The sequence below is a fragment of the Aedes aegypti genome, chromosome 2 (genome assembly GCF_002204515.2).
Source record: "Aedes aegypti strain LVP_AGWG chromosome 2, AaegL5.0 Primary Assembly, whole genome shotgun sequence".
Taxonomy (NCBI): Eukaryota; Metazoa; Arthropoda; class Insecta; order Diptera; family Culicidae; genus Aedes; species Aedes aegypti.
Window position 1 is genome coordinate 139002014 of NC_035108.1, and position 58210 is coordinate 139060223.

General features: G+C 36.9%; 2 protein-coding genes across 2 annotated transcripts; both read right to left on the reverse strand.

The window, feature by feature from the left end:
• Nucleotides 1–9181: 9181 nt before the first annotated feature.
• Nucleotides 9182–35872, reverse strand: LOC5574117 (protein G12). The gene is made up of 3 exons (XM_021842542.1): nucleotides 35038–35872; nucleotides 11036–11208; nucleotides 9182–9325 (listed from the first exon to the last, which is right to left on the reverse strand). The coding sequence occupies exons 1-3, from the start codon at nucleotides 35492–35494 to the stop codon at nucleotides 9215–9217; spliced, it is 741 nt and encodes a 246-aa protein (XP_021698234.1). The 5' UTR covers nucleotides 35495–35872; the 3' UTR covers nucleotides 9182–9214.
• Nucleotides 35873–43545: 7673 nt separating this feature from the next.
• Nucleotides 43546–46207, reverse strand: LOC5574116 (solute carrier organic anion transporter family member 5A1). The gene is made up of 5 exons (XM_001661138.2): nucleotides 45228–46207; nucleotides 44903–45170; nucleotides 44484–44681; nucleotides 44288–44429; nucleotides 43546–44228 (listed from the first exon to the last, which is right to left on the reverse strand). Exons 1-5 carry the CDS (start codon nucleotides 46096–46098, stop codon nucleotides 43581–43583), a joined length of 2127 nt encoding a protein of 708 aa, XP_001661188.2. The 5' UTR covers nucleotides 46099–46207; the 3' UTR covers nucleotides 43546–43580.
• Between the last annotated feature and the right edge of the window lie 12003 nt (nucleotides 46208–58210).

The window sequence follows — 58210 nt, forward strand, 5'->3', positions numbered from 1 at the left end:
TTGGCCACTTATATTTGGCAGCCTAGTTATCATAGAACTTGAATACGATCACAAATCTCTTAGCGAAAAGCATTTTCATAAACTGGGACCATTTTTGTAATCTAAGTCAGAAATTTCCATATAACGTTAAACGCCTATAGGTATGCAATGCCCTACAAATGTTCGTATTTCATTCAATTTTGTTCGATGCATACCGTAAAACGGGGTAACTTTGATAGTTTTTTCGAAGAAAACTTGAATATTTTTGCATTCTGTTTCAAAGATTTACAATTTATATTTTTAAAACAAGTACTGGCATCCTAGCTATCGATTACAGTCGATAAATTGGCAAAATATTCATTTTGAATGGATGTATAATTTTTCATAAAATCGAAAGTTGGTTTTCTGTTTTGGGGTAACTTTGATAATGGAGTATGATTCGAACAAAATTGAATGAATAACGAACATTTGTAGGGCATTGCATACCTCTAGGCGTTTGACATTATATGGAAATTTCTGACTTAGATTACAAAAATGGTCCCAGTTTGTGAATATGCTTTTCGCTAAGATATTTGAGACCGTATTCAAGTTCTATGATAACTAGGCTATCAAAAATAAGTGGCCAACTATTCAAAACTACATCAAATAGTGATCGTAGAACAGATTGTTTGTAAGCGTTTTGAAAATGCTAAAATTGTGTAAATTTTTTAAATTCGTATAAAAAGCCTAAAATGTTTTTGATTAAGATGAAAACTGCTCTTACATGAAGTGTCATACTAATATTCTTTAGTTTTGCATTCGTTTTGCTTAACTGATTAACAGAAATTATGATATTTCATTTAGTATGCGGTGGGTTACGCACTATCAAAGTTACCCGCATTATCAAAGTTACCCCGTTTTACGGTACTCCATTATCAAAGTTACCCCAAAACAGAAAACCGACTTTCGATTATATGAAAAATAATATATCCATTCAAAATAAATCTTTTGGAAATCTATCGACTGCAATCGATAGCTAGGATGCCAGTACTTGTTTTAAAAATATATATTATTATTCTTTGAAACAGCATGCATAAATATTCAAGTTTTCTTCGAAAAAACTATCAAAGTTACCCCGTTTTACGGTACCGTAATCCGGGGTAACATTGATCATTTTTTTGAATATATCTTAAATAATTGGTTTGAAAATGCAAATGTTGCAAATTTTACATTTTTAAAACAAGTACTGCCCCCTATAGCTCGTGACTATATACTTTATTTTGTTTTTTGAACGATTCAAGAATATTTAAAAAAAAATGTTTTAGGCGATTTTTTGATTTAGCTGGTATGTGGTAACATTGATCATTTATGTAAACAACGTTCGGTAATACTGAAAATGTCGTTACTTACTTAAATCATGGCCCCTAAAGCCGAATATGAAGGCCAAACGCTTACAAGTCATTTACTTTTTGAATTATTTTAAAATTAAAAACATCTCGAACCACGGAATACGCCTAAAGGTAGGCAATTTCCTAAGGGAAATTTACATTCTTAACAGTAATTCGGTAATATTGCCTAATTCAACATACTTGTGAAAGTTTTGACAACTGAATCCGTTTCGGCGATGCCGTTTTTTAGGAAGAACCGCATTTTCCTTGATCATATCGTTTACAGAACTAATGTGAGACATGAATGTTTGATAGTGTCATCCTCAACCATTAAAATCATTGTTTCAAAAAGTTGCCAAATTTACGTATAAGGTAAACGGAATTTTCGCAAAAATCATCACTTTCATTAGCTCATGAATATAAGAAAGGGAAGCAGCATTCATGGTTTAGAAATGTTCCATCAATAAATGATAAAGCGAACTTTTTACGAGATGAGTCATTCCGATCAATGTTACCCCGCTGATCAATGATACCCCGGATTACGGTACCAATTTTGTTTAAGTATGGTTCCATGAGTCGATATTAAGACATAGAACATCGACTCATGGAGGTTTCACTGTATAATTGATTTCCCTTTACTTCGCTACACATCAGTGAATAACTAGTAGTATCGAGAGTCCGAATGTAGTACTAGAAGTGGTACCCATTCTGAGCCCGATCACTATACGGACTTTGATGTGACTGTTATGCGAATATTTTCAAGATGGGACAACACAAATGGGGTTTGTTTTTGTACATGTTAGAAACAAAGGCTATTTTTTTAGCAGTTTTTATCGATCTTCTGACGATGTTGAGTTGATTTATGCAAAAAACGCATATTGGTCAAAAGTCGACATGGGACTGTTATGCGATTATGGGCAGTGTACTGTGAGCAAATGCCATTATTGTATGGTCAAAAGGAATTGTGTTCATATGTTTGGGCTGAATTTTGATGACGAACAATTAATTTTAAAGGAATTTCATCATGGTGAATGAATGGAGGGAGATGCCCGTAGATCTATATATTCTAGTAAAACATTTTATTATAGCGTTGATATGTTGTGTTTTAACCATTCAATACACACAGTGAGCCGTAAGCTGTGAGACGAATCTGGAAACTGATTGCGACGGAGTTGAAAACGATACGACGGACTGATAATACGGTAAGATACATTTTCTTTGCATTATTTCCAAAAAGAAATCAAGATTTATCAAAATGTTATTGTACAATGCTAAAGCCTTTTTGAGAAAGAATTATTTGGCATCGGTTTGTATCAGCATCATTCACTGCAATACTGGGAAAATTGCAGTTCTCACTGACCAATGCTTAATACGATGGATACTAGCACATCACCCTAACATATCATAAAAATAGTTTTAATATCAAAAAATTAAAATGACACACTGGGGCGAAATTGATCACTATATAACAAAGCAGGTTGAGGAATGAAAAATTTCCGTATCTACTAAATTTAGGTTTCCTGAATCTGAAAATGATGTCAAAATTCTTACAACTCAAGTTTTTGATCATATTATTGCAAAATTAAACTTTGAAAATCTTCCTAATACGCCTAAATGTAGGCAATTGAAATAAGCACATTTTTTTAGAATAAACGGTTTTATGAGTAAAAAACTATCCTTGCTATGCTGTATGATAACAAACATGTGTTCAGGAGTTAATACTTAAGCCTACACAACATTTTAAATACCGTAAAACGGGGTAACTTTGATAGTTTTTTCGAAGAAAACTTCAATATTTATGCATGCTGTTTCAAAGAATAATAATTTATATTTTTAAAACAAGTACTGGCATCCTAGCTATCGATTGCAGTCGATAGATTGCCAAAAGATTTATTATGAATGGATATATAATTTTTCATATAATCGAAAGTTGGTTTTCTGTTTTGGGATAACTTTGATAATGGAGTATGAATCGAACAAAATTGAATGAATAACGAACATTTGTAGGGCATTGCATACCTCTAGGCGTTTAACGTTATATGGAAATTTCTGACTTAGATTACAAAAATGGTCCCAGTTTGTGAAAATGCTATTCGCTAAGAGATTTGAGACCGTATTCAAGTTCTATGATAATTAGGCTGTCAAAGATAAGTGGCCAACTATTCAAAACTACATCAAATAGTGATCGTAGAACAGATTGTTTGCAAGCGTTTCGAAAATGCTAAAATGTGTCAATTTTTAATATTCGTACAAAAAGCCTCAAATGCACTTGATTTCAATGAAAATAGCTTTGACATGAAGTGTATTAGTATTAGTCTTTACTTTTGCATTCGTTTTGCTTAACTGATTAACAGAAAATTCATTATTTCGTTGAATATATGGTGGGTCACCTTCAAAAAGTGTGAATATTGCTATGCAAAACTAAGCCTAATGAAAATGAAATAGTGCAACATCATCATTAGACATCCATAAACTAGAAAACATGGAATGTCTATGGTGCCAACGAAGTTTTCAGCATCCTTCGGAGGAAATGTTTTTTGATACCGACCTGATCAAACTCGCCCCACTGATCAATTTCACCCCGGATTACGGTACATCTACCCTAACTACAATTACATTAATTTGATTTCGATTGCGCTCACGATTCATTCACAAACTTTCTAACGCCAAAAATGACACACACCCACACCCGCGTAAGGGTTTTTTATGATTATTGTAAAATGTTTGTTACCGTAATTTCGGGTGAAATTGATCAGCTTTCACTGTTTTCCTTGTCTGTTTTCTATGATGTTGCCAATTCCAAACTACTTAATGCAGGAGAACAAGTACGACGGTGCGCCTCATTGGTTTATATACTCAAATTTTCATTCAGTTGTGATTTTAGTGCTGAAAATCGTCTCTAAAATAAAAAATCAAGGAATTTCATTTCGGGGTGAAATTGATCATCTGTCAAAACAATTATTGTTAGTTTTGAAAACAACTTTACTTATTTAATTCTTAACAATGCAAAATTTATGGAAATAATAAACAATTAATTTTCAACAATACCGCAGAAAACGCCTAAATGTAGGCAATTTTCGAAGGAATCTTCTGATATGCATAAAAAAATCAATTATTACAACAAAATGAACAAACTGGTAAGAATTTTGATTACAAAATATTTCAAGCATCCTTACATATTTTCAGGTTAACACCATCTCCAAATCCTTGTTTAAAACTATAAGTTTATTGATGTCTGCCAATATCATACAGAGCACGATTATGGAATTTTCTATTATTCTCATAAAAATAAACATTCTTTCACACAAAAAGCTTCAAAACATGCAATTCGACAATAGTTAAGACACACAACGTTCATTTACATAGGTTGTATTTATTTCTGTGCTCTATTAGAGGGAAATAAAATCGTGTGACACAGTGATCAATTTCACCCAAATTTACGTTGTGTAACCTCCGAAAGACACCCACCTCCATTTTGGGTTATGAAACTTGTGAATGCGTCGTTATAACGACTCTCTATATAGAGAGTTTCAATTAGACGTGTAATCATGTATGTTAAACAGATTAAATAACTTTTATGTTTATTGCAGCCGCCCGAATTCCAGGGCCTACGTGCAATCATCAACGATTGCGTTGACAAATTGCAGTTCTAAATGTTCTACTGCAAATATCACTGTCCAAGAAAAGTAAAGGAATTCCTTGACTGAATGGGTCAAGAAATTTCCTATAGAGAGCCCTCTTTGACATGGCATTTCTTCATAACTGCGTACAGCCTTAATAAACTTAACAATAAAAATATATTGTTGTAAAAGTCGAAATAAAAAAAAGTTTTATCAGTAAGTGTCACGTGTATTTAATGGCTAGCAATCATCGAAAGAAATATTTTTTATTACAGCTAATTCGTCCTTTTAAACACTCAAAAAAAAAAACGCGTGCTGAATAATTTATTATTTACTATTCATTTCGGGATGTTTCGTTCGTGAGCAAAAAAAAAAAGGAATGATAGGAGACCATGAAACAAAAAAAAAGTTCGTTTGAAGGAACCATCACGATAGGAGAAGATTCGAAAATAAAGTCCATATTTTTTGGGGATTCGTACACCCCACTCCATCACTCCCCTGTTACACTTTTTACAGTACCTGATGCATGTATTGTCACATTTTCGTAGGCTCCTCCCCCGAACGATGGACGGCATTTCTGAATGCTCCCTAACAACGCAAAACATTATTTTGATTTTTTGTATTGTTTCATGAGTCAATATCGAGTAATGGAACATCGGCTTCTACTATAATCTTCAATATGGAATTAGAGGGAGGTTAAGGATGCCATTCACCAGCTCAAGAACAATAAAGCTGCTGGTAAGGATGGTATCGGAGCTGAACTCATAAAGATGGGTCCGGAGAGGCTGGCCATTTGTCTGCACCGGCTGATAGGCACAATCTGGGAAACAGAACAGCTACCGGAAGAGTGGAAGGAAGGGGTAATATGCCCCATCTACAAGAATGGCGACAAGTTAGATTGTGAGAACTTTCGAGCGATCACCATTCTAAATGCGGCTTACAAAGTATTATCCCAGATCATCTTCCGTCGTCTGTCACCTGTAGTAAACGAGTTCGTGGGAAGTTATCAAGCAAAATTGAATGAATTTCGGAACATTTATAGGGCGTTGCATACCTCTAGGCGTTTAACGCTATATGGAAATTTCTGACTTAGATTACAAAAATGATCCCAGTTTGTAAAAATAGTTTTCGCTAAGAGATTTGATACCAAATTCATGTTCTACTATAACTAGGCTGTCAAGGATAAGTGACGAACTCATTATGATTTCATCAAATAGTGATCGTAGAACAAATTATTTGTAAGCGTCGCAAAAATGCTAAAATCTTGTATTTTTTTAATATTTGCATATAAATCTTCAACTGCAACTGATTACTACAAAAATGGCTTTGACATAAAGTGTCATACTAATACTCTTCACTTTTGCATTCGTTTTGCTTAACTGATTAACAGAAACTTCGTTATTTCGTTTAATACATTGTGTATCGAAGTTACCCGCATTATCAATGCTTCCCCGTTTTACGGTAACCCCAAAACAGAAAACCGGCTTTCGATTGTATGAAAAATACATCCATACCAGTTGTGTTTTTGGAAAAACTATTCCTTCATATGAGTAATATGCTGTTCTCCACTCCTATACAACATGGATTGAAAGCGGTCCAGAAGAAACTCACCCAAATCGCACCAAATCGGGTAAGTAACATTTGTACTTTATATTTACCTAACCTTTAAATGTTTTGAGTAGTGGGCGAAATTATGTAGTAAACAACTTTAGGTGAAAAATGAGGAAGACAGAAACAGAGGTTCACATTTATAAGATAGATTTATAAGATTTTATTTTTATACTAAAAGAAGCTTGATAATAAGAGATCAGAAGTATTAATTGGATAAAATACATCAGTCTTCCGTATATACCAAATCTCCTATATACCAAAAATATTGTGCCCATTGTCTAGAACAGGAATATTCCGCAATCAAAAGAGCACCGGTTGATAAGCACAGTCACCCAGTTTCATACCAAACAAGTATGGCATAAATCCGATACTGCAACATAATGCCGTATATCAAATACCGTGTAATTATTGCAAACATTTATGAATTGGTAATTGCGGATTGTAACAAATCCTTGTAGCAAAACAGGAACAGGAACCCATCACCACCCAACCCACCGATTAGCCATCAACAGGAAATGGAGGACTAATTTCAAAACAATCCAATTTAAAACAATACAATTACCGGAAGAAGGCTCCAACCAAGGGCAACGTTTCGACCCTGTATAATTATAATGTAGTATAATTATTTCGCTGTTGAGGGAAACTTCTTCATTGGAGACAATGTTGCGTCCCATTTGTCTCTCTTGTAAGTTTGTCATGGTGCAATCAAACTTCACTCAGTTTTATGAACCGCTATTTCTGACCAATAAAAAATCATGAAGGAGTACGCTTGAAAACGAAGGAACGCAATAAGGGATGTGTTCCCAGCGTACGTTAAAGAAGGCTTTTGAAGTGATTAAATCATCAGAAACATCAGTCAAAAATATATGAAAACATGATTTGAAGCAGATATCAAGATATGCTGTACTGGAGGTATCGATACTGCGAAAAATCCAAGCACTAATAGCTCTTTCTCCGAGCAGCTACTTAAAATACTCAATGAAGAACGCTTTTGGCAGACGTCTAATGACTACCGCTTCTGCTTCATAAGCAGAAGGTCATAGGTTCAACCCCAGGCACGTCCTTTTCATCGTACTTTGTAGTTGTATACTTCACTTGCTTCTATCTTCCATTCTTAATCTATCCCACTCAAACTATTCGTTTATAGCAAACGCTAGAACCAGAGACGGGAAAAAATTCGTTCCCCTACGCTTCCATTATTCCATCATTAATAGCACGCCTTTCCTTACGCCTGATACATAGGCAGTCTGCTAACCACAGAAGCAAACCTCTCTGCCATGCCTTTCCCCCAATCCACACACTCCAGAATGAACTGGCGTAGATGCAGTCGGATTCCACGGTCAACTGTGGGTCAGTATAAGTGCAACATCATTTCCTTCCCCTCCCCCACATTGGTCTGCATTCTGACGTGACAGGCGCGATTGTTGCCTAAAAATAGTAGATCACCAGCACTTATACACTGAGGGTGTCTGTTAGTCCCAAAGAGTCATCTGCTTGGTTCCTTGTGTAAGTGCAGCTGATTTGGCGATACTGGAGTAGCATGCACGGGCGGCCAATCAAGCTCCAAGCTCAAGGAAGAACGCTTAGGGCAAAAAGACGAGGGGCAGATCTAAAACAGTAGTATCGCCTTGTTGATGTGTAACCTGGAAGCAACGTTTCTGACTATGACTCCATTACGATAAAAAAGAAAGAATATGAGCTAAAAGGAGATAACAAAAAATAAAAATTAGGCAATAACCTAATAAAATCTAAAACAAAGAAGCAGATAATTATGAAGGAACTGCGATGATGATCTTTTGAATTGTTATGTTTTGTTCAATGAAGAAAATTGGTTTGATGATGAAAATATAAAATACATTTATGTTATTGATAATATCATATCTTATTGAATGCTCAAGTTCGTAATTTTAGACAAATTGAAACCATTATTTATGTTTGTTTAAATTTTATATACGCATAAGAGCGTAGATAAATTACGTAACGCGTCCAAGGAAATGATGACCCAGTAATGGAAGATCAACATGGAAATTAGAAGTCACACAAACAACTTGTCAGTGGAGAGAATGATCAAAAATATTGAACGTTCATGGAACGTAATCAATGGATGTTCCCTTATACTTATTAAACTAGGGTTAACTATTATTCTATCCGTGTCAGTAAGACATATTTTTCTCGAAATAAAAGGCAAATGGATACTGATCAATGTTGACCCATATCAAGAAAATCAAAATTGTAATTCTAAAATGTTGATTGTGTTAAGAATTTTCGAACAAAACGTTATTTACAGGTACATTATATTCGCAAAACGTTGGAAAAATAATCAATGCTAGCCCGGATAACTGTAACGACTTTATTGGTGCACCGGTCCCGGATAGCATTTCATCATTATTGAAATGACGAGATGTGATGAGTTTCAACACTAAGTTTTGCTCTTTTTCATTTGTGACAACATGTCGTACTAGTCGTACTTGTTTCTTAAGAGTGATAAACAAATCTTCATAAAAGGCTGACATTCATCCTAAAAATGGGGGAAAATACAGTTTTGCAATACTATTTGGTAATAAGACTTTATATATTTCTTTCCGAAAATAAAGATTCTAAGGCTTATACTTCAATCTTACCGACTGTATTTTTTCATCACTTGAAACTACTAAAGCTAAAGTATCCCTGTATCAGCTGAATCCATCCGGGAATATCGAAACCATGCCGCTGCAACCGCCACAGAAGGGTTCTCAGCTGTTGGGAGCTCTGAAACGATGCATGCAATCAGTTTGGTGAGAAAAACGAAAAACTTTTCAGAATCAATTTCACTTTGCTAATCCTGTTCCCACTGCCACTAATGGAAGTCCACTTCCTAGAGCCTACAGCCGGATGTCGTGTCGTACGTATTGGTACAGTGTGAAAAGATTTTACGCGAGTTGGAAATGGTTTTATAACTATTAGTATATTCATATTCCTGAAAGTAACTATTGTCTATTTGTCAATGTAACCTTCAGATTAAATGTTCTTAACACATAAAGATATAACTTTTGTCAACATTTCGAAGCGGAATTTTAAATTTTAGTTTTATCTCAGTACGAAAAATTCTGAAAATTGAATTTTTACATGATAATAATTGTTCGAGCTGTTTAGTGGAATACCTATAAGAGGTCACAAATTACGTCACGCTCCAAAGGGGGGGGTGGGGGTGGTCGAGCCAAGCGTGACAAGCGTTACAAAATTTTCGGAGGACTCATACAAAAAGTGTGACAAAGGGGGGGGGGGTGGTTCGAAAAATTTGAAATTTAGCGTGACATAATTTGTGTATCATCCCTAAGTAAATGAAAACTGAATTAAGTACTACACCATTTATTTTCACTAGAATTTGTATCCTTTGACAGGTACGTATTTCGACACTAACTGTAAGGATGTCTTCAGTGTCGTGTTCAAGACTCGACATGACAATGAAAATGGCCTTACAGATGAGGTCTAAATACGCGTATCTTTAAAAGGACACAAATTCTAGTGAAATTAAATGGTAAAGTACTAAATTCGGTCTTCATTTAATATTTTTAACTGTTCATTTCAAGAATGAGATAGTCATACTTAAAATAAACGGTTCATGCATTGTTCCGCTGACACGATCCGGTAGGGAATAATTACTACGCGAGATACTTTCGAGTTCACGGTTTATTTCATGATATTTACATCGTAAGTGTGTCCTATTTATACACCGCTCTTCCCTATTTACTTGCATGGAATATTCCAGAAGTGTATTGTTGCATACATTAATGTGTTGAAAGATAACTGTTATACGATTGATAGTTTAAATCTTCTGGAACTGTCAGACAATGATACAATGCAAAAGATAAACAATAACAATGTTGTAGCTTGTATTGACGATCTGGAATGATCGATGGGTAAGTTGATTACTTTATGTTTTAATTATGTTAAATTTTCTGTTTGTTTCGTTTCAGGAATGATGAATGATTGGAATGCTAATCTGGTAAGTATTCAGTGTTGCCAGTGTAGTGATAATTGCGTGTTTGTAGCCGGCAGCATGAGGAATGCTGCGTCCTCAGGTGCGATGCTTGGATGAAGTACCCCGGTGGCTTGCTGCTGGCCCGAACATGTATTATGACACAAACAATGTAATTTGAATAGCTGCTAAATTTACTAACATTAAAAAAAAATACTTGAAGTACAGTTACATGCAGTACAAATTTCAGATCAATAAGTTTGCTAGAAGCTGCAATACTAGTCTCTAAACATTACCACTGCGATGAAAATCGGCCTTTGTGTACTTGATTCTTGCCAGTACTGTACTTTTCATGGACTATTGTGGATAATCTCTCATGTCTGAGTACTTTATTGATTGAATATAATTCTAGTGGCAATGGGAAATTGGATCAATTTGGCCCAAACATGTTGATGACCCCAGGATATCGTATCTTCGCAAACCTCACTGTTTCGTCTTACCTGCAGCATGTTGAGCACATTTTCAAAGTCCCCGCTGCCGATCTGCTCGAAAAAGTAGGAGAAATCGTTGCTGGTTTCGAGCTTATCGAAGAAAAGCAGGATTATCTCGTCCTGTGGCAGCAGTGCTAATATGTCATCGACTAATCCGTTCAGTCCCCGGGTGGTTAGATTTACTGCAATCAATATCGTCGTCGTCGTCGTCATCCGGAATGAATGGTGGTAGCATATGTGGGCATCGGGTTGTCGTAGGCAGCCGGAAGGGTAAAGAAAAGAGCAAATGGATATAAATTCATCAACATGTTGACTTTGGATCATATGTAGCAGTCACAATGAATCATATGGCATAGGACGGCTTCTTCAGTGCGAAATTGGTTCTGGCAAGGGTGCCTCCGGACGGCAAAATTGATTAATAATTCAATCAAGTTTGCAAGCAGTGGTTCGGTTTGAGACGAGGCACAGTGGCGCATAGACGGACAAAACTCATATTTCCAAAAAAAGTTGTTAATACTTTAATAGACTTCTGCACCATTGAATGACAGTTTCCCAGAATTTAAGATTGATCAGTTTTGTTTTCGATTTTTGACAGCATCGTAAGTATGGAAAAGTAACCAAAATTTTACTGCTTTCAATTCAGCGATTAGGAACATGTTACTTTGTTGCTCAAAAATATATTATTCCATTAATTGCACTTACCATGTATGTCAAAATTATGGTATTTTTTTTGTTTTAAATCTTTCATTTCATAGGGTAAATACAATTGGTTATCTAGTTATTGTAGCTTCTCATACTCAGTTTTTTCTCAGCTTTCTGAATGTGACCTCAGAATTCAGATTGAATGTTCGAAAAATGGGCTTCTTATAAAATTGTGGCTTATTTATAAATGACTTTTTTTAACTTCAAATACAAGCTACATCCTTCCTCCATACGATGCCATTAAGTTTACAATGGGTTTGAAGAGAAATATGATACAAAGCTCGTGAAGTAATTACTAAAATTTATCAAAATGTTGGTCCAGCAATTCGAGTCAACCAAAACGCTTCTCCTCTAGTTTTAGCATTTTCTAGCAAATTATGACAAAAATGGTGAGTTCTCTCAATATGTGCCGATGGTTGCCTGGTTTCAGTGAAAATTACTTAATAATCTGTTCGTTTTATGTGGAGTTTTTCAGGAAAATGAGTCACTCATTATCAAGTAGCAAAAAATCCACACTTTTAGACGTACAATAGTTCTTTCCTTTCGTTTTAATGGTTCATTCTTATTAGCTAGCTCATCACTCAAATTTTCATCTTGTTTCATAATCTGTTTGAAATTCAACTGCAATTACGTAAAAGAAGTTAAGTTTGTATCTCTGGTAATCTGCACGGAGACGAAATTCAACTCAATTTTGGGTTGTTTCAACGCAATTCCGTAGTTGAGCCCAATAACTCAATTTTGGCTAAATTTCCAAGGTCCCCACTAGGTAGTTTGGCTTTAATTCCATTAGAAAAATATACTCAATTTTAGGTTGATTGAACGCAAAATTGAGTTCTTTCGACCCAGACATAAGAAAAGTTGCATTTACCCATATTTGGCTTATTGGGCCAAAGTACCCCCCATTGGGTAGATGCAGCTCTCTCTATTTTTGACAACATTGGTGTGGGAGAAAGAGAAAACCGAGAGATTTCGGGTTGAAACTATAATCGATATACTTAATTTTGGGTAAAGTAAACTCAAAAATTAAGTAAAATTATTTCTCCGTGTGTATAACCAAGCAACCATTTATCTGATTGGATGAAAATATCTAGATGAACACATATCGCTAAAAAAAATATTTTTTATTTGAACGCTCATTTCTGAAGGGATGACGTCAGGCATCGAAGAAAGTTAAAAGATTACCATTTTCAATCACTTTGGAGCACAATAGAAATTTTGTCCTATCTTTGCATGAAGGCACACCACTGTGCGAGACCTCAGGATCGAAACCACTGCACCACCAGATGCGTATACGGACTGACGCGCTCCGATGCGTTAGCTCAATTATAAACCAAAGCTTTTCGGTGTCGAACATGTATAACTCATCCACCTGACGGAGAACTACTGGCCAATCAATGCAATCAGGGCAAAATTCCACAAATGCAAACAAATGTCCACCTGCATTGGCTTCTGTCTGCGGAATGCATTCCAGAAAAGAACGTTTTCATTGATCCAATCCGGAACCGCAAAGCCTTCAATCCGGGTATGACATGTCGTTCGTTGGTGAATGCTTTACTTTTGTGAAGGTATTTCAAATCCTTTGTGCTTCACGATGCTCGCTGTTGACATGTTAAATAATACGAACACTGTTAACACGAACTATTGAAAGTGTTACAAAAATGATACGTTCTAGTCAAAATTAAGAAAAAGATAAAATTACTGTATATGTAAATGTAGTTAACATTTGGTTGGCGAAATAAATAAATAACATTTTAAGCAAATAACGTACCTGAATTAAGTAATATATCACAAGTATTGAGGATTTTGCCCTCTAATAGACTCACACCTGAATAATTTTGTCACAAAATATTCTCCCACCATGTTTGCCATATATTGGATGGCGTTGTAGCTAACAAAATCAACAAGTAACGCACATGTAACGCATTATGTTCGATTGTTCATTGAATGCAAGGTGCGTGCTTCTATGAAAGTGCCATATAAACTGACGTCGTCTTCTTCTTTCTGGCGTTACGTCCCAACTGGGACATAGCCTGCTTCTCAGATTAGTGTTCTTATGACTACTTCCACAGTTATTAACTGAGAGCTTTCTTTGCCGATTGACCATTTTTGCATGTGTATATCGTGTGGCAGGTACGAAGATACTTGTATGCCCTGGGAATCGAGAAAATTACGAAAAGATCCTCGACCAGTGGGATTCGAACCCACGACACTCAGCATGGTCATGCTGAATAGCTGCGCGTTTACCGCTACGGCTATCTGGGCCCCGCTTAACTGACGTGTGAGTATTTATTTTTCCATGTTGAGAATGTGCACAAAAATCTATTCCTCAACTAAACGAACAATAATTACAGTGATCTCAATTCCCGTTATGAATGAATGAAACATGATACCTATAAGCGATGTAACGACACAAAAACGTGTCCTTCAGGTGTATTAAAAAAATATACATGTGAATGGATACGAAAACGATGAGGCTGTGAATGACATTTCTCGAATCAGCCACTGACGTATTGAAAATTCGACTCCAATTTACGTCATTCGGCTAGCTTCTTTTATGTGTATCCAAAAGACGTAAAATCATATGATTTTTTGGGAGTGTGTTTAGGGGACTGGGGGTAGTTTGCCCACGTTAAGGAGAACAGCGATTTTAGATGTGAAAAACATTATTTCATGCTCTTTTTAATTATGGTCGGATGGTCAAACATGTTTTCTACCAAATAGTAGAAACAGCTATCCATTTCAACTTTTCTGGGGTTTATAAATAAATTTTTAAAAAATGCTTGCTTAACTGCATATGTAATGTTTTGCGGGGTAAAACGCCCCGTTTGAGTTCGGCGTTAGCCATGCTGTAAACGAACGCACACAATCATGCATGTTTGTTCAGATGTTATTGTTCAGTAATAGTATACATGCTGATGCAAAAAATGTACATTTGTAAGGTTCCAATTTTTGCGTAACTTCAACGTGGCATTACGTTTGGTAGAATTTCAATTCAAACGGCTGTTTTGGTGTTATGAAATAGGGGAGGGCGTTTTGTCCCCAGAGTTGATTAAAGTTTAGGTCCTTCAATAAGCTTTTTGAGGGCAAATTTAACATAAGTTTTGCACGTAATACAAACTATGACAGTGCACAAGTTTGCTCGACCTAAAAAAATGACATTGAAAATCGCACAAAATTGCAACGAAAACAGCGAAAAACGTTTTAATACGATTTTATCGATTTGGTTGAGAAAAACACATAAAAACATATTAGGAAAAGCATTTTTATCCATTTTCTATGATCTAGGGAGAAAAAAAGCATTCTAAAACACATCGTTTGTCCAAATCGATGGTGGCGCGTTTCGCCCCCTATGGGCATATTACCCCCAGTTCCCCTACTGATATAATTGCGCAACTTGGGTTGTCATGTCTGTTCGATGCTCACACGGGAAGGTCACGATGGTGTTACACGGGGTTTCAAACCGGACTATTTTTGTTAGATTCTTCATGTCGAAATATGAAAAAACCCCAAAGCCTTTGGACTCCTGGCTACGAGGGGCTCTGAAAGGGGCAATTTTGTACGTATATTATATTATTAGGCTAATTGGAAATTTGACAACAAAATTTTGTGATGGTAGAGAACAGAATTGACATTAATTTATGATTGAAATGTATTTTTTTCTATGCCATAGGCGCAATCGGGATGGGTTTCTTGTTGGTACCGTGATGCATCATTACCCGGACACTTAAGCAATGCCGAAAGTTCAAACGCTGTTTTAAATATGTTTCTGTCACATCTAGTATAAGTTTTATTGTTTTCCATACAGGTATGCGTACGAACTTTGTATCATGGACAAAAATTGTAGTGAAATATACATTTATGACATGTAAAACGTTAATTTAATGAAGCATGACGTGTTCTTAAATACGGACACATGCATCAAAATGCCGGACGCTCGTGAATCGAAATCTGGACAGATGCGTGTTGAATTGTAAATATACATTAAATATAATAGAAGGTACCTTACTCTAACGGAAAATCTCCTATATAATAAAATAACAAGCATAAATATACCAAGCAATATATGAAAGGTCAAAATTTTGAAATAAAATTACAATTGTTTCACCTGCACTCCTTGCCGACAACCTGCATTTGAGATCCTCAATTTAAATATGTTTCTTGCGTAAACCCGTTCTCTGCCAACAAATTACATTCTTAGTTTTATAATTATACAGTTCAGTTATTTACATCAAAATATTAACCAAACGCACTAAATATAAGGTTTTAACGATATGTCCGGGTTAATGATCAATAGTGTACAAATCCGGACAGCGTTTGAGGCATCCTGTTTTCACAGTGTAAATGATTATTTGCACAAATTGTGCTCACTGCTGCACACCCTTGAAAACTATTATTCCACACACTTCACAGACACGCAAAGCACCAAAATTGTGTAATTTTTGTAACTTCATATTAACTCGAAAGTGGCAGACGTTCTTGCCAAAAAATTCACTACGAGATTTGGTTATCTGGAGGAATGACGCTCATCTGGTGTGGTCTATTTGTTTTTATTTTGAATATTTCGTTACGATAGATTTGTTAACGAAGCAACACTCGACATATCGGTAGCTGAGGTAACCTGAGCGTAGCAACCAGTCATTGTGGTATTTGTTCAGTGTTGATAGACTCACACTCCAATCTCAATCAATACGCTCTCCCGTGAGAGCAAACTCATAAGAGATCTGCTTCGCAAATCTCACGCTTGAGATTTTGATGCAAAATCAACTCAAACAAAACAAACCGTAAAAAATGATTCAGTCGCAAAACCCGTCAAAAACTCGTGAAACCCAAATGTTGTTGTTTACGTTAGAAAGGATTACTATAATTTTACCAGACTAACAAGAAATTATTGCCGTGTGTTAATAAACTGTGGAAATACGACACAATGAATCAAAAAGGTGAGCCAACTCACCCATGATTTTTTGACTGCTGAGTTGCGTGATTGACAACTCACGCATGAAAAATCTCAAGCGTGAGTGGTGAGAAATTGATTTTTTCACAACACCGTATTTGTTAGTTTTTTCATTCCTTTCAAGTAACTCAAACCATCAAGACGTTATTAATAAACCTTCTGTTTAATATTCGGTGTTTGATTCGTCCCATTCCCGTCCCGAAGTTCCAAATCCCGATAGGTTATGGGCCCAGCAATAAGGACCTTGCGTATGGAATTTCGCAATTCCGCGGCAATAGATCGGAGTTGCAAAACTGGAGTTATCTTGTGAAGATTTTTCTCGAGGCGTCTGGAGTATCGGTGTGGCACCGGAAGCAGCAGCCGAACGAGTCAAATTCGAGGAAAAGGACCGAAAAGCGAAGTCGTTGTTGGTGAGTTGCCTTGCAGACGAGTGTTTGGAAATCGTGCGGGACAAGACTACCACGAAGCTCAAGTGGGAAAGTCTTCAAGCAACATTTGCCAAGAAATCCGTTGCAAGTCAAACTCTGATTCGGAAGCAACTCGCTAGGTTGAGGATGGTAGAAGGTTCGGACATGCGGAGTCACTTAACAGAGTTAACTATGCTAGAAAGATTGGTTTTATTGAAAGTCGAACTAATCGTTCAAATTTCGATTTATTAAAAATAAGGAAGTTTAGTATTTGAAAGATATCATTGATGCCAAAAGAGTAGACAAGGGGAAGGATGTAGTGAATGAGCCGTATAATTGATTTAAAATGGTTTAACGTGCATTCGAAGCTGAAGAGAATTTTGTGAGAGTGTGGTCATCATTCAAGTAGCGTGACAGGACTTGATGAATGACGATGATGAATGGCTATAGTTGTATGAGTGGTCTGTATACGAAAGCTCCGAACAGATAGAAGAATGGAAGAGAATGATCAGATAGGACGAGTAAGAAAAAAGCGGTTACCGATTCGTGTGTGAGTTTTCGGTCATGGAGAAGGAGAAAAAGATCTTCAGTTTTGAAAGTAGTTTTGTGACGAGTAATTTGGTTGGCGCGCGATATTAATTAGAAAAAATTGTGAACGGTGTTTATAAATCGGCTTGAACACTACATGGCGCAATCGGTAGGTAATTGGTGAAAGATTTTCGTAATTCCCATTCGTGGGTGGAAAAAGATTCGGAATTCCCATTCGTGGGTGGAAGAAAGATTCGTAATTCCCATTCGTGGGTGGAAAAAATTTCGTAATTCCCATTCGTGGGTGGAAGAAAGATTCGTAATTCTCATTCGTGGGTGGAAAAGAGATTCGTAATTCCCATTCGTGGGTGGAAAAGAGATTCGTAATTCCCATTCGTGGGTGGAAAAGAGATTCGTAATTCCCATTCGTGGGTGGAAAAGAGATTCGTAATTCCCATTCGTGGGTGGAAAAGAGATTCGTAATTCCCATTCGTGGGTGGAAAAAAGATTCGTAATTCCCATTCGTGGGTGGAAAAAAGATTCGTAATTCCCATTCGTGGGTGGAAAAGAGATTCGTAATTCCCATTCGTGGGTGGAAAAGAGATTCGTAATTCCCATTCGTTGGTGGAAAAAAGATTCGTAATTCCCATTCGTGGGTGGAAAAGAGATTCGTAATTCCCATTCGTGGGTGGAAAAGAGATTCGTAATTCCCATTCGTGGGTGGAAAAAAGATTCGTAATTCCCATTCGTGGGTGAAAAAGAGATTCGTAAATCCCCTTCGTGGGTGGAAAAGAGATTCGTAATTCCCATTCGTGGGTGGAAAAGAGATTCGTAATTCCCATTCGTGGGTGGAAACAAGATTCGTAATTCCCATTTCTGGGTGGAAAAGAGATTCGTAATTCCCATTCGTGGGTGGAAAGAGATTGAATTAGATTAAATTTGGATTGGACTGGATCTGGATCTGGATTGGATTTGGATTGGATTTTGGATTGGATTTGAATTGGATTTGGATTTGGATTTGGATTTGGATTGGATTTGAATTGGATTTGCATTGGATGATGAATGGCTATAGTTGTATGAGTGGTCTGTATACGAAAGCTCCGAACAGATAGAAGAATAGACCAATCCAGTTGCCTGCGTAGTAGTGCAATGTTGACAAAATTTTCTTTGTTTGCTGCGAGAACTGTCACAACATTGCTTTTGTTTGCTGTGAGAATCCAAATATAAACAGAATTGCTGAAAAACAACCACTTCCCTGTTGGCCTGCCGTTGACCGAAAGCTCAATGACGTCAAACAAACATCGATACGTTTTCATTCTGAGGAAATCGACTTGTGTAAGATTGATTGTGCGTTGGTGTTCGTGGCAGTTTGCTTGGGGACCTCTATGGAAGAGAATGATCAGATAGGACGAGCAGTGTTGTGAAAAACTCAATTTCTCACAACTCACGCTTGAGATTTTTCATGCGTGAGTTGTCAATCACGCAACTCACCAGTCAAAAAATCATGGATGAGTTGGCTCACCTTTTTGACTCATTGTCTCGTATTTCCACAGTTAACTCACACACGGCAATAATTTCTTGTTAGTCTGGTAAAATTATAGTAATCCTTTCTAACGTAAACAACAATATTCGGGTTTCACGAGTTTTGGCCGGGTTTTGCGACTGAATAATTTTTTATGGTTTGAGTTGATTGAGTTGATTTTGCATGAAAATCTCAAGCGTGAGATTTGCGAAGCAGATCTCTAATGAGTTTGCTCTCTCGGGAAAGCGTATTGATTGACATTTGAGTGCGAGTCTATCAACACTGAGGACGAGTAAGAAAAAAGCGGTTACCGATTCGTGTGTGAGTTTTCGGTCATGGAGAAAGAGAAAAAGATCTTCAGTTTTGAAAGTAGTTTTGTGACGAGTAATTTGGTTGGCGCGCGATATTAATTAGAAAAAAATGTGAACGGTGTTTATAAATCGGCTTGAACACTACAAATGGGTTACTGAGGAAACTGAAATCTGCAGGCGCAACGCTAGCTGAAGGTGATTTGGAACACAGCTCTTCTTGACACTGCCTGATTCATTTGATCCTCTTGTGACCGCTTTGGAAAACGTGGGAGAAGCCGACCTGACCTTGGATTTGGTGAAGCAGAGATTACTTGCGGAGGAGTCGACGAGATCTGATCGCCAAGAGGACCATGTGGAGCAGTCTGCAGCGTTTTCAGGAAGCAATAAGTCTCAGAAGTTTTCTGGAAGATGTCACAAGTGTGGAGAGCGAGGGCACATGAAGAAGGATTGTGATTGGAGCGTTGGGCAACCGGGCGGCTGCGTGATGGACTGTATCTACTGGAACTTGAACTGGAGAAACTGAAGAGTGAAGTCTGCGCAAATATCTGTAACATTCAGGGTGGAGATTTTCGACCAGAGTTGGAATGCTCCAACTGAATGGAGAATACTTTAAGTGAAGTAGAATCTGCATTGCACATGGTGCCATATAATACGCTAAAAAATGAAGATAGCCGGTGTGCGGTAGAACATTTCACATCCGGGCAAGAGGAAGATAGTCATGGTAATCGATGTATTTGGCTACCAAAAGGAGAAGCGAAAGCTGAAACATGGAAGACAGCTCGCAAACGGCAGTTGATTGGCGGAAAACGTAAGTCAGTACACGATGGAGCAGAACATGCTGATTAGACCTGTTCATATTTGAAAAAATGTCTGGAAATCTACCGGTCAAGCAGTATTCGGAATTCTCATGCCGAGAACAATGTCTGGTCAAATTTTCAGCTCATTTGATAAAGATTTCAATATGCTTCAAGTTGAAAATGTGTTTTTGGGCTTATTTCAAGGTTTAAAAAATCATAACTAGCATGTGGAAAATCAAAACCACATGCTATTACCACTATTTGAAAGCAATTTCTATGCTGTTAAAGTTTGTCGTACACGCTAGTAAGATTAAATTGAGTTTTAACATTGTTTGATCCAAATTTGTTCGCCACAGTACCCAGAAATTACAGTTTTCTCAATATACATGGTATGTAAAACACCCATTAAAATTAAGTTTTCATGCCCTTGTCAACGGGAATCGAACATAATACATTAATTACTTCAATGACCATCAACAGCTTACATGTTGCTCAAGGCAATAAATTACAATAAATGCCCAAAGATCGAACACTGCATCGCAACCTGATGATAATTAAATCATGCATGACACATGTACCGAAAACGAATGAATTGAACAAGTTAGCATTGCTTTTTCTTTCCGAGTGATGATTGTTTTGATCGCATTTCACTGATCATTTAGAACGATTTGAAAACAATCATCATCATCGACTGAGAAAAGGCAGTGCTAACGCGTTCATTTTTTGTGTTCTTTGAAGCTCACGGTGGTGCTCTTGGCTCACCCACAATGGATTTGTAAATGTGCTTTACAATTTCTAATTTTTTACAATTTATTTTCGTAAGATAAATGGTAATTTTGAACGGGATTGACTTTAAGATATGCATAGTCATCATGCCTGGAAATTAAAAATCCGAAATGTTCATGCAGGCATGCTTTTCAGTGAAAACACTTCCCGAAAAAAGAGATTTTCAAGAACCTCAAGATACAAACCTCAACCAAACTATGTTAAAACTTGCTCCAATCATAAAATCGTGTTCGGCAAAAGTTCGTAGAATTGGATAAACTACTATGTAGAGGTATTTCCAATAAACTTTGATGTTTCGTTCGGTAGTTATGATTTTTTAAAGCTTGAAAATAGCCCAAAAACACATAATTGATTTGAAGCACACCTAAATTTACTCTAAATTAAGTGAAATTTTGGCCAGAAGTTCATTTCGCAATGATAAATAAAAGTATTGGTTGACTGGGGAGCTTCCAGACATTTTTGAAAATATGAATAGGTCTAATGCTGATGCACGTGCCAGATGTATTGAATATGGAATTGTTAACCGATTAAGAGGGGGTGTTAACGAATCAACACTCGACATATCGGTAGCTGAGGTAATCTGAGCGTAGCAACCAGTAGTTGTGGTATTTGTTAGTTTTTTTTTCATTCCTTCTAAGTTACTCAAACCATCAAAATGTTATTAATAAACCTTCTGTTTATTATTAGTTGTTTGATTCGTCCCGAAGTTCCAAATCCCAGTAGGGTTACTAGATGAAATAATCGTTTAACATGAACAGATTCTGCAGCACAATCGACCAACTTGGAACCAAAGTCCGTCACAACCCTACATCTCTTCCGGTTCTCTTAGATATCCAATTCGACTCTCCTAAGCGTGCCTACGGACAACAGTGAGAGATGATTTTATTTTTAGCGTCGCACTGTTGCCTTGTTTTCATCATACTAGTCATATGCCAACGTTGGCTCAATGAGATGGTTAGTATTGAGCAGAACCATGGCATGGGGGGTTTTTCTCGGCCGAATTGTCTGAAACTTTGCAGCCAAATATGAGTTCTGTAGCTTTAAAAAAAACCCTTGGCCCAAGTGAATCGAAAGTGCCAAGAATAGCATCCGGCTCCCTATTGGTCCGGCTTTGGATTTTACTCAACTAGGGTTCTGCGCTGCAGAATCGTTACCTGTTCTGTGGCGTAGTTGGTTAACGTGTCCAGTCTAGCGTATTGGGAGTCGAAACCCACCAGAACAATTCGAGCATTTTTCACAATTTTACATCTCCATTGGTCCAAATTGACTTTTGTGTCTACAAACTTCAGTTTTTTTTATATAATTGGTTGGTAAATGGCTCGGTATGGCGTACCATTGGTACCTCGTGTACCTGAAGGAATAAAATAGACCCCTTTGTGTGGTCCTTAGAATCCTGCGCAACAAATCCTATCCCTACCTCCTCGCGGTGCTGACCGGGGTTCGAGTAACCTTAGGAAAGATCAAGTCTGTTCCCAATAGCAGGAATGACCAATGACGGACAAAAAGTAGCAGAGGCTCTTGCTGACGAATACGAATTGAAATCGTCCAACGCAAATTACCCCGAAAACTTTCGCAAACAGCATAGTAAAGATATCGCCCCTTTCACTAAAACACAACGTCCCAATTTGCATAGGCGATATATCGTAGATTTTTCGATGGAAGAACTCATGTGGGCCCTAGACCAACGAGTAAGAAGTTCAACTGGAGCTGACAAAATAAGTTACAAAATGTTGCAGCGTCTTCCTTTCACGTCCAAAATCGCTTGGCTACAATTGTTCAACCAAACATGGAATGACGGCAGACTTTCCATCCATATGGAAAATAGGTACGGTTGTACCTATACCTAAACCCGAAGCTGACCAAAGCAAAGCAGATGGTCATAGGCCAATTGGTCGGCGTTAAATCAGAGTGGACCAAGTGACATTTTGATTATTTTGAGAAAAATGGGTTTAAAGTCTAACGCTCTGTAATTTTTGAACTCGTTTAAATCTCGGTTCAATATTTTTACACGTCTTTATGTTACTTTCAAACAATATAATGTGAAGTGATAATAATGAAAAATCATAATCCAAACCTTTAATAGAACGATTTTTTGATGGACTATATGTACTTGGTCCACTCTGACTGCACCAAAGACCACCGTTCAGTGAGCTGGTTCACTCTGACTGAACAATTTCTTGAAAAATAACAATCATTTAATGCTTGCATGGTCAAATTGGGTGCATATCTCTAAGATAAACAGATTATCAAGACCCTTCGACACCAGTTTCGTAAATTCTTAAATAATCCATATAGTAAATATCAAAATCAGTGGCATTACGATAGCTTGAAAATTAAGGCTTCGCAGGGTCAGGGCGTTGAAGACCAGAAATATTCAAATATGCGTTCAGTCAGAGTGGACCAAGTGAAAATCTTTAGTACCGACCAAAATATGCTGGTCCAATAAGCGGGTTCTAGGACATGCCATACATACACCATAGAACTACCAAAAACTTCTATCGGACTCTGAAATTGACTCAAAAAATGCAATAATCAATTAGATTATTGCTTTTCAACACTTGGTCCGCTCTGTCTGCACAGAAATTGTTGCAATTTCTGACCACCGATCCGAATATGGTAAATGGTCAAAAATCAAAATCAAATGCATCGAATCATATAATATTTATAAATTTCTATTGATGGATAAGTAGAAGAATGATTCGATGTCGAAAAATCTGATAAATCTCCTTAAATGTCTTTCATTTCCTCGCATTACTAAGCGCGCTGATCATTTTCGCTGTTATGGTAATAAGCACTTGGTCCATTCTGACTGCACACTTTTATCGATTTTTGTTGATCATCCAAAGTAAATTTATTACATATCTCTCACAGTTTACAGCATTCTTCAAATCTGATCAAAGTGTAACGGAGGTAAAATTATTTTGCATCTAATGAGCGAATAATCCAATTTTCTCAAGTTTTGTACTTGGTCCCCTCTGACTTAACGGCGACCAATTACACTGCTTAGCTGCCTGGGAAAATTATTCGAAAGAATGGTGAACCACCGTCTTGTCACTGAGCTTGAAACTGCATGAAGGCTTGACCCACGTCAGCATGCTTTCCGAGCTGGAAAAGGCGTCGATACTCATCTAGCTAGTTTGGAATCCTTGTTTCAAATCGAGCCAAATGAGCACGTGGAAATAGTTTCCCTCGATATTGCGAAAGCGTACGACACAACATGGAGACCTGGGCGTTCTACGTACCCTTACTAACTGGATGATTTCCGGTAGAATGATGAACATCATCTCAAGTTTCCTGTCCGACAGATACTTCCAAGTAACTACCAACAGGTGCTTGTCAAGCACCAGGAAGGCGGAAAACGACGTGCCACAAGGTTCAGTTCTCTCTGTGACGTTGTTTCTGGTAGCTATGCAGCCAAACTTCGATGAAATACCTTCCGGCGCAGACATCCTACTGTACGCGGAATCCCCAGGGTAAGGAAAATCAAAATACTAGGAGTGACCATACACGGGTAGAAATCAGAAACCAAAAAAACAAGATTACGACTCATGATATCACCCACGTACTCTACCACTCAACCACTTCGTCATCTTGAATTTAGAGTGATTGATACGAATGAGATGAAGCAAAGTGCGCCGCTTAGTGTTTCCACACTGGATGTTACGCTAATGAGGAATCATGATTATGACTCCAGGAAACATGATTTGTGATCCTGATATTATGTCCTAACCAATTTCTGAATTTCATGATTTGTAAATCATGGTGTGGGGATCAGAATTCTATCCGTGTACACTCAAAACTCAATTCCATCCAGCATAACATGAACATTAAAAACAGCTGCAGGAGTAGAATACGGGTTTTGAAGATCTTGGGATGCCGATTAAAACGAAGTAGTCGAACCAGCCTTTTAAAGGTAGGTTCAGCACTAGTTGTTTCCAAACTCTTTTTCGGTCTATGCCTTACCAGCGCGAAGCTTGACACTTTAGAGCAGACATTATGCCCAATATACAACGACGTTGTACGCCAAGCAATCTGCGCATTTCATACTAGCCCAATTTCCTCAAGGATGTCTCCCATTTCGTCTGGCTTTAATTCAGAGGCTGGCACAGACGGTTGTGCGATTAGTAGAAAAGAATCCCGAAGCAATGAACTATCCGACTGTAAGGCGAACAAATTATCTAATCCAGCAAACTTCAGGCTTCATTCTCCCAAATATGAGCAACTCAGTAAGAAAGTTCGATAGAATGTGGCATTCAGCAGCACCTAACATCGATAATAAGTTGAGGAACACTCTGAAGGCAGGTTCTAACCAGAACATAGTCCTCCCTGCTTTTTTAGAGCTCATTGCTGGAAAGTATCTGTCACATCTTTAAATTTACACTGATGGAACTGAAGACAACAGCTTTTGTGGGGCTGGGGTGGCCACCATCTACCAAATTTATGCAGTGTGTTTTCCGCAGAAGCATTTGCGCTTAAAACTGCTGTGTCTAAGGTGAACGAACACGAAAACGCAATCATATCCACTGATTCGGCTAGCTGCCTTGAGGCCCTACGAAGCGGCCGATCAAAACATCCCTGGATTCAATCTATCGAAAAGATGATTGAAAGTCGCAAAGTAACTTTCAGTTGGATCCCAGGTCACTGCGGTATCGTCGACAACGAACTTGCCGATAAACTTGCCAAAAATGCCAGAAATCAACTCCTTTTCGACATCCCTATACCAGCGCAGGATGCCGTGCAAGCTATTAAAAAGGAAATTTGGAAAACGTGGGAAGCTGAATGGTTCCAAAGGCAAGAACAGCTAAGACATATCAAACAGGCACCCAGGAAACAACCGGACAGCACAAATGCGTCGGATCAGCATATATTGACGCTTCTTAGAATAGTACACTCCCGACTGACCCACTCATACATTCTGATCCACAGTTCCCCGCCGATTGCGTTTGGTGTGGAGTCCAAACGACCATAAAGCACATACTCGTTGATTGCAGAGGATACACACAAATACGACCTACATGTGGAATTACCGGATCACTTGCAGAAATCTTAGAACATACGTCAGAAAAAGAAAAAGCCGTTTTGAAATTTATTAGGGAGTGTAAATTTGCAGTGTGGATTTGCAGAAAGAAATCAAAAAACGTTTTTCACAATACAGAAACAAACATTTTGAAAGTAACATTTCTCAATTGAACCTTGACCCTTTTAAAAATTATCTAAAATTTTGAAAAAAACCTCAGAAGCCAATACCGGCATTGAAAGAGGAAAACAAAATATTACTAACTATTTGCGAAAAAGCTCAAAAACTTGCTTTGCAGTTTGAAAGCGCGCACAATTTAAATTTAAGACTTACTAGTCCAATTGAAAATCAAGTTACTCAGGAATTCGAAAATATTCTCAATCAAGAGAACATTTTCGCAAATTCCTGGGAGACTGATTTGGAAGAAGTGAGAACTATTATAAAAAAAAATTCTAAAATATGAAAGCTCCTGGCGATGATGGAATTTTCTACATCCTCATCAAGAAACTTCCAGAACAAAATCCTGCAGAAGCTTCTAGCTATCGTCCAATCAGTATGCTTTCCTCCATCAGTAAACTTTTTGAAATGGTCATTTTGAACAGAATCATGGTCCACATCAACGAAAATTCAATTTTTGCCAATGAACAGTTCGGAGTCCACTCATCAACATTTACGTGTAACAAATTTGATCCGTTCCAACAAATCTGAAGGCCATTCTACTGGTCTTGCTCTTCTAGACATAGAAAAAGCATTCGACATTGTTTGGCATGAAGGTCTGATTTTAAAATTACAGAACTTTAATTTTCCAACATTTGCACATTGGTCCCAAAGCCATATCTAGGTAGACAAAAATGATTGCGCCTAAACCGTCAATTTTAGATCTTCGGCAAAGTTTCTCCATCTTTTTCAGACATTTTTTTCAGAAATGGGAAATTAGGGTGGCCCACATGGTTTACGAGATCAGCACATAAACTTTTTTGCTGACGCATTTAGGACTACACAATGTTCTACAATGTCTTAGAACAACCGATTTGGAGCAACTTTGCCGAAAAACTAAACTTTCTATCTCTTATGGTTCGCGAGTTATGATTTTTTTTAACAAAAAAGTTAGGGTGGTACTGAAAAATCAGTTTTTTCTTGATAACTTTTTATACGATAATTTCTCGCAAAAACTTTGTTCCAAACACTTTTAGAACTTTTGATTGCGCAACTTTTTGCCGAAGACTCTACTTCTATCTCTTATGGTTATAGAGTTATCAGAAATTTTCTTCGAAAAAATTGTTGTTTTCAAACGGATTTTCAATCTTTTGTCGGCATTAGAAAGATTATTTCTTTCTCTGTTTATGATGAAAAAAACTGTGAGGAAGTTTTTTGTTTGAAAAGATTGATAAAATTTTGAAAATAATATGTTTTTCAACTTTAGCTTGAAAAATATTCGAAATAGCTCTTTGGTGCCTTCTGCAAAAATAATTGGAAGTTCTGAAAGTGCTTCATACAAAGTATTCATGAAAAAGCATTGCTTTAAGATATATTCACCATAAACCGAATTTTATATGGTAAAGAAAGCGAAAAAAAGAAATATTTGCTAGAACAACCGGAATGTATGTAAAGTCATTAAAATTGAAAATATATGTAATGAAATAAGATCGATCATAGTAAGCGAAATGTTTGGAGTTAGGGAAAGTTAGTTGCTGAAGCAGTTTTAACAGTGATCCATGGAACATTAATCCATAAACGATGTCTTGTTATTTCACGCGACATAATGTTTGTACAGCTAACCTATGCCGTGGTTGGTTATAAATTGCTACCGCTTCGGCTTACTAAGCAGAAGGTCATGCGTTCCGGGTCCGTTTATTATATTATCAACCCCAAACGATAACAAAACGTATACTTTGAAGAATTTCTTCAAATTACCAAAACCCGTGATATCCTTCCATAGAAATATAGAAGTATCTGCAATTATTCTATCTGGGCATCCAACTTATCCCATTCAATTCAATCAAATCCAATAAATCTGCTACAACAAATTAGTCAGGGCAGCATTCGCCTATTGAAGAATGCATGAATCTTGAACAAGAGCCAGATATAAATCCCAAATATCTGTCTAAGGTAACGAACCAGAAGGTGGGCCTTGATCACTTGAAAACTGCTTCAGCAAATAATTTTCCTTTTTTCAACTCCTTAGATTCCGCTTACTATGATCGATATCAATACATGTGTACACATACATATTCAATTTTAAATGACATACATACAGTTATTTAGATTGTTCTAGCAAATATATCTTTTTTCGCATTCTTTACCATATAAAATTCGGTTTATGGTGAACATATGTATAAGCGATGATTTTTTATGAATACCTTGTATGAAGCACTATCAGAACTTTCAATTTTGCACATTTTGCTGAAGGCACCAAAGAGCTATCTCGAATATTTTTCAAGTTATAGACAATTTTTGGTTAAAAACATATTATTTTCAAAAGTTTGTCAATTTTTTCAAACAATAAACGTCCTCACAGTTTTTTTCACCATAAACATAGAAAGAAATAATCTTTCTAAGGCCGACAAAAGATTGAAAATCCGTTTGCGCCTTTCGGAGATATCGGCATTTGGAGATGAACCAGCCACGGGCTGAAAATCTTCCTAATAAAGCTAATAATAATAATAATATCGGCATTTGAAAACAACCATTTTTTCGGAGAAAATTTCTGATAACTCTGTAACCATAAGAGATAGAACAGTAGTTTTGTTAAAAAAAATCATAACTCGCGAACCATAAGAGATAGAAATTTCAGTTCTTCGGCAAAGTTGCTTCAAATTGGTTGTTCTAAAACATTGTAGAACATTATGTCAGCAAAAAAGTTTATGTGCTGATCTCGTAACCCATGTGGGCCACCCTAATTTCACATCTCTGAAAAATATGGAGAAACTTTGCCGAAGACACCATATATCTAAAATTGACGGCTTAGGCGCAATCATTTTTGTCTTCCTAGATATGGCTTTGGGACCAATGTGCATTGTTAGAATAATTCAAAGTTATCTGTTAAATCGTACACTTCAGGTTAATTGGTCTTCTGGAGGATTGGCCATGTTTATAAGAAATACACATCAGTACACAATTATAAAAAATCAGACATTTGATGGATTCCACATGACCCAGATCGAATTACAAATGAAAGGCGTGCTTTATGATGTCGTTGGTATTTATCGCCCCCCTTCAACAGATTTCAAGATGTTTTGGAAAACCTATTATTTAACTGTCGTCGAAAACCTTGTTTCATTGTAGGTGATATGCATGTACCAACAAACTTGTCCAGCAATAATGTTGTCCTTCGCTATAAAAACCTTTTGGAATCTTATGATTTTGTATGTTCAAATTCATCTGTCACACGTCCAGTAAGCAACAATATTCTTGATCATTTTATCAGCAAGCAAAATGACACGCCCAATGTTCGTCATGATACGATTTACACTGAAGTTAGCGACCATCTGATTGTTGTAGCATCTTCAATAATTATTTGAATCAATTTGTTTGTTCTGATGATGTCCATTGTTCTTTGTTATCCATAGTTAAAACATATAGTGAAATGTTATCTCGTTGTACGATGGAAAAAGTTGAAATTCTAAATGTTAAGTCCAAATACTGTCCATGGCTCACTTTTGATCTTTGGCAACTTATAAAACTTAAAAATAAATATTTAAAAAAAAATTAGAAACAATCCAAATGATCAACATTTGCAGGGAATTTTGAAACACCTAACCAAAAAAGTAGAAGTTTCAAAAAAGTCTTGTAAAACTGTGTACTACAAAAACTTGTTAGAATCTAATAGTAACTCTAAGCTGTGGAAAAACTTGAATGAAATTATGGGGTGCTCGAAACAAAAAAATATAATAAACTTACATGTCGATGGCATCCAAACACATAATAACTTCGAAGCATGTGAAGCGCTAAATGAGTATTTCTCAACTGTCGGAACTAAACTAGCTGATATCATTCCGAGACAAACTTAAATCCTCTTGATAATATGCGTCACCTAAATCATTCTATTTTTCTACAACCTACAAATGTAAATGAAGTTTTTCTATTAATAAAAGAGATAGATACTAAAAAAAGTAATGGCCCTGATGATTTTCCAGCTAGTGTTTTGAAAGGCAATATCCAAAAATTCTCAGATATTCTTTCAACTATGTTTAATCTAAAAATATGTTCTGGGATCTACCAAAACTGCCTGAAGTTGGCCAAAATTGTACCAATTCATAAATCGGGAGACTTATAATTATCGCCCAATATCCACTCTATCTGTGTTCAATAAAATATTTGAAAAATTGCTAGTTAACAGAATAACAGATTTTTATACCAAGTACGATGTTTTATACAAATGTCAGTATGGGTTTAGAAAAGGCTGTAGTACATCGACCGCAATAGTAGAGCTAATAGATTTCCTTATTGATAAAATTGATTCCAAATGTGTTGTAGGAGGGCTTTCCATCGATTTAAAAAAGGCGTTCGATACGCTGGACCACAATATCCTTTTGAAAAAGCTAGAGTTGAATTAAATTAGGGGTATTGCGAATGATATCATTCGGAGCTATTTGAAAAATAGGCAGCAGTTTGTAGCTATTGACGGTGTTAAAAGCTCTTTGCGTACAGTTAACGTCGGGGTGCCACAAGGGAGCAATATAGGGCCTCTATTGTTCCTTACGTATATAAATGATATTGGTAATCTACCACTAATTGGTGTACCAAGATTGTTCGCAGATGACACATCCATTTTTTACCCTGACGCTGATAGTAATTCTGTAATCATCAGCATTGAACAGGACTTGCAAACCCTCATCCGCTATTTTAATACTAACTTGTTATCCATAAACCTTTATAAAACAAAATATATGCTGTTCCATAGCCCCGGAAAAAAACTTGAAAATCATGGTAATCCATGTTTTGGAATAGACACTATTGAGGAGGTGTCTACAATCAGGTATCTTGGCCTTCAGTTGGACTCAACACTGTTTTGGGAAAATCACATTGAAAGCGTAGAAAGTAAAGTTGAATCTCTTTGTGGTATGATGTACCGTGTGAGCTCCTTTGTTCCTCGTCACGCGCTGATGAAATTTTATTATTTTGTTTGTTGTTTTATTAATTTTGTTCTTACAACAGCCAATCATGGTCACAACACAAGACAAGCTAATAGCTTAGTGCAATCGAGAGCACGCACTAGTTTTGGACAAACAAAATTATCTTATTTCGGTCCTCTGAAATACAATTCCCTCCCGGAATACCTTAAACAGATAAATAATCGTGATATATTCAAAACTAAATTGAAACAACATTATAAAGGTAACATTATTGCATATCTGCTGTAGCACAAATTCAACTATCCATTGCACTATGGTCCAGGAATCAGTTTTATGCGGAAAGATGCATTCTGAGCTTTAGAATGAAACATTAGACAAAAACGGTCTTCTACAAAGTTGTTTGTATTAGTTGAGTCCTTTGTTTGGTGTTATTGAAAATTAGGGTGGACCACATTTTCATAGAAATGATTAAACTAACTTTCTTATTTGTAGAAATTATTATATACATGCTTCAGCAAAGTTGTAGACCATTCAATTTCAAGCAACTTTGCCAAAAAAAGTTTTTTTGTATCTCTTAAATTGACCGATTTAGAGCTTTTTTCCTACGGTGACATAGGGTGGTCCGAACAAAACTGGTTTTCTGGCTCTAGAGTTTTCAATTCAAGTTTCTCATCAAAGTAGTCTATGAAACACTTTTAGAGCTTTGAAAAATGCGTAATTTGGTGAGTGAAGAAACTCGCTATCTCCTTCCGTTTATGAGTTATTATTGTTTTTCTTCCAAAAACATGCCTACTTTGATTGTGAATTTCTCTGATTGGGGCAAACATAAAAAATATCTTTTGACGGCGTTCAAAAGACAAAATAAAATTGTATATTATATCAAAAAATTACAGATGTGTTATTTTTGTAACTCTAATAAAACGTCTTGAAAGTCAAACACTTTTTATCACAAAAACTTCAATATATTTTGAACTAAAATAGATATTAACAATCTTTTTGCATGAAAATTTGCGTTTTGTTAAGTTCTAAAAGTCGTTCATAGACGACTTTGACGAGAAAATAATATTAAAAAAACTAGAGTTAAAAAACTTATTTTTGTTGGACCACCCTGCGATGGTTAGGAAAAAATGCTCTAGATTGGTCAAACTTTGAGCTACAGAAAAACTTTTTTTGGCAAAGTTGATCAAAATTTCAAGTTCTATCACTTTGCTTAAGAGCATATCCCAGTATTTTGGCAAATGAAGAAGTTGATTGTATGATATGTGTGATATTGTGGACCACCCTAGTTTCAAATGACACAGTATGAAAGCTTACATTTTTAGAAACAATTTTGTAGAAGATCATTTTTGTCTAAAATTTCATTTTCATGCTCAAAATGTAAAATAATAAAGAAATACATACCATGAAAATTTTCAAAATAGTTTTAAAGCCCTATATTTCTTATTTCAGATTTCTCGTCAAAGCGGTCTATGAACGACTTTAAGAACTTAACAAAACGCAAATTTTCATGCAAAAATATTGATGATATCTATATTAGTTCAAAAGTTATTAAAGTTTTTCTGCTTTAAAACCTTTGTTTTTATAGGCATTTTATTAGAGTTACAAAAATAACACATCTGTAATTTTTTGATATAATATACAATTTTATTTTGTCTTTTGAATGCTGTCAAAAGATATTTTTTATGTTTGCCCCAATCAGAGATATTCACAATCAAAGTAGGCATGTTTTTGAGAGAAAAACAACAATAACTCCTAAACGAAAGGAGATAGCGAGTTTCTTCCTTCGCCAAATTACGCATTTTTCAAAGCTCTAAAAGTGTTTCATAGACTACTTTGATGAGAAATTTGAATTGAAAACTCTAGAGCCAGAAAACCAGTTTTGTTCGGACCACCCTATGTCACTGCAGGAAAAAAGCTCTAAATCGGTCAATTTAAGAGATACAAAAAAACTTTTTTTGGCAAAGTTGCTTGAAATTGAATGGTCTATAACTTTGCTGAAGCATGTATAATATATTTTCTACAAATAGGAAAGTTAGTTACACAATTTCTATGAAAATGTGGTCCACCCTAATTTTCAATAACACCAAACAAACGACTTAACTAATACAAACAACTTTGTAGAAGACCAATTTTGTCTAATGTTTCATTCTAAAGCTCAAAATGCATCTTTCCGCGTAAAACTGATACCTGGAGCACTGTGCATTGCTATCAACATTACTTTCAATCACTCGAATTCTTATTAAGATTTATTTAATGCTTAAGCATATCAACGTCTCTTGTTCAGAAATGGATCCTTCAAAGGAAAGCTGATTTCCACTGGATCCTAGATATATTCACCTTCTTGTTTTTGCACCACACCTTTGTATGGTAATTGTTTGTTTTTATTTCGCGTTTGTAAGTTTATTAGTCATTTAATTTTTAGTTGCGTCCACACAATGCGAGTTCGTTGGTGTGGGGGTCAGTTTTAATTAAAAAAAGAAAAAAAAATCAGAACTCCAGATCCGAAAGACTTCCTGTATGAGCTGGTGTTCCCCAAGGCAGCATTTTGGGACCAATACTATTCAATATTTTCACATCTGACTTACCTGAGTTACCTCAGGGATGTCAAAAATCTTTGTTCGCGGATGACACAGTCCTCTCAGCCAAAGGACGAAGCCTGCGTGTCATCTGTAATTGATTTAAAAAAAGTTTGGATATTTTTTCTTCGTACTTGCAAAAATGGAAGATTTCTTCTAATGCTTCCAAAACTCAACTAATAATATCCCCACATAAATCAAAAGCTCTTTATTTGAAACCTTCAAATAGACATGTTGTCACGATGAGAGGGGTTCCAATAAATTGGTCAGATGAAGTTAAGTATCTAGGGCTCATGCTAGATAAGAATTTAACTTTCAAAAATCATATTGAGAGCATTCAAGTCAAATGTAAGAAATATGTAAAATGTCTCTATCCCCTTATTAATAGAAAATCAAAACTTTTTCAAAACTTTTGATTTGCAATCAAATTTTCAGGCCAGCCATGTTGTATGCTGTACCAATATAGACTAGAATGTAATACCAGGAAGAAAGCTCTGCAGAGAATTCAAAATAAAATTTTGAAGATGATTCTTAAGCTTCTTCCCTGGTATAGTACCAATGTGTTACATAGAATATCCAATATTGAAACGTTGGAACAAATGTCAAATAAAATAATTAACATTTTCAGGCAAAAATCGTTACAATCTCCTATTTCGACGATAAATGCGTTATATATTTAGGTTAAGTTAGGTTAAGTAAATTGAAAACGTGTTTTTTTCTCTTATAAGCATGTGAAATCAACTCACCTGTAAAAAATCTGAACTGCTACGGCAAATGAAATGTAATATGTTGTTAACAAAATGTTAATACAATCTTAAATTTGTTTTGATAAATTAGGATGATACTGTTGTCTAACACAGAACATCTAGATATAAGAAATGAATGTAATGTTTGAAATGATACTAATAAAGAAATAATAAAAAAAAAGTTGATCAATCTATGCCCGCTTACACGGAGGTCCAATATAGAACCAAAAATAACCTTGAACCAAAGCTGGTTCCATTGTCTTCTTTAGCTTTCCCGTGCCATTAATAATAATAAAAAAAACAAATTGTTGTATAAATCTTGATGAAAAAAGAAATCAGGGTCATTTCACCAGATCCATTCCAGTTACCCATCGGAATAAATTAGGACCAGTGGTGATTTCGAAAATAAAAAGTCCCTTAAAAAACTAGACGTCCATTGAACTTAAAATTAAAGTAATCAGTCAAAAATTTACAAAATCCATTTTCCGGGCGGATGCGGGTTAAGCGATACGCACTAGAAACTTTCACAGCATAGAAACCGTCTTGTCTAACTTTCACTATAGCCACTCATCGCATCAATCAGATCTACTCACAATTCCGTATTGTATCATCCGGCTCGACAAACACGTCTTCCACGTCGAAACGCAAGCACAGATCCTTCCACACCTGTTCCACGCTGAATCCGATGCCGTCCAGGTATCGTCGGAAGCTCTGCACCTCGCTCAGGTTCATAATTTCCAGCTTTATTTGCGAGTAATCTTCGGTGGACACATAATCGAAGGCGTTTTCCACTTCGGCGTCGTAGTGATAGTAGTACTGCATCAACGTTTGCACGTCGTCAAACGGAATCAGGTCGATAAAATCCATTATGTCTTGCTGCAGATGATGCGACGGTTGCTCCTCGATGTGGCGAATCGTTGGCAACTGATACGCAAATATTTGAGTCCTCGCTGGGGACGATGACAAAAGGGACAAAAGTGTTGCGAACGCCGCAACCGCTAAGGCCGGAAAAGTTGGTCCCGTAGAGAGGAATGCACTTCTGGTCCTCATGATTAGTTTGGGTAATTAATTTACACAGACCTGGTCGCCTTTTCGAGAATCGAAGCAATGAGCGGCGTACGCGATGGAAAACTTTATCTCAAAACAGGTTGCGGTTTAAGAATTTTAGGTTCATCGGTATATGGACTTCTTCATTAACTATGCATAGTTTTGGCAGAACTAGTTTTCCTTAAAATATCCCACTTCACGCCACCCGCGTGAACACTAAGAAAACTATCCCGTATCGTAGTGTCATTTGATCTTTCAACCCAAAAGCACTGTTGGACCGAACCGAGCCAAAGGTGGATTTTCACACCACTCAAAACTGTTTCCCGCGAATCGGAATAAACTTCTCGCGAACGATTCTGTGGATGGACTGAAATTTACCCCCTACAAAGGTCCATCAGATCCGGGACAAGTTTTGCGTCCAGGCAGCCACATGATTCATAATGGGCCTTCTCGCTCTCAAGTGCGTCGCTGATTGAATATAAATTGGTCCCAGGTCAGATATAGTCTGGATCTGCGTGATCCACACGGGCTGCTAAATTTGTAAATAAGTCGTAACCGAGACGATGCCGTCAACAGACATGAATGAACAGTTGTTATCAGCAGGTAAGGGAAGACGGTGTAGTATGCGCCCCTCAAGGAAAAATTCAGTGGATTTCGTCGAAACGTCATTTTAACTAGGTTTACAGTGAGGCCGACTTCAGAGATACGTTCCCCGCCAATAAGAAGATTTGTGCCCTCGCTACATTTGAGTCTATTTAATCATCTACCTGGAAGGGAAAGGAAAGGGTGGTAGATATGGGAAGAAATAGGTGTCTCTTAAGGTGAAGATGAATAGAAGCCAAAGTTGAACATTTCAAGAGCACGGATCTAGGGAACCAAGCATCCGTTTAAGCTGAAAACTTACCCGTAACGCTGGTAGATCACCTTTTCGTGGTGCGTTACGGGGTAAGATCTACCATATTGTACTCTAGTTGTATCTGTTCTTGTGAATACTTATAAGTTACGGTCAGAAGAGTATAAGAGAGTAACAAGCCACTAAGACCCACCTGTTTGTCCTAGATGATGAGGAGGTCGAAGTGGAAAAATTGCTCAATCAGCATCTGAGGATGGTTTCAACTCATGAGACAAGTACTTTCCGAGTTCAAGGGTTTATATTTCGAAATGGAGGGAAACGATTCCGAATCAGTGGAGTAGCAGACCTCTTAACTTCTAAAATAAGCTTCTTGTTTCAAAGAATCTAAATGTCTCATGCGATGAAACTTGTTCACAGTTTCAAAAAACGACTTTCAACCTTAGAAGTAGAAGCAATAATTTGATACGCTAGAGTACCGATGCATGGTCAAAATCAGCCTCATTCAATTATCTTAGTGGCCGAACCTGATTAAGGAGCGCGCTTTTGAGAGTTTAATGGTGATAAACTGTTTCCTCCAAAAAGGTATAAATAGCGGTATCTTTTTCTAAAGAGGCTCTATGCAAAATGGTAAAGAATGATATTTGTATAAAAAACGACTACTTCATTAATTCTCAATAGTAATGGAGTAGAACGACATGCATTAAACAAAGGACACGGGTATACCCCAAAAGATCAAAGAAAACTGGTCGCAGTGGTTCGTCCCGAATAGAAATATAGTGAAACCTCCATGAGTCGATATTGAAGGGACTATCAACTCATAGAAATATCGAGTCATGGAACAGAAACCCTTTGGAAAGCTGTTTCTAGGGACCATCATAGTAACCATGAAATTTTGTTCTTAGTATGGTTCCATTAGTCGATATCGAATCATGGAACATCGACTCATGGAGGTATTACTGTAGAAAAAAAAGCTGAAAACTTAATCGATTGGTTACTAGCTGGTGGTGTTTGGTTCTCCAGATCCGTGCTCTTGAAAATTTGAACTTTCAACACAAACAAGAGCTTTCATAGCTGCCTAACTCTCTGAACAGAAGTATATGACTTTTTTCATTACGTGCTGTTGAAGTGCTGATTGCACTCCATACATAAGAACAAATATATCCGCCTGAAAACGGTGCAGTGTCTACCTAGAGAGTAAAACTGATTCAGTGTCAGCCAGTACCAGCCCTGCCTGGGAAAGTAGCCATCAGTGTAACATACTAAGAAAGAACAATGTTGGCATCAACAGAGATATTGCGGTAGCTCTTTTTACCCCGACGGTGCAGTTCACACCTAGTTCCCCTACTGGCTACTGCGAACCCATCGTCCAACGAAGTGATGATTCGATTATCCAATTTATGAGAAGTAGCAATTTGGGGTACGAATGCTGCAGTTGTGTGTCTTACCAAGTGTAAATAAATAGCGGAAACGTTGCCTTCTACACTGGAGCCGACTGCAATTTCGAAGGGCAATCAAATCTACAGAATTCATCGCCTGTGCTAATTGAAAGTACTTCCTAATTGGATTACTTTTGGGATGCTGCTGTCTCCCAACCGTCCAGGAGCGGAAATGCAACTACATTGACGACGAGAGAAGTATGCTGAAAGCTGTTTGCCATGCATATTGTCGTCGTTATAATGTGTTACCACGACAGGAGGGCAATCAAATTTACCCCAACTTCTTCGAAACGTGTTAAGTCAAATGGGATCATAACTGGCCATCGTTTTCAATTTCGCTACAGAGATCTGTATCTATGCGCAAGGTATTTGAATGAACTTCCTCTTTCATGTTTGATACAAAAACAGTACATTCCAATACAAATTTGCATGCCTATTGATCCATTTTGATTTGTCTAAAATCCCAGGCGTTCGAATTTTCATTAAACCCGTTGGCGGAAGTAAAATTTCGTTAGCGGTGGTAGGTAGTTCTTTTTGTGAAAACCTGATGTGTCTTCTATAATATATATGATATATTATATCATGGTTGCTACAAAAAAAAAGGAATAATGAATCACTGAAGTCACAACATTTTACCAAAATGTAGGTGGAAATGGAAAACGGGCAATTCTTCCAAAGGCGTGCTACTATCTAAGTTTGTATCATGATTAAGAAATCAGCAATCATGTCGATGCTTTGGACGAATTTTCAGAGTAACAAATCGAAGCAGCCCTAGCCCACGCACTTTGATTTAGCCTTTGCGTTCTTGTTCTTCTTCTTGGCATTACGTCCTCACTGGGACAGAGCCTGCTTCTCAGCTTAGTGTTCTTATGAGCACTTCCACAGTTATTAACTGAGAACTTTCTTTGCCAAAGTTGCCATTTTCGCATTCGTATATCATATGGCAGGTACGATTATACACTATGCCCAGGGAAGTGGGTCTTCGTAGCCATACGGTTAGTGTCACCAGGCATTTAGCCGCATCGTGCTAAGGAGTGTGGGTTCGATTCCGCCTCAGGCCGAAAAACTTTTGGAGAGAAATGTTTTCACACTGTGCCACTGGGTGTTCCATGCTAATCCGTTATCTAGTGTGGTGCTTCCTTCAAAGGGCAAATAGCCCTCTGGAAGCATGAACGTGTAAGTGTCTGTCCTTAAAAAAAGTCAAGGAAATTTCTATTACGAAAAGATCCTGGACCGACCGGGAATCGAACCCAGACACCTTCAGCATGGCTGTGCTTTGTAGCCGCGCACTCTATTCACTCAGCTGAGGAAGGCCTTTGTGTCCCTGGCTATTTTTACAACCATTTTTTTTTGTGATATTTTGCCTCTAATTTCTTTAATTTTCAGCGGATTTCAATAAAACTTTGAAACGACATCACAACATTGTTCAAGTTTTTTGACCTGTACTGGGAACCAAAGCCGGACGATCGGTTCTATAGTGATATTATAACTTATCATTCTTAGATGATATATTTAACAAATGTTTTCAGTTGGCATATTTTCTTGGCAAATGTAAAAATGCTAAGGTTGTGCCGATTTTTAAACCTGACTAAAATCCTGCAGAAGTAGAGTGTCCATTTTCCGGCCGTTTTGCTCGTCTCGTGATTCGGGACAAAAATCTATGCTTGTCCCGGGAAATCCTGGGATCCCGGGATTTATCAAATTTTCAATAAAACTAGCCATTCGGTTGATATGGAAGTACAAATTTAACAATACAATATTTTTCAATGAAATAAACAGATAATGTAGCTTTTCAAAATAATATGTTAATTATTGTAAATCACATTTCAGAAAAGAATTTCTTATTCTGATGAAATGACTTAACAAAAATCAAAACTAAGCTTGACTAATTACAGGTTTGCTAGGGATTTTTTTCAAATTCTCTATAACACTCATGAATAGAAGTACGATAAAAACTTAAGTCATAATTTTAAAGCAATTTGCTTCAAACGTTTGAAAAGTCATAAAATCTTTAGAACCAAAGCAACGAATAAAGATCATTGAAGGTGTTGTAGATCATGCTAAAAGTCAATTACTGAAAATTATTGACTGAATCGCAAGTCAGTCCCTCCGCCTTTTGGTCAAAATTGAGTTGATATCAGTTTTCATCATATCTTCTAATGTTCTTTCAGCTGCACTAACGAGAAATCACTTTTTGTTCAGTAAAATTAGGAAAAAAAAAACACCAAGTCGAATTGTCCCATAATGAAAATGAACGTATGTCAGTCCCACTGCAGATTTTCGCACTGTGTAACACAAAAATGAATCGTTATTTGGTCATTTTTATACTTTTCTTGGAAAGGTAACGAAGCGAAAAGCAAATTATGAAAGTTTCATTGAGATCGAAACATGTTCCAATCTACTGGAATGTTTTGAATATTTGTATGGAAAACGAGATTTAAAACTTCTCCGACAATTTTCTCAATGCCAGATGGGACTGACTTGCGATTTGCAGCAATTTAGGTGTATTTTAAAATTTATTATCTCAACATACACATACAACAAAAAAGGCCAATGTTGAAAAGAAAAGCATTAAAACTTCGCAACTAGACAAATAAAAATATGCGTTTCTTTTACCATGTAAGAATCTTTTCATGAAAATAATTACCCGTTTCTTTTTTTTCATAAGGCTTTTCTATTTCATCAAATAAGGTTGATCGTGAGGACAAATGTCATTGTTTTGCATTGGAGTTTAGTGGTTTTTATCAAATTCTACGTACATTTCGGGAATCCCGGGATTCCTGGGATGTCAGAAATAAAATCCCGGGAAACGGGAAATCCTGGAATTTGTCAAATCCCGGGATTTTTTGTCCCGGGATATCCCAGGATGGACACTCTATGCAGAAGCTTCTAGCTATCGCCCAATCAGTTTGCTTTCCTCCATCAGTAAACTTTTTGAAATGGTCATTTTGAACAGAATGATGGTCCACATCAACGAAAATTCATTTTTTGCCAATGAACAGTTCAAAATCCGCCATGGAAATTCGACCACTTATCAACTTTTACGTGTAACAAATTTGATCCGTTCCTACAAATCTGAAAGCTATTCTACGGTCTCCTAGACATAGAACAAGCATTCGACAGTATTTGGCATGGAGGCTTGATCGTAAAATCAAAAAACTTCAATGTTCCAACGAATCTATGACAAAAAGTCGAAAGGACAGAAGGTCGAAAGATCAAAGGTCGAAAGGACAAAAGGTCGAAGAACAAAAACGGAGGGACAAAAGGTCGAAAATCTATTTTCAAAGAAGAAAAAAATTCCCACCATGCAAATAATTTTTGACCTGTTGTTCTTTCGACCTTTTGTCTTTTGACATTTTGGCCTTTCGACGTTTTGTCTTTCGACCTTTTGTCCATAAATCTGTTCCAACATACAGTGTTCAAAGTTATCTGTCAAATCGTACACTTCAGGTTAATTATCAGAACTCCAGATCTGAAAGACTTCCTGTAAGAGCTGGTGTTCCCCAAGGCAGCATTTTGGGACCAATATTATACAATATTTTCACATCTGACTTACCTGAGTTACCTCAGGGATGTCAAAAATCTTTGTTTGCGGATGATACAGGCCTCTCCACAAAAGGACGAAGCCTGCGTGTCATCTGTAGTCGATTGCAAAAAAGTTTGGATATTTTTTCTTCATACTTGCAAAAATGGAAGAATTCCTAATGCTTCCAAAACTTAACTAATAATATTCCCACATAAACCAAAAGCTCTTTATTTGAAACCTTCAAGTAGACATGTTGTCACGATGAGAGGGGTTCCAATAAATTGATCAGATGAAGTTAAGTATCTAGGGCTCATGCTAGATAAGAATTTAACTTTCAAAAATCACATTGAGGGCATTCAAGCCAAATGTAAGAAATATGTAAAATGTCTCTATCCCCTTATTAATAGAAAATCAAAACTTTGTCCTAAGAACAAACTTTTGATATTCAAACAAATTTTCAGGCCAGCCATGTTGTATGCTGTACCAAAATAAACTAGTTGTTGTAAAACCAAGAAGAAAGCTCTGCAGAGAATTCAAAATAAAATTTTGAAAATGATTCTGAAGCTTCCTCCCTGGTATAGTACCAATGAGTTATATAGAATATCCAATGTTGAAACATTGGAACAAATGTCAAATAAAATAATTAATATTTTCAGGCAAAAATCGTTACAATCTCCTATTTCGACGATTAATGCGTTATATGTTTAGGTTAAGTTAGGAAAGTAAATTGAAAACGTGTTTTTTTCTCTTATCAGCAGGTAAAATCAACTATCCTGTAAAAAATCTGAACTGCTACGGCAAATGAAATGTAATATGTTGTTAACAAAATGTTAATAATATCTTAAATTTGTTTTACCAAATTAGGATGGTAGTGTTGTCTACACAGATAAAAATATGTTGTAAATTTAAGTTTATTTTCATGCACATATTTGGAGCATCAAAATAAACCTAAATTTCAACGACCAATCCATTATTTTTCAATCGAATTCACTTTAAATTTACACGGTCATGTAATATTCAAGCATTTTTAGTTGAAAATTGAATGTATATTCATTTAATTTTACATGATGCTGTAACAACACACGAATTTGATTTATTTTTACAATAGACTTCAGTTTACATTACATTGAAATTTAAATACTTTTTTCTGTGTAATAACACAGAACACCTAGATATAAGAAATTAATGTAATGTTTGATATGATACTAATGAAGAAATTAAAAAAAAAGAGTTTTATAATATTGAATTCCGTTTGTTTCACCTAGAAAAATAACATACCTTAATGATCACACATAATGATTTGCCACTGCATAGCTCACTTCCACTTCTTGGCAATCCCAATACAAAGAAGAGGAGAAGGTTAGGAGATCTGGCGTCTAAAGAAACGGCACTACCATCACAACATATGCATGCATCTTGGCTTTGCGGACGATATAGACCATGTTGGAATCGATCGCAGTTCAGTGGAGGAGGCCTTCGTACCTCTGAAGGGGGAGACAGCGAGGATTGGTCTGACCATTAATTCTACCAAAACGAAGTACATGGTTGCAGGTGAAGATAGAAGCAGGCGTAGTGAAGTTAATACTGAGGTGGTGTTTGTTTATCTTGGAATACTTGTGACATGTGACAATAACATTTTCCGCGAAGTGAAAAGACGTGTTGCGGCTGCGAGTAGGGTCTTTTACGGACTATGTAAAACCAGTAGGACCTGGCGACCCTGAACGTTCGGAGCAACTGCAGAAATATCGCCCAAGATCGACAAATATAGAGCTCTACAATACGCCCGGCAATGGTGTGACGCTACGCTACAACGCAGCTCTAATACGCTACAGCCATCAAGGTACGAGATAGGTATTCTAGGAATTCTGATTAATAATTGACATATCCATTGGCAAAAATTTCATGTGGGCAATTTCACATTAATATTCAATTTCCATTAACAGGCTGCACGAAACCTTTCGCTAGCCCCGGTGTACCTTATAAAAACTGGCATACATTTTTGTATATTTATTTTAATTATCATAAGTTGTAAAAAAAACAAAAAAAGAGCCCCACACCTAAAAATGTGAGGTAATTGAAACAGTTGCTAAAGTTTAACAGGGAAGATAAGTAGCTTTCTGCGTGTTCATCAGATCAAATATTTCATCTGCCAGATATCATGCTTATCACAACAAACAAATATACACAAGCCGTGATAACCTTGAGGTCAACATCAAATGGGAGACATAATGCTCATTGGTTTCGTATATAAATAGGCAGACAATTATAGTTTATTTATTCACGCTCATTTTGTTCCTTCATCAATACAGTCAGTTCTGTGCGCTCAACGCCGTTTTTGGTCAATGGGTTCGCTTCTTCCGCTTCCGATATATCTTGCTGATCTGCGTCACTGGATTTGTGCTCTTTGTCATCAAATATTTTGAAATTTTTAGAATACCACCAGGTTCCAACGTCGAAGCAGGTGCCCACTATGACCAGGGCAGCTGATGTGTAGTTCATAGATGTCCTCAGAGATTGTCCATCGTACAGCCAACAGTTCCCTTGTTTAGAACACGTTCGTCCCCATAGAACACATGTTCGATCGATAATCATTCCGAAGATTATAGGGGCGGGCAGGAACGAAAATAATGTATTAATGGCCATTGAAAATCCTAGCGAGATTGCTTTGTCTCGTTCTTCAACGCAACGCAGGCCAACCAAAAAATTGGCAGCCGATTCCGTACCACCAATGAATTTATTCAAGCATACCATCACCAAGAATAGGTAGAAAGGGGTCATGCAGTCAACTGGACAGCTTCCTGAAATTGCACCTCCTAATAGAGTTGTTGGGTCTGATGCTGTGGCGTTCTCAAACTGCATAGATGACGAGAAGGCGTATGAGGAATTCAGGGAGCCTTGAATACACGAACACTCTGAGTAAAGCTGCAAAGGATAATGAATACATATGACGCGGAAGATGAATAAAGATAAAAGATATTTACGATCGTGCCATTGAGTTGTTTAATTTGTTCTTTACAACCAGCATGACATGGTGACAGATAAGTGTTTCCGTCGCTTCCACATATTGGAGCATACTTGATGAAGTCGCAATTGCAGCCGGCATTGCAACTGACATCTTGAGAGCTGAAATATTATGGTGTTAGTACGAAGTAAAAAATGCTAACTAAAGTTACGTACTTGCTTACAATCGATGAATTGTTGATTTCATTGCATCCAAAAACGGCGTACATTACTATGAGCCCTGCAGAGCAAATACTGGTAAAAATATTCCATCCCGTTAACTGCCTAGACGTTGGCTTGATCTTTTGAATCACTGCTCCTGCTATCAAAATTCCCAAAGCGGAAAAGACCAGTGATGTACTTCCAGTTACCATGCTGAAATATGGAAGGTTAGAATTAGTTCGATTACATAAAAACGCGACGCGAGACGGAACACAACACATGTTGTTCTTGTTATTTGTAAGAACAACATGTGTTGTGTTCCGTCTCGCGTCGCGTTTTTATGTGATCGTAGTGGAAGTTCTTACGTTAGCACACCCAAAAAATGGAATGTAGAATTAGTTCCTAATGGAGTGGTAGAATTAAGACAAACTTACTTTGCTTGCGACGGCGTCAGCCGGTACTGAATTTCAATGTACTTGGCTTGGAACAGAAAATATGGCATGTATCCAAAAAAGTAGAAAATGCTCGCCGTATTATTGAACACGTATGCTTTGTTAGTAATCAATCGCTTCACCGTAAGTAAAAGATCCGAGAAAGACGTTTCGGTTTCAGGCTCTTCAACGGTTGCTCCACTAAGCCGACTAGCTTGTCGTGATAATGACTTTCTCTCAGCAGCTCGTGGAAGAATCTTTGGAAATCCAGCTGAAACATTTCAAACTTTTATAAACTGGAAATATGTGAGAGATAAATATTTCATACCGAAAATAGGAGCCACCAAAAACAGCGAAACACCGAGAGCAATCCATCCCGTCCACCACGCACCAATCCATCGGGGGTCCGATGACCCATAGCCTGGATCAACACCCGGGAAGACGAAGTACTTCAGACATAAGGCAGCCATAGAATAGCCCAGCATCGGTCCTAATCTCCTTCCGAACGCAGACAAACTGGACAAAAATGGTACTTTTTCTTTGCGAACATTATCGTCCAGATAAGTCAATCCCAGCGTGAAATACAATGAACTACCAATTCCGGAAAGGAAACTTCCCAAAAACAGAAGTAGTTGTGGGCGCAGGTTCCCCATATCAGTTGAGCAATCTGGTGGTGCGCGATCCACTCTGCACAAGTTGTCTGTCATTCTCGATGCCCCCGTCGTAACATTTCCTACATTTTGCATCAGTTCATCCACATTGGGCCCGAACAGAAAGTGCGGCAAAGCATTCACGAAGCATGATAGTCCCATGCTTGTAATACCCATCGCAATCCACAGAGGTTTCCTTTTGTTTGACGCATAATACGACAGGAACAAAGATGACAGTACGAATGAAAGATCCGACCCTGCCGTGATGATTCCAGCATTTTTCGATGAAATCTGTATACTTTTCTCAACTGTTGTTAACGTTCCGTAGAAGTATGCCGTCGTGGAACCAAACAAACATCCAACTATACCGAATAAGAACACGTACAGCTTCTTACTGGCCAGTCTTTGCCAGAACCGTCCCCGACAAACCCAAAACCCGCACTGCACGTCACGTTCACTGTACTCAGAAATTGATCGTTCTAGCGGGACCCTCTTCGGATTTTCCTCAGCCTGGTCTATCCCAGCATCCAGTATTCCACTGCCAAACATTCTGTCAAAATTTTTGATTCTCTAGCAACCAAACAACTCAAGAGTTCACCTCCACATTCAGCGCCATCAGAAGTCGAACTGATCCTGAGATCTTCACTCCAGACAGGTGAAGATCATTACCATCCCTTTATCAGCAGCTCACTATCTCGGAGCTATCACAGTACGGGTGCATAAATCTTGATAGTGACTTGTGCAATCTTATGGGTGCTCTGGAGAGAATCTGTTAATCGGATTGTCATGGCACATCCGCACAGTAGGTAGAATGGATTTACACTTTGATAGCACATCTGGTAGTGGTAGGTATTCGGTGGCAAGATCTGGCGATGTTGGAAAATCAACAGGAAAAAGGAATAAGTCTAGGTTGCGAAATGAATCAGCAAACATGAGGAGGGAAAACCGAATTCACGTGTATGCTACAGTAGTGGTAAGTAGATAACGATAGAACTGATAAGTAGATATAGTTCAGGTAAATCTTTGCAATCTTGATTCTTCGACAAGTCATTGTCCTGCTTATATATATGTTTGGCAAAGTAGTTTCTCACCCAAGTCATTCAAACAAGCAATATCACACCCTTTTGTCAAGAAATCGCGACGTTCATTAATTCTCTCATTTATCTAGTTAACATCAAAACTGATAACACAAAATCAACAATTTCTCGCCATATTGCTCGATTCGCAGTCGGCTCCCTCAATCCTGGCATAGTGGCGCATGTCTGGATCAAACCCAGTCAGCATCTTGGTTGGTATAGCTTTTGTTATACCAAACAATTTTCTATGAATGAATTTACTAGTATAGAGTGCGTGAAAAAGCTATACACTAGACTGATGCAAACTTTGAAGTTTTTGCTCCCCTATGCCTAAACGATGTCAATTATGATAAAAATCATTCTCCCAAAATATTAAGTGATTTGGAAGAAATTTGGTTGTGCACACGCCAATTGAAGTTTCTTTGGAAATTACTATGGAAAAGGCGAACCTTTTGTGTTCTGTTCTCTAACTGCTCGTAAGAATATTCTATGGAAAAGTGAACATATTCTTCTCATGTGAAATCTTCCCAGCTACAACTTTGCCGAAGATCACATTTTGAATGGAAGTAAGGGTAATTTGCTATCATTGATAACAAAGTCTAAATCATGCTGAGATGATCATTCAATTACTTTCAGAGCAACACTGCTTTTTTGCTGTGGAACATAGTAGCCTGGATTACTTTGATCTATTCTTCCCGCCAGGAGCACCACTGTTGCCTGCCGAGCAGTTGGATAAGCATGCAAAATGCAAACCCACTTTATGATTATGAATAGCAATTTATCCTGACGTCCAATCAAAATATGGTCTTCGGCAAAGTTGTAGCTGAAAGGATTTCACATGAGAAGAGTTGGTTCACTATGACAAACATATAGAGGGCTGAACACAAAAGGTTGGCGTTTTCCATAGTAATCTCCATATAAACTTCAAATGGCGTGTGCACAGTCAAATTTCTTCCGAATCATTTCAAACTTTGGGAGTTTGCTATTTACTATAAGAAAAATTGTTTAAGCATAAGGGAGCTAAAATCTCAAAATTTGCTTCACTCTACTATACACCTACCAAAGTGGTGGCCATATAATCACTTCGCACAACTTTTTTTTTTCTTTCTGTCATCAGAAATGCGATTCTACAAAATTTTGATGAAAATAAAAAAAAAGTAATCTCACCCAGCCTTGAACATGGGACAGGAATTTTTAAAGCAATATTAGAATACCGTACTTCTAATCTATTTCAATTCTATTGATCGCTGGCCGACAAGGAAAACTAGGTAACATGAAGCGAAGGACAACGAGGATCATAATTTGGACTTAACGATAATATTTCTCCAGAAATTCATCGTGAAAAAGTTTCTGGAGCTCCTTCTGGAATACCTCCAGGAGTAGCAACAGGAATTTATTTAACGGTTTTTCTATGAGTTTTGTATGGAATTTCACTGGAATTCTTCACTTCAGATGTCTTTAAGAAACTACTTCTGTTATTCCATCAGGAGTGTATTCTGTAAATGCTTCTGGAATTCCTTCAAGAAATATTTCTGCAAGTTCTCCTAGATGCACTAGAGTTTCTTCTAGAATTTATGAAGGACTTATTTCTCCTGAAATAACTTTTTGTAAATTTTCCTGGAGTTTCTCCAGGATTTCATTCTGAGCGTCCTCAAGCAGTTTCTTCTGGTATCTGTTTCTAGAGTTCCTTGTACGCTTCAGTCGTCGCGCTGTTGTATTTTGTACAACAGTGGTGAATTAACCTCGCATATCTTACACAGCATCAGCGTGGTGGTTCTGACGGTGGCAAAACGTGCGACGACTGAAGGGTTAACAGTTGCTTATGAAATTTCCCTAGAAGTGGCTTCAGATATTTTTTTCTGTAGGTGTTGGCTTCTGTAATTACTGGAGGTGTTGCCTCCATCATTTCCTTGTAAAGTTGCTTTTGAAATTTCCCAGGAATTCTTCTGTGATTTCTTCTGGATATTTATCTGAAATACGTTCTAGAGTTTTAAGAGGAGTTGTTTCTGAAGTTGCTCAATGAGTTTTCTTAGATTAATAAAATCTCTCGCTCTCTACAGGATTTTTTTTTTGAAATTTCTTCAGAAGTTTCTACTGGAAATCCTTCAGGAGTTGTTATTAGAATTCCTCTGGCTGTTGCATCTGAAACTGCTTTAAGAATTCCTTCTGAAATTCCTCCAATGAGATATTTTTGGTTTCTATTTTCTGATTTCCCTATAGGACTGGCACTAGAATTTAATCAAGTTTCTACTGTAATTCATATGCGAGCTCCTACTGGGTTTCTAATGATGGTTCCTATTGGAATTCTTTGAGGTGCTATTTTTGGGTATGCTTCAGAAGTTTCTCTGGAATTCCTCCAGTTTCTAGAAAATCCTAAAAAAATTCTTTTGGAATTCATCAAGAAACTGCTTTTAGAATTTCTAGAAGAATTCCTCTGGAAGTTGCTTCTGGAATTTCTTCCGAATTCCTCCTTGTATTCTTCCGGGAATACAATTCCTAAAAGAGTTGCTTCTAGAAGTCCTCCGTGAATGAATTCAGGAGTTGCATCATTCTATAGTTTTAAGTGGAATGGTATAAAATGTTGAAATTTAGCGTGACATAATTTGTGTACTATCCCATATAGTTGATTCTGAAATTGCTTCACGAGCTCATTATAAAATTTTTTAAGGTACTCTGGGAATTCCGCCTAGAGTTGTTTGCTTCTAGAATTCTGTGGAGATCTGTTTTGCAATTCCTCAAGATTTGCATCTGGACATTCTTTCGGAATTTATTTTTCAGGATTTCCTACTGGAACTCTACCGGGAATTCTTTTTGGAATTCCTTCGAGAGTTCCCACTGAAATTTCTCCGCCAGATGCTTCTGCAATTCCTTAAGTAGTGAACTGAACTGGAGTTTCTCAACGAATTGCTTTTGGATATGCTCTCGGAGTTGTTTCTAGAGTTTTTGAAGAGTTCCTACTGGAATTATTCATGGAACTGTTCTGGGGATTCCTTCATACGATCCTTATGGAGTTTTTCGAGAAGTTGCTTCTGGATATCCTCTGGAGTTAGTTCTGATTCTTCCGGTGTTGCCCCACGAAGTCGCATCGAATTTTTTTTTCACGGGGTTGCTCTTGGGATTCTTTCAAGAGCTTCTTCTGGAACTCTCTTGTGGATCGCTCCAGGAATCTCTGGAATAGTATCTAATCAGTTCGTCCATTCCTTTTTATGGATTGGCGCTTGAAATCTTTCATTTTTCAGGATTCCGCTCATGTTTTTAACTCATTATTCCAGGGATGTACTAAAGAAGTTTTTAAGAAGTTGACAGATAATCCCACCTAACATTTTTCTAGGCGTCATTTAGATTTGTACTGGGATTTATCTAGAAGCCTCATTCACCACAAAAAGCTCGATTCGGTTAAGTTCTGTATCTTCTCGAACCATTTAAATATCAAAAATGTATGTTTAGACCTTGGTTTTAACTAATCATTTGTCGTCAAACATATTGGTTGCGTGTTGATTCTCCGTTTTGCGTACGTGTAGTACAAATCGGATCAAACGGATTGAAAACCGCAAATGAAAACGCAACAGATCCATTGTACTTCGGCCTTTATAAGACCACTGGGAATCTTTAAAATTGGATGGCCTTGGCTATTTCCACAGATTTCTATACCAGTGGAGTAACATTTATAAAATATAAGATTGACATGTTTTATTTTTGATTTTTGACATCACTTTTACTAAAGTCAGCAACATTTAATTGGTTTCGATCTAGAAACTACGGTATATAGTTATGTACGAATCATTGTTACTTTCTTGTAAATTCTCGTCGCTATGCGCATATGTCAGCAATCCCAGTAAGCGCATACCCAACCGACCATCACGTGGAGACAGTGAGCATCGAGTTACCAGCAGACGACAAGGTGTGCACTGTGCAGACATAGCAACTTACATTCGGCTATCATAAATGCATCAGCCAGGAGCAAACCGAAGAGTCAGCAGTTGATCGCCCAGCAACGGAAGCCAACGGCCAACACTTCGACACGACGCACCCGGACCAGATGAGGTAGCAGTTTCCAGGTCAGTCAGTTAGGACCTAGAAAGTTTTTAGTCAGGGAACAGTCAGTCAGTTCTAGTTTCGATTAAAATGAATAAGGTTCTTCTTAAAGTACAGTGAATAAGTGAATAAAGGGTAAAACACTCAAGAACAATCTTCTTTAAAAACTCAGTAATGATAACCCATCCATAAGTATATATTACTTACTTTAGATGATCTCCTTGGAATCTCTAAGGATTTGATCGCTTTATTTGAAAAGAACGTTCATTACTATTCACTTAATTTTACGTAACCATACAGTTTTTGACATGTTATGTCGTTGGTTGTAAAAATGTTGTAATTATAATATCTTGCATACAGTATTTCTGGTTTTTCAAATCAATTCATTAACTAATTCGGAATAAATGAGTCATCGCTATTGACGATTCAGATCAACAATAAATCAATTTAAGATATAGAATTGAGAAATTCAGAATTTTTAATAGAGTCAACAATGTTTCGTATGCAGTTTTGATTGCAAAATGAAAAAGACCCTGATTATTCAGCACACATTGATAGATTCATAAAAAAAACAAACCAATAAGTCTATAATGTAGCCTACCGAAAGTCTATCAAAATATATTAAACAGTTTTCAATTAAAATTGCAGTTAATTTTGTATAAACATGGGAAAGTTCACTTCCTATACGTGGCCCTTAAGGTGAAATAGTTTGGAATCAACTTCTAAGATTGCACTCAAACATCAAAGGCATAAATCTCGCATAATTTGTGATCTCGCTCTAAAAACCATTGATAACCGAGTACAAACGAATGGTCCATCCATTTGCTTAATAACAAGGAGTTACACACTCGGTTACCAATGGCTTTTAGGGCGAGATCACAGGTTATGCGTGCACTTTTTATTTTGGCTTTGTGCACTAGCAGACATCTTAAAACAACAAGATCAGAAACGTTTTTCAACTATTTCTCCAGTGTAGTGCCTTTGAAAACGTGAGTAGGGGCACAAGTCGGCCATTGTGCCGGCCATCTTTGGATTCCGAGACGTTTCACCTTAAAGGAGTGGAAGTATTTTGTTTGCTAGTAGCCATACTAGCTGTTGGAATACCACGAAGAGAAGTTTACAGTTCAGTCACCCCACAGTTACGGATCAACTAAGGGTCATTTTTCTAAACAAAGTATGATTAAAAAATATGGCGACGATGTACAAAACAAAATTACCTCCCTGGCGCTGCAGGTTATTTAGGAAAAAGTGTCGATTTCGATAGAAATTTCGAACGATGTCCACCCCACAGATGTGGATCAGAGAGAGAGAGAGGAGGATCCCTATTATGGATCAAATCGACTCATATTATGGATCAAAACACTATAACAGCAATTTACCTGCGAAGTAAACGAATGGTGTGCTTGTGAAAGCATATGTTTTGGCGTTTGTTTCGGAATCGCCTTATCTTTGATTCATAAGTGTGGTATGGTTTTCAATGCCCCACAGTTATGAATCAACGCTTCTGAACAAACGGTTGGCATTTTATTTCCTATGGACGGAAAAAATATGCTGAAGCATATTATAATTGCTTGCGATGCTGTCAAGATGTATGGTTCACGTAGGTAAAATATGTTCTGTGTAATTGCAACTCTATTTGGTGAGATATACCCGTTTTAATCCAACTCTGATCCATATCTGTGTGCTATCCATAGCTGTGGGGTGACTGTATATTCAAAATTAATTCTGGAGAATGAAGCCTCCTATATCAGGGACTCATTAATTACAAAGAATACTCGATGTTGAAGCATTTAAGCAACGGTCAAGTACATTTATCAATTATTTAAGGCGAAAGTCGGTGCAATTTTCCATTGCAACGATAAGTGCTTTGTATGTTTATAAGCTATCCTTTGCTTACAACCAAAACATCAGAAAGCTTCCTTCCAAAAGCTTGTAGAATGAAAAAAGCAATCACGTTCACAAATTGGTACCTAAATAATATGGATATAACTATCGTAACCTTCTGTTACGATAATATATGATTTATACAAACAAGGCTTTGGGAAGTTTTTTTTTTTTTGAAAATTGAACATAATTTAATTATGGATTTCAAATACATTTTAATAAATTATAGCTTATAAATGTCGCTCAAGCTACTTCGAGTTTAGACGCTTTTAAAACAAAAAAAAAATGAGTAAATATGTCTTGGCCGATGAGTAAATCAATATGCGTGTAGGATTATTGCATGCAATACTAGTATGGAATTTTTACGAAAGCTTTGTACATTGCACTACTGTCCACTAGATGTTTTCAACTGTGGGTTGCATGCAAGGAGCCGTTCGCCTTTGCCTGCATGCGAGTAAATACACTCTTAAAAATTCTATTCAGAGATAGCCGTTTTTTGCACGCTAAGAAAATGTCACTTACAGTTGAGAATTAATTTATAATCGAGCAAGAGTTGAGTTGCTCATAATTTATGCTTTACACAGCTATCGTGATGCTATCATTCACCGTGCTTTTAGACAAAATTTACACTACAAAAATTGGATTAATTATCCAAATAATTTGTCGCGAACGATTACCTCTTATATTTCCATATCCTCCTCGTCCATTACGATTATTACCGCGCTGATTCACCCTGGAATGCAGTTTGAGTTGAAGGCCTGACGATTTCCTCGGAACTATGTGCGATCTTGAGAAACCGCCGATAATGTCATGGTCTCACTACGGTTCCGAGTTCTTTGAAACTCTTCTTCATTCGTCTTCTCAATTTCGTGGTCGCGTACAAGATCAATAAGGTCTTTCAAGGAACCTTGTTTTGACGAGTTGTGGTACGCTAGTTTCCGGACTTTTGCATCATTCGCACCTTTTGAGATAACTCTTACCGCGGTCTCCATTTCTTGATCTGGCTCTTAATTACACAGCTACACGACGCATGAAATTAATACTGCTTTTGGTATCTGATTGGCCCATCATCATTAGTTTCCCTCGCTGTTACAGTGTGTAGTTCGTGGATCCGAAATACCCATTCAGTCAAGCCATTGCGTTGGAAAACGGTTCTCTCTGTTCATCAGGCATTCCTGCAGATGATGATGTGGCTTGGAAGATCTCACGTAGCTTCGGTCCGGATTTTATCTTAAATACGCCGAATTTTGTGTGTTCATCGACAGCATTGGACAGCCACAAGAGGCGATGGTAGGTGTAAGGTGTACGCTTGAGTCTATGGATCGGAAGGTTGCGGTATCGAATCCAGTTATCGACTTTTTCGGCGAATGTGGTAGAGTGAACACCACTAGCAGCAGACCAGCAGAAGTAAGCAAGCCGCAACCACCGTTGAAGAGTTCGGTTGGATGTTCCGCTTGCAGCACCGATTTTACGACGGTCTCATCTACCTCGCTTATCGGCTTCGGACGGGAACCAGCTGCAACCATCAGTGTTGGTTGTTCCGCTTGCATCCAGTTTCCAAGGTAAACTCTCCGGAACTACCGTTGATTGTTTCTAAGATGGCGGGCCAACAGTGGAAAACAGAGAATGCGACGGGTCGCGACAGATACCACTACAAATCTTTACATCCCGACCATTGAGATAGGGAGTGATCGAGACTAGTTTTTCAACGAATAGGGCAAATGTACCATTACTGCCACAACATGATGATAATATTATGAAATATATTATTTTAACGTATAAGTCGTTAGATTTCTAATCCTTCTATCATTCAAATGTATAAAAATCACGATTTATTTTAAATTTCCCTGCAAAAAGCCTTGCAACCATTGATTACTTATGGGATCCTTCACTATGAGTACTGATGCACCACTATAGGTGCAAAGGAGCAAAAATTTCAAGCTAAATAATTGTTTTGAATAGTTTCACGAGTAATTTTCATGAATACTATTCGATTACTAGTATTATTTTCGCATCGTACATCATAGGAAAATATCACATAATCATTTAGATTTTTTTTCTGTGTTAAAATTCACGTTTCTAAAGAAAAAAAAGACAATTTCACATAAATCAAAATGTCTGGGATTCAACCAGTCACCCCCTAGTCCTAATTGCAATACTGAAACAAACTACCAGACAAATTTTCATCCAATTTGGAGAAGATTAGGAGGTGCCTAAAGCCGAATTTGTGTTTTTGGCTTTTTTTATCTTCAAAAAATTCTAACGAGAATTTGGAAAAACGAAAAATAAATACCACTAGTTGAACGTATTATTAGTATTTAACAACTTTAGCGAACACTGTATGCCGATTAGAGATGCACGGTTCCCCGACAGACCGTTATTATGCAAAAAAAAATTGTCCATCAATTCTGAGCACAGGGCTCGATTTCTGAGGTTATTTTGCACCTCTGGACAAATTTTTAAAAAAATCCCTAGGAGGAATCTCGAGAAATCTTGATTTGAAGTTTTAGATCTAAAATTTCAATATAATCCTTGATAAAATTTTGCAATATCACTCAAAAAACCTACAAAAACGCTCAAAAAGTTGGCCAAACTGTTCTCAACAAGTATAAAATTGTTATCGTTGTTATAATTAGACATTAACAACTAACTAAACTTACCAGAGTGGCTCAAGATTATTTTTTTCATAGATTTCTATAGTTTTTATACCTGTATAGTCGATTTAGAGCTAGTATCAATCATTTGTTTCAAATCTGGAATGATTTGGTACAATACACATGAACATACACGAATGTCTTTCACGAGGCCGCTGACCTCCACCTGAATGATGTAACTTTTTCTTCCGGCATTCTCACTAAATGACCAGTTCACTGAAGTTTGCCTATTTTATTCACACAATTGTTTTCGCTCTTATTCTCAAATAAATGTGCTTTTAGAGCCAATAATAAGCGTTTTATACAAGGCAAATTCACAAAGGTGATTCATTTAGGCATGCTTGCATTCATCGTTGTTCTGTTTGCATTTTTATTGAAAACTGATTTAGTTTTCGAAACACTTTTCAGTGTTCTGCGATAAAGGGTCGCGAGGTGTTTTGCCGAAGTTGTTAACGAAATAATTGATCTATGAAATCAGATAAGCCTTTATCAAGCAACAGTGTAGAAATGTTATTTCCCCTTGCAAGTTGGTCCCTAAGCTGGTTACATAATCCATAAAAGGAGATATTCACAGCTAGTACACGTGTGTTATCATTATTATCATACGTCATAAGTGTGTTCAGAATAATAGCAGTGGAAGCCGATTTTCATACAAAATACTCAACTTTGGCATGGTGTTACTTTGTTTCCCTATGAGCAATCGGCTTTAAATTTAGAAAAATTCAAAAACTCAAAATACAGCAGATATATAAATAATGAAAACTACTATTATTTTGAACGATTTCGCCTGGTGCTTAACTTTTTAGCCGGTAGTGTGAAAATTAACAAATTATGTGATAATGAAATTGACTATATTTGTAGTTTACTGCCTAAATTTCATGCCGATTGCTCCTATGGAAAGAAAGTAACAGAATGCCAAATTTGAGCATTTTGTATGGAAATCGGCTTACACTACTATTATTCTGAACACACCTGTACATCTCCATCAAGCACTGCTTCAGCACCAACAAATCTGAACTTCCTTTTTTGTCTACATGCAACCATATACGTTTGGGTAGTGTACATGATATGACAATGAAGTCATCGTCTGCAAAATCAAGGAGTATATGCGAAAAAACGCAATATTGAACAGTAAATTCTGAAACTCATCTCCTTCCATTCCATGTAATTATTCAAAAAAAAAAAAAAATAGGCTCCTCGCCTACAATTCTTACACTTCATTGTATTTGCCAGCCTATCAGCTTTATGTTTTATTTTTAAGCCTTTGATATTACCTGCAGCAGCTAGAATTTCGTTACTGAGTCGATCGTGATCTAGAAATCAATATACAGATTGACGATGAATTCCGAAAAAAAATAAAACAAAGATTGTTGCAGGTATATAGAGTGGAATTCCTGATGATGCTGATCTAAAGTATTAAATACTCATTGAGGATTTGTTTGAAGTTGTTAAAGGCTTTGTTAATTTTCGAACACTTGAGACATATGACAATCATGTTTCCAGTGTAGTTATAATCCTGTTGTGGCTGGAGTATTGAAAAGGATACTAGACTAGAGGAAACTAGACGTAAACATCAAGAGTAGTAAGTAGTAAGTAGTAGAAACAAATTTTTTTAAGCAAAATAAATACGGCTGACTTTGGTGGGCTGGTCACTCAGTGTGAAAGTCGAAAAATAAGCTGTAAATTACTTATATTTAGCATTGCATGTTTCACGTTTATCGAACGTAATATCAATTGTCTATAAGAATTTATTGCTTAGATTTCATTCTATTGAACTAAGCTAACTGGATTAAGCCATGTAAAAACATACTTAAGCCACTCTGGTATGTTAAGTCAGTTTTAAATATTTCTAATTATAACAATGGTAACAGTTATATGCTAGTTGAGAACAGTTTGGCTAACTTTTTGAGCGTTTTTGTAGGTTTTTTTTCAGTTCTACGTCATCATAAAAATATACCGAACTTTCAGCTATTTGCTTGAAACCTTCTGAGGATCAGCAATAATTTTTACTTTTTACTGAACTACGGTAGCTGTCAGACCTAATTTTGCAACATTACCGAACAGGTCTAAAAGTCAGTAAAAACAATTACCGAATATTCAGTAGTTGATGTTTTTTACTGACTTGTCGTCAAAATCAAAACAAGCTGATGTGCATGCGGGAATGTGCCAAACGAGAATCTCCTGCTGTAGAATCATCCGGCGCCAGGAGAACGTCTTTGGCAACCAAACTTTTCCTGCACCTATTTTGCGCTTTCTCGTGGTGGAAAGCAGTCGAAATTTAGTGACAAACTCAACTACTTTAAGCAACCAAAAAAGCTTAACTGTTTACGTTAGTAAATTTGGTTGGTTTTCATACAAGAGGTAAATTCATCTGCTTCATTGAGTTTGCCTCTTGTATGCAAACTAACCAAATAATAATGATTTTGTCACACATTTTTCGATTACTTCCACTTAGATATGAGAATACCGTAGATGTTTATTCTCACGAAAAATGCTTAATAAGGGGCATACCCATGTCGATTGGGTTTGTATTTGTATTGATTTCTGAGAAAAAAAAGAAGCCGGAGAAGCAAAACGTGAAGCATGGGAAACTGGAAAGCCAGTAAAAATGCTCTACAATTTAACTGATTAAGTCAGTTATTTCCATCAATCAAAACATATTTGGTTTATTGGTTTTTTTTCGGTAATCGTAAAAATTTCCGAAAAATCCGTAGTTCCAAAACCCAGTAAAATTTTACTGGGATCGGTAATCTAAATTGGCTGTTTAGCGCAGAATAGTTAAATATATTTTTGCTAAATCTGCTTATTCTGAAGAACCGTCATTGAGTTTTTATATAAGTGTAATAAGTGGCTTTGTTTTGCTAGAAACTTATGAACTTATGTTCATCTAAGATGTCTCTATCCAAACGAGAAAAAATCAGCTTCAAAAAGTTCATATTGACCTTTTTAGTTTATAACCGGGGTGTGCAACCATCAAATGGTTTTTCTGACTCTTATATAACGAAACATTCG

Coding starts and splice junctions, on each gene's coding strand:
- LOC5574116 (XM_001661138.2), bottom strand. CDS start 46,098: ATGTTTGGCAGTGGAATACTGGATGCTGGGATAGACCAGGCTGAGGAA. Junction 44,682..44,902: donor CTGACGCCGTCGCAAGCAAA/GTAAGTTTGTCT, acceptor TCCATATTTCAG/CATGGTAACTGGAAGTACAT. Junction 44,430..44,483: donor AATTCATCGATTGTAAGCAA/GTACGTAACTTT, acceptor ATAATATTTCAG/CTCTCAAGATGTCAGTTGCA.
- LOC5574117 (XM_021842542.1), bottom strand. CDS start 35,494: ATGAGGACCAGAAGTGCATTCCTCTCTACGGGACCAACTTTTCCGGCC. Junction 11,209..35,037: donor GGATGATACAATACGGAATT/GTGAGTAGATCT, acceptor TATTGATTGCAG/TAAATCTAACCACCCGGGGA. Junction 9,326..11,035: donor ATGTGCTCAACATGCTGCAG/GTAAGACGAAAC, acceptor GCATCGTTTCAG/AGCTCCCAACAGCTGAGAAC.